The 71734-nt window shown below is 52.3% G+C and overlaps 5 protein-coding genes across 5 annotated transcripts; 1 reads left to right on the forward strand and 4 right to left on the reverse strand.

Annotated features, from left to right (window-relative positions):
* Positions 1–24921: 24921 nt before the first annotated feature.
* On the reverse strand, positions 24922–25809 carry IUM83_03596 (neutral zinc metallopeptidase, Zn-binding site; the record flags this gene model as incomplete). The annotated part of the gene is made up of 1 exon (XM_067927612.1): positions 24922–25809. One exon carries the CDS (start codon positions 25807–25809, stop codon positions 24922–24924), a length of 888 nt encoding a protein of 295 aa, XP_067795229.1.
* A 7144-nt stretch (positions 25810–32953) lies between these two features.
* Positions 32954–34270, forward strand: IUM83_03597 (uncharacterized protein; the record flags this gene model as incomplete). The annotated part of the gene is made up of 1 exon (XM_067927613.1): positions 32954–34270. The coding sequence occupies one exon, from the start codon at positions 32954–32956 to the stop codon at positions 34268–34270; it is 1317 nt and encodes a 438-aa protein (XP_067795228.1).
* A 651-nt stretch (positions 34271–34921) lies between these two features.
* On the reverse strand, positions 34922–37543 carry IUM83_03598 (reverse transcriptase; the record flags this gene model as incomplete). The annotated part of the gene is made up of 1 exon (XM_067927614.1): positions 34922–37543. The coding sequence occupies one exon, from the start codon at positions 37541–37543 to the stop codon at positions 34922–34924; it is 2622 nt and encodes an 873-aa protein (XP_067795231.1).
* Positions 37544–37785: 242 nt separating this feature from the next.
* IUM83_03599 (reverse transcriptase) lies at positions 37786–40653 on the reverse strand (the record flags this gene model as incomplete). Its single annotated transcript, XM_067927615.1, has 1 exon — positions 37786–40653. The coding sequence occupies one exon, from the start codon at positions 40651–40653 to the stop codon at positions 37786–37788; it is 2868 nt and encodes a 955-aa protein (XP_067795230.1).
* A 25171-nt stretch (positions 40654–65824) lies between these two features.
* IUM83_03600 (neutral zinc metallopeptidase, Zn-binding site) lies at positions 65825–66712 on the reverse strand (the record flags this gene model as incomplete). The annotated part of the gene is made up of 1 exon (XM_067927616.1): positions 65825–66712. One exon carries the CDS (start codon positions 66710–66712, stop codon positions 65825–65827), a length of 888 nt encoding a protein of 295 aa, XP_067795488.1.
* Positions 66713–71734: the final 5022 nt, after the last annotated feature.

Here is a 71734-nt window from a genome sequence, read left to right on the forward strand (position 1 = left end):
CATGTAGCCGGGCTGCACGAAGGAAAATGCGGTCAAGCCGGGCTTGATACCGCGCGCCCGCGGACAGGGCCCGTCGGCGAACAACTGTCCACGGCCGGGCCTGGACCAGAGGAACAACTGTGCGGAGCCCGGCTCCGCACAACAAGAAGACGGCGCAAGCGGAGAACGCTGCGCAATACTCGGTCCGGGACCGAGACGCAACAAGAGCAGTCTGTTGGGCAGACTGAGGCGGTGACACCGGATGTCGAGACGCTAAGCGTCTTGACACGCACCGATACTGGATTCCAGTATCGCGAAATGGGACTCGCTAATCATCCGACGACGGCGTCGGAGTTGACTTCGCTTCCAGCCATGTGTCACGCGGCAGTGGCCACTGCCGCGAGAGCAGGTAGAAGCAATCGACGACTTCTTTGAAAGTCGTCGCAAAGCAGGACAAGTGCGGGAATCAAAGTCACCGCACAGTGCTCCGACGTTCTGTGTCAAAAAGCCACAGGGCGGATGGCGCATCGTTCATGCGTATAATAAGGTGAATGATGTGACGGTACCGGCGTAGACGCCGATACCGCGAAAAGATGTTATCATCGATTCGACGGCCGGGAGCACCGTTTACAGTGCTCTCGACTTGCGAGACGGATTCTATCAGATCTTAATGCGTGAGAGCGATATCCCTCTCACGGCAGTGAGCACGCCAAGCGGCATGCTCTGGGAATGGCTAGTAATGCCACAGGGGCTTAAGAACGCCCCTGCGACTTTCAACAGGTGCGTGACGCACTTGTTGCGCTCGGTGCGCGACTTCGCACCGAGCTACTTCGATGATGTATTCATCCACAGCCGGGCTGTGGACGGAAGACGACGTAGAGATGCACAGGGTGCATCTCCGGAGGCTACTTGAGCTTATGCGAAAGCATAAGCTCTACGCGAACCTGAAGAAGTGTATCTTCGGGGCGAGCGAGATACCCGTCCTCGGGTGTCTCGTAGGGAAGAATGGTGTTCGCCCTGACCCGGAAAAGGTCAGAGTGATCAATGAATGGCCAACGCCTTCAAGTGTCAAGGAACTGAGGCAGTTCCTTATTTGGCCACGTACTTGTGCAAGTACGTGGAGGACTACGCGGGCAAGATCCGCCCGCTGTCACAGCTTCTTAAGAAAGAAGCTGTGTGGGATTGGACACCCGATTGCCAAAAGGCATTCGATACAGTCAAGCGGGGCTTGACTGAGGCGCCGATCTTGGCAGTGGCTGACCAAGATCGCCCATTCCACGTCGTATGTGACGCCTCCGACTTCGCGATCGGATGTGCGTTGATGCAGCACGATCACGAGGGCCGTGATCGTGTCGTCTATTTCCAGTCGCGTCAGCTGAAAGCAGCTGAGCGTAATTATCCGGTACATGACAAGGGACTCCTTGCCATGAAATATGCACTCGCAAAATTCCGAGTGTATCTACTTGGAAGTAGACCAGTCGTGGTCTACACCGACCATGCATCACTGCGCACCGCAGTGAAGTCGCCACATATCACAAAGAATGGCGAGATGGTTCTCATTCTTTGCAGAGTATAACTTCCGGGTCGAATACAAACCCGGAAGATTGAATGTAGTGGCCGACGCGTTATCACGTCGGCCGGACTATGCAGAAGCGGTTGACGTCAATGACATTGACGCCATGCGATCGAGCAAACCCACATCATCTCTGTTGGATGATGTGAAGGCCGCGTACGCTCACGACGCGGACGCGAAACTCTTGCTGGCCTATGGCACAGCGCCTTCTGACAAGGCTCGTCAGAAGCTGGCCAAACATCTACGAGCGTGTGCAAACAGCTATCGGGTGCACGACGGACTACTGCTTTATAATGCAGTCGACGACAACGCGGATCGCGTCGTCGTGCCGAATGACCATGACCTGCGACTCAGGATCATGTACGAATATCATGATGCCCCGACTGCGGGACATCTCGGACGTGAGAAGACATACGTCCTTCTCACGCGCGACCTCTACTGGCACCACCAGTATAAGTGGGTGCGCAAGTACATCCGTGCTTGCGAGGTATGCCAACGCGTAAAGCCTGCGCCATTCGCGCAGGCTCCACTGCAATCACTACCGACTCCGTCGGAGTGTTGGAAGTCCATGTCTTTGGACTTCATCTTTGGTCTTCCCCCGGATAGCGGAGGGAACACCGGTGTTGTGGTCTTTGTAGACCGTTTCAGCAAGATGGTACATCTTGCTGCGGTGCCAGCAGAGGTGACCGCGAAGCAGACAGCCCGTCTGCTCGTCGACATGGTGTTCAAACACCATGGCATGCCGTCCGACATCGTGTCGGACAGAGACCCGCGCTTCACAGCGCACCTGTGGCAAGAAGTGTTTACACCTCTTGGGAGCCAACTTTCAATGTCGACTGCGGATCATCCGCAGACGGACGGTCAAACCGAGCGCGTGAATCGCGTGCTCGTCGACATTTTGAAGAGCTACGCTCACTCGTTCCAATACTGGAGCGAATGCTTATCGATGGCAGAGTTTGCCATCAATAACTCAGTACATGCCTCAACCGTACATACACCGTTCTACGTGAATGCCATGCGGTTTCCACGTCTACCGAGTCCACTCAAAGTGGTGGCTCCCACTTTAAGTGGGGGAGGATCTACGACTGCAATACAGCAGCCGCAGAAAACCGCTGACACTTGCACAATGTCAGCTGCAACAACGAACAAAACGCATGAGTCTGCGCCCTACGCAGACTCCTCCTCCAACAAGGACAAATACCACGGATCTGCGCAGGGCCCGCGAAGAACCGCGCAGAGGCCGGGCCTCTAGCGGAGAGCAAGCTGAATGACTTCAGCTCGAATGCAATCAATTTCATCACCAAAGACAAGCCGTAATTCGGTTTGTCCAAGACGCAATAGCAGCTTCTGTTGATCAACAGAAGCTGAACGCAGACAATGCGGGCAGAGGCAACAAAAATGAATTTAAAGTTGGTTCATTAGTTTTGTTAGCTACACAAAACCTGCCTAGACATGCAGTTTCGGATTTCGGAGCAAGCAAGCTTGCTCCGCGCTTCATCGGGCCGTTCACTGTGTTGGCACGGCACGGCAACGCATACACGCTAGACATACCGTCTAGCATGCGCCTCCATCCGACCTTTTACGTCGGACGGCTGAAGCCATACCGGCAGCACGAGCCATCTAGCTCGGCTGACCCGAAGCCTCGGCAGGAGCCGAGGCAGAAGCGGAGGACTTGGCCTCGGCGACGAGCAACCTCTCCTCCAGCGCGCGGACGCGCTGGAGCAACCCCTTCATCTGGGTCCCCAGCTCGACCTGGATATTCGAGGCGGTCTGCGAGACCGCCGCGACTTGGGCCTTCTGGTTCGCCAGCTCCTGTTTCAGGGCGGCGAACTCAGCGCCCTGCAGACGCTCCACGACAGTCACTCGGTCGTGGAGAGGCGTGAACTGATCAGCCCGGGGCTGATCATACCCGGGGCGTGTTCCCACCCCGCCACTACTAGTTCGTGACGCCCGCGGCTCAACCCGCTGGATTGTTGAGCGGATTGTTGACCATAGTATCCCGAAAACGAACCCTCAAGGGGCTCGTTTTCGTATTCGTTGGAGAGGATTTCCTCCGCATCGAGATACATGGGAGCCGCGGAACGTCTTGCTGGAGGACGTTCCGGAAATGGTGAGGGCGTACGAGGAGCAGTACGCGCTGGCGCAGCGGAAGTAGTGCGAGCTCTGCGGTCATCGCTAGCGCCCGAACCCTCACGTGCTAAGAACTTAGCACGGAGCTCTTTGAGACGCTCGGGCACACGGAACGACGTGTACCCGTTGAGGTCGCGGCCGCTCAAGCGGACCGCGCCTGGGAAGCACTTCGTGCACTGAAAGACCTCGGGCACAGCGCACGGCACATTTGCCTCCTCCGTAGCAACGTGGAGTTGCTCCAACTTTCCACGCTTCGAGTACGTCTCGAAGAGATCACGCGCTTGCTTAATCCGATCACGGTAAGCACTCGGTTTCTTGTTGAAGTTTTCAACAAAGGCGTTTCAACTTTGACAAAGTGCCTGCCACTCGGGCACTTTGCTGCGAGAAGATGTCTTCTTGCTTTGAAACCATCGGAGCTCATGAAAGAGTCCGATGTAGTAATCGCGCCTTTGATGCGTTTCCGCATCAAAGTGCAGCTCGGCAGCCACAGCGTCATCTTTGATGGCGCTGCACACGTACAGTGGCACCTCATTCGGAGGTACCGAGTTCCCATACCGGTCCGTGATCAAGGACGCGGACGACATCCACGGATCGCGCGCTACAGGCGCAGCGCGCGGAGAGCCTTGATCTCTGGAATCACGCGCTGCAGTTGCAGCGCGCGGAGTACTGAGAGCCCCAGCGGAAGCGAGTGGGGTATCGCTCTCAGTTCGCGACCGCTTCGAACTCGAAGCGCCCGATTCGTCCCCTTCACGCGGGCGAATGTTCTTGGCATGAGGATCGAGCGATTCGCTCGACACGGAGTCTTTGCGCTTTGAGGGCGAGTCCTCCTCGCCCTCCATGTCTTCATCGTCGTCGTCGAAGTCGACGACGTCGCCATACTTCGCCTTCTGGCGTTCGAAGTAGTCGTCGATGGAGAGATGACTCCCCATCGACTTTGCGGACTTCTTCTGAGGCGCGCTCATCGTTGAATGAGCGCTGATTTCTTCTCCAAACGCGGAGAATTGACGAATGGTCAATTCCGAAGATTGACATGCGGAGACCCCGCGCGTCTAATCTTAAGGGGGGGGGGGGATGGTGTAATGGGGTTACACGCACAAGTGGCTACAAGCCACTTGTGATTTTAACAGATAAGATATCTGTTAAAAGTTTTAGATACTTCATCACCTTGGTGTGAGTCACACTAATGGATACATTGAAGTGGGCCACCACAATGAGTGGTCCACACCTACCCAAAGATCATATTGGTAGAAAGCAGCATCTTTCTACCAATCAGAGACATGCATATTAGCGGGGCTCTGACAGCCAGCCGCTGCCAACCCCTTTATAGATGATAAACAGTTTTAGCAGATTTAGGAGGAAGATCGATTTACAAACAATACAGTTCTCATTTTACCTTAAACTAACTACTTGGAGTCTTATCTAAGTTAAATTATACTTGTGTACTCAAATATAATTAATCTAAGTAAATACTAAGTACTTACGCTTCCTCATACACGTAGCGCGACGTGTAAGCTAAAGTAGTGAGTCAAGTTAGACCCACTACATAATGGCCATCTGTTTTTATATCGGGCGCCAGATATTATAACTCGGGCAAATCACTAGGTGAAAACGACAAACACATTGCAAAGCATAATACGTATTGTATCTTGCGATGTCGACCATAGCTAGAGCTAGCTTTTTGTGGCACGTTTTGATCGAATGACCGTCAGCTATCGAAGAGCGACCACACAACAAATCGACGGTCAACGGCTTGCATTGCTTCATTATACTCGCTGACACATCTTGGAGCCTTAGATTCCTCGTGTGTTGCTTGATGCGGTGATATACCGATGATGCGCCAGAATATTTTGGGTTTGAAATAACGTTGACTATTGATCAATCCACCCAATTGGCGGCCACAATCACTTTTCAACACATACACCTTGTTTCATGCAGCCTCTCTCCATTTTGCCACTGGGTTGGATCACCATGAACCGAGGAAAGCGTTTACTCGATGCTCGAACGGTACCTCGACTGTAAAGACCAATGGTTCACAGACTTTCCAGCAACAAACGCGACGAATAAAAAATATCAGTGTTTACTACTCGTCTTGATCCTTTGTACCTCGATAACATGCTTCCGAATTTCCGAGGATTGCTTTATAAGGGTAGACAATCGAGTAATTTCTGATTCAGGAAAAACGTTGGTCATACGATCTTCCAATTCGGTGGTACAGTGAAGCTTGAATCCTAGAACAAGACATGTCGTGGGGCAGCAGCATACGTACAGTTCAAAATGGTATTTATATTTATCCTCGGATTGTAGACAATGAGCTGTTTTGCATACTTCGAGCGACAAGCAATACTGGCTTCATCCATGGCAACATTCCGACCCGGAATCACATGCCAATCACACCGTTCTTCAGCATAGTAATTAGTGGTCGTATTTTCGCCGCAGGATCACGTTTTTTTTCCTCATTACTCACGTTCGCACGAAAAGCCAAGTTGCTGCGAATGTAAATATACCGCCTCCAGCTCTTAATGGTTGATAGACTTGTTGAACTAGTCCCAGGAAAAAGGCGTCTTCTGCGTCCAACCAGTAATTGCGCATCCCCCCTTTATTAATAAGGGACACCTGCCAAAAAAATCCACATAAATTCCATCAGCTCGTCTAGCTCAATCGGCTTTGCCAAGTTTGTTGCATTTGCCACCGCATATTCATTCGAGAAAAGAACCACCTGCTTCCAGAGTGAAAGAGGAAGGAAGGCAAAAAAAGCCTGCTGTAGCTGAGTGATCAAACACCATTTTACTGTTTTCGTGCAATCTAGTCGTCGTAGTCCCATCCGCGTGCGTGAATAATCCTGGGACCTCGTCGAGTGAAGCAGTCTGCGAGAACGGCATGCCTTCGGTAGCTTCTACTTTCGCCAGGCATAGATCTATGTGTAGCTCTTTGCGGTTTCTGTAGGCTGACCATTCGCGATACCCTGCCTCGCCAATCTCTTGAAAGTCGTCTGCCAGTGATGTAATGCCAGTGTAGCTTGGCACCATTGTAAACAATGCACTCCAGGACTCGCCAAACTCAACACTGTACTTTTGCATTTGTCCACATTGCCCCACCCCGCGTCAAACAGCACTTTCAACGATCCGATGAACGTGATTTTTGAAAGCTGTATTTACCCAACGAATTCCAAAACTTGGTCTTGGTACACGTACACCGTCATCATTCGTTTCGCTATTGATGCTGTAACGGGTCACTACACCTACCAGGTATGCACCCCCAACTTCCGAATAGTGTTCGGTAGCCATCCCGTCTTCTTGCAATAGGTAAAGTGCTCGTCGAGTATTGATACACGTTTCCGTTGTTGCTTGTACTTGAACAGAATACGCTTTGTGAATCGCTTCTGCTGCGGTTGATTTCTTTGCATTGCTGCTCCGTTGTTCATTGCCGCCGGTTTAGGTCTCGCAGTTGCTCCAGATTATTCGCAGTCGCTTTAGGTGCCACGGTAGATCCAGATCTCTCCGCAATCGTTTTAGGTGTCACGGTAGATCCAGATTTCTTCACAATCGTTTGAGGTTTCACGGTAGATCTAGATTTCTTCTTTGAAATTTTCCGCGTAGAGATGACGTTCGTTTGATTCGTTGTTGCTGTTAGTCTTTTCGTGATTTTGCTGGTGGTTGTAGCTGTGGTTTCGTTTCTCTGCGTTTGAACCCGAGCGACGCAACTCAATCGTAGAGATCCTTGGGTAGTTACCACATTACCGAAACGAAACTCTAGTGATTTATCAGTTGCTGTTGGATTTTCTGTAATCGACGGTGCACCAGGAAAGGATTCTTCTATCACTGCAATCGGTGCTACTGATCTATAGTAGCCAAAATCTCCAAAATCACTCAGAAGATGACCATCTGGACCGCGAAGCTTCAGAGCAGCACAAATGTCGTGAGAGCAGAAATGATGTAGATGCGCTGCACAGGCGAGTATTTTGGTTGACACACAGCACGTATATATTTGCACCACGTCACCAACCAAATTAGAAGCCACAACAGTTCTCAGTCTTTGAGCTCCACTTATCGGAGATATATTCACAATTGCCTCGTCGTTCTGCACAGTTATAGTTGTCGTTTGCTCAACACCGATGCTAACTCCGTCAATATGTCCAAGTTCTGCGGCGCGACAGTGATTCTGTGCGTTCCCCACTCGATATCCTTAGGCAGGAAGCAGGATCACACGATAAATGAGAGTCCACACGATCACTTCCACAACTATCACTTCTCACCAGCATTATCACATGCTGCATCTTCTCTATAGATCAGATTATAGAAGGCCATAAGAGCCTGCTCCCCTAAGAAATAATCGACGCCTTCTACTCCATCGGGTTTGGCGCCACGAACATACCGGTACCGACCATCCAGATCTCGTCATGGTAGCATTGCAAGCCAACCCTCCTTACCCAGTGCCTTCCAAGCTTCCCTGAAAGAAATACGGGCTGCTACTTGTGCAAGTTATAACAATGAGTTGGTGCGAGCAAAATGATTATCGGGTAAACTGCAGTATCAATTTCCATTCGGGAGCCATTTCTGTGTTGCATCCTGAATGTGGTGAGACGACTTCAGGCGCTTGGGAAATCGCTCTGGACCATCCAGCGGTCTTCTCCGCGCCATAACGACTATCGACGCCGTCTTCTCTAGATATCCTTGATTTCCTTAGCATATGTTCAAAAGTGAGGTGTGAGGCCTATTTGTACATTCCATTTCAAGACCATATATACTACGTTTTGTATACAAGATCATTGTGTTCGAAGGAGTCAGTTCGATGGAGCCGACTACATCGGTACAATGTCTTACGGTGAACTACCAGGCTGATATCTACGATAATATACCGAGTCGAACTTTCAATGCGAGCTATTAAGCTCAAGACCGAGTTCGGCCAAAGAAGGTTTGCGGCGATTAGAGAATATTCGGTAGACACTCTGTGGGGTCGTATATGGTCTGATCACGTGTTTGGGTCGTGCGATTTAGCAGACCACAACGCCAGGCAAAATCAGGAGTATATTCGGGATAAGAATTGACCTGTTGCAATGTAGGTTTGTGGTTCTAATGAGTTAAAGTCGGAGTCCCTAGTTGGTAGCATTATATAGCATTGTAGTAGTGGCGCTCTCAATATGACGAGAGGGTATGACGAGACAGAGATCGACTTGACGACGGCGTGAGCAGTGTGGCGAACACCAACTTGCTGGTGACGGAGGATGTGACGACGGAGTGTGTGGTGACGACAGCGAGCCTGCCGACTGTCACCGCTGACCGACGGTGGTAGTGAAGGATCGGCAGAGAGGAGATGTCGAGTTGACATTGAAGGACAGAGCCGTGGAAGATCGCGGGAGGGATGACCCGGTGAGGACTAGCGGTGGAGATGAATGCAACGCCAGGAGGGGGAGGCGACGCAGAGTGCGAGGCCAATGAGGACCACTAGATAGTAAAGGGCACCGGGCTTTGTAGGTAGTCGATAGATGTAGGAGGGTAGCGAGTCGCGGTCTACTGCTCGACCTTCAGTTGAGATTTGGTGCAGGAACGGCATTTGATCGAGACTAATAAAGTCACTTGGCAGCCGGATGATAGATGTTGTGCTGTGGTGCCTAGTCTGAGTGGGGTGTACGGTAACGGAGCGAGGTACGCGAGTAGGAGATCGCGTATACTTCAATTGACAGTAGGGGGCTCGGGACCTCGGAGAGAAACCGAGGGGGCAGCGGCGCCGGTATGCGCGCTGGCGTCGAGGCCGAGGGACACGAGGCTGGACTAGCGCACTCGAGCCGACGCCCCGAGTCCGTTGTATATTGCATGTAAACCGGAACGCTTGCGGAGAGCAGCCTAATTACCTACCGGGGTTGCGGTCGCAGATAATCGCTCCCTCCCCATTGTCCCTATCCCTCGCACGGAGAGCGTGCAGGGCCAGCATCGGGTTGGTTAGTCATTGAGAGCTGATGCTCCCGACCTACGCGAGACCGCAGCCTCTGAGACGACGGTAGATGCCAACTACAGCATTGTTTCAGGCTGCTGTGACGACGCCAGCGGTAATGGAGATGGCGCCGACGACACTGGGCTCTCTCCGACACCGACAGGTCGACCGACACAGTAACTCACACCTGAATACCACGTCAACGTTGTCACTACATAAACTACTGTGTGGGTGCCGCCTCATTAGCGATACTGCATAATCTAGCGCCATGGGTTGGTGATGCACAGGTGGGGGATGTCACCATACAGGTCACACTCTCCCTGTAGGGCATGCAAGAGAAGGAGAGAATCGAAAAATGACTTCCGAAATGAACTCACTTCGCAATCAACTTTGCAGCGCGCAAACATAATAAGCATCCTGAACACTCACTACATCTAGCCCCTACCACAAATCTTTGAACAATAAGCTTTTCGTAACTAGTGTAAGCCATTTCCGCTACTGCCTCTTGGTTCTAGTCATCACAAACTCACCCTGTTCAAATGAAAATTCAGGAGCTGATTCCATGTCCCGCCATCGTTCTACTACTACTTCATGATCTGAATCCGATGGAATTGAAATAATCTAAGGTTCTTGCTATCGATAATCGACAATAGGGGCACCTCAGTGCGATCCAAAATAAATGCTCCATAGTGCTTCTGACGAACTCGGCCGACTCGACGTTTAGTTGATCTTTTGATGGTCCTTTGCGAATCACATCGTCATCTAAGCAACGTTAGAACTTAGCACTCACTTGCTGCCGCACTTCGTTGGTAGCCGCAATAAGATTTGGCGACGGATAGACTGACTGTCAAAACGAATTTTCATCGCAACCGTGTGGTCAACGATATCAGTAGTCACAGCAGAAGTCTGCACACGAATGTGAGTCTTCATCAGGTTATAGCCATCGACAGTGGATCGAATCTCCAAACGGGCCTTGTATCCTACACACCGCACCTCATTACAATCTTTCGATTTGAAGCCCTTGTTCATAGCCTCCGTGAAGAACTTCACTGAAGGTTCGCGCTTCTTGGGGAATCGAATGCGAATCAACACTTTTTCTCAGCTCACCAACAGTCAAGGCTTTCGTGCGCGTGGGCAAAGGCTGGCTTTATTGTAGACGTTAGTTTTTCTCTGCGCTGCGAAATGCGGAATGATCTCGTCTGGGCAGGGGCAGGAGCGGAGCCCACTGGGCTGTGGTTTGCGGAGCTCACTGGGCTGTGGTTTCCACCGTACTATCGTACGCAGCTAGTGTGAGCGGTCGCACTATATTTCGCATAGAACGGCGCGAAGGCCTACGTGAATCATGGTAATCTAACTTCTCTGTCGTATCCGACATAATGGCTCTGGGGGCACACACACATCAAGTCTACAACGCGTAGATATTGAACTGGTTGTTGGTGTCGACGAGAACTGTGTCAAGTAGGGTGCTAAGCGAAGCACTACTTGTCTTGGTATGAATACAGCTTGTCCACCACCAGCCACTAGTTGATATCGAACCATTGCTGAGGTTCGCTTACCAGCTCGGTGTGTGGTTAGCTATGCTCTACTAGGGTTACACGAAATACAGGCGCCGAGTGGTTGCCTTGGTTTCGCGATAAAATGGAGTTGCAGTCGCTGGACTACTGATCTCTAAAATGGACGACCCGTTAGTGTGCCCGACCTCTAACACGATCCAAGCCGTGTATGACTCCAAATAGAATATACCGATATTTCGACAGATAACCCTCATGAAGTAGTATGCTGCTGCCGCACGGCGCGTCAATGAAGTCAGTTGTGGCTTAATATCTCGTTACGGCATCCATGTTGATCGGAATCTCAACATCCCGGCTCAAACCTGCGCCATACATCGGTGTAATGGCAATCGATGAATGGTGGACAGCATAGCCCTGTCCCACCGACCGCTGTGCAACACGTACCTGCTTCCGAATACCACTTCACACATCATCGGCGCTGGAGCTAACTTTAAGTCCATCATGTAGTATAGTATAGCTAACGACGGAGTTTCAAGTCAAAACACAACTCGCTCCCCCACTGTTCCACTCTCGTTTCCAAATCAGTGTCGCCCTGTCCTGCTCGAGACGTACGAGCAGTAGTCATGTGCATCTCGCTCGGGCAATCCTTGGAAGCTGGCACCCCAGTGAGCTCCATACGAGCGATCGACAGAGCAGCGAGTAACGAAACTGACCGTTTTGATGAACAGAGGTCACTGCAATTCAGCCGCGTTTCCCTTTCACCTTCGACAGAATACTCGGTAAGTAAGAGACTGCAGTCGCCAGTAGCAGTACGATTCAACACTCCCATGTCCATCGAAGATTAAGAGGTACTACCGTTGGTGCGGCAAGTGCTACCCGAATTCGATCCTCCACGTCGCTTATCGAAGCTTGCTCTCTAGATCGTGCTGGTGGACCATGTAGTCTATAGCACGGACTTTGGCTGTCGACGAACACCCGCATATCAGCATCAGCCGCATCTTGACTGTAGTGGATAACAGGGCGAAACCCTTGTTAGCATCTGTAGTAGATAAGACCTGACGCCACTCATGCTTCAGGGTACTTCTCTCACATGGCACACCTGGCATCAACTCTGCACGGCATGCATGATGTGTAGCCTACTGGTTACGCTGTTACAGGGAGAGCCCTACGAAGTAAAGCGGCAAGCAAGCCGCTGTAGAACAACCTCACTTCGGGTTTTACCAAATACACTACGGCAACAATTACCAGGGAGTAGCCGATCCCCCAACTGTGTTTTCTATGAAACACTACATCGCCCGACCATAACGCGCGAGGGGTAATTGCAATTGTGCCCCGCTTGGGACATCAGCTCGGTCGCCATCTGCATCCTGAATACGAGCGGGGCTCCCCCCAAGCTGTCTCGGTACCGTACGAAGTCGCAGTGTTGAACGGCGTCGTAGCTACAATCTCATCTGCTCGTCTATGGTAACATTTTGTCTTTCCCCCAGCATCAGGTCTGGTCAGTGAAGTGTTAGCGCCGTTCTGCCACCGACAGCAGATCATTGTAAAAGGAGATCTGAAGCCGTTAAGGCCCTGGCACGCACCAGAGCTGACGGTGACGATAGAGGTAAGCATCGCGTTCATTGCATCTTGTTGATCTAGTTATTAGGCCGTCAGTTTCGAAGTGAGGGGGACAGCGGTGGCGACGCCACGCGTCCTCCTCCTCCTCTTACATCCCTCGACAGGTTGTCTGTAGTGCACACAAGTAGATGACATGTACTTTTCCTATTGGTTATTTTAATACTATATTTACACCCAATTTGAGTGCATCATATCTTCCCATCATAACGATATCATAACACTCCCACTAAAAGTTCAGGCACACCCGATCTCAGATCGCATCTTGTGTTCATCACACAGATTTCCATCCATTCTTAAGATGGCTGTTAGCCGATCCTTTGTTTACCTAAGATTACTTTATTTACTTGATTTCTTAGGTCACATGGCATTACAGCGTCCTCTTTTACACTTTATTTACAGATTTCTCGAATTTATTAGGACGACTGGGATCTGCATCGCAACTTACCCATTAGAAATAAATTTCTAATACTTTTCTCACAGAGCAAAAAAAAACATATTTTTGGCTCATATGATCGTTCACTATATGACAATATTTCGGCATATCCCAAGATGTGATTGCAGCCAAAACATACGTCTATTCTGAAAATTATAATTCTGAAACCCCACTTTTCATATGACTTCCTGGATTTCTTATGACTTTTGCCTCTTACTTAATTACTTCTGGGGCTTGCATTGGCCTCCTTGTTGGCCTTTCAAGCACTTCACTCTCCTCACTTTCAATTTTGCTTTAAAGCTTCGGTTCGACTTTGCGCCTATGGCCGCAATTAGACCTTCGGGGGGGGGCTAGGACAAACACGGTTAAAAATCCCAGGAGCAATCCTGTGGCACCACTATCCAGAGGCCGAGGCGCGCGCGTGACACAGTTCCTATTCGCCGCATAACCTCGGCTGCAGTCAGCGGTGGCTCTGGCTGTGCTTGGACCAATTCATAGTGGTTCGTCCTAATCTAGTCTTTAACCAAACGTTTAGGCATTTGAGAGTCGTAATAATACGATAACGTTGCGTCTTATTGTTTCGTCTTATTGTTTCGTCTTATCGCATAAGTCTTTGTCCTTTACTTGTCCTTGGCTCGGAAGTATCTTTGCACTTCAACTTGAAGCCGGTAGGCTTGAACTTGACCACATGGTGGATCTTAAAGACATACTAGCGATTGATCGCAGACCCGATGGTTTCTCACAATCAAGTGATACCAAAAAGATCGCAAGTCACGAGTTACCCATGCTATGTTGCCGTGATAAGGGTAGGCTTAGGTCCTTACCCACCAAGAGGTTCCCCAGCTTCTCAAATTGAGTTTGAGGCAGTGCCATGGTGAGGGCATCTGCAATCATATCAATAGTACTGCATTATGTTACTACTATTCTTCCATCGTCATGTACTTCTCTCGCATAAAGCCCTTTAATATCAATGTGTTTTGTAGAAGCATGGTTAGCTGGGTCCTTTATTATACTAATTGCTCCTTTATTATCACACCAGCATACTATCGGTTGTTTTTGCTTAAAGCCCAGTTCCTCCACTAGGTACCACAACCATTCGCTCTCTTTTATTCTCTCACTTGCTGCTATTAATTCAGCGTGTGCTGTGTGGAGACTGACTGTATCTTGCCTCGAACTTCTCCATGTAATACAGGCATCGGCCATAATATACCCAGTCACTGACTTTCGATTCTCATTAGCATTCGCAAAGCTCGCGTCTGTGTATAGCTCATATAAACTTATTTAGTTTTTTTCCGTCGAATATGAGGCCATACGTCGACGTTCCTTTCAGATACTTTCGTACTCTCTGGGCCGCCCTGTAATGACTTTTATTATAGCATGACAGGAACTTGCTTAGTACTCTGACAGCATTAGCTATATCAGGTCTTGTTCCACGAACAAAATACATTAAATACCCCGCTAAACCTCTGTAATCGAATGGCTGAGCTGCTGTTTGCTCGGGACTCATATTTTCTTCTTTCTCAAGTACAACACTTTTGGCCTGAGGCGTCGGCTCCGGAGCGCACTCAGACATATTAAACTTGTGTAATAAGTCCATGATGTATTTGTGTTGGGACATACTGACAATCTTATTGATCCTGTCTCTCTTAATCTCCATTTTTAAGATGTAGTGGACCTCGCTTAGGTCTTTCATAGTAAACCGAGAGGCTAATTTAGCCTTGACCTTTTCCATGAGAGTCATATTACTCGCGGCAATTGTGATATCATCTACGTACACGCAGATACGTACTATATGAGGAACTCCATTTACCTCCCACTTTTGCCGGTACAACCAATATTCCTTTTTGCACCGGGGAAACCCAAGTTGTATCAAAAATTTATTGAGGAGCGCGTACCAGATTCGCGGTGCCTGTTTGAGTCCGTATAGGCTCTTTTTTAGCTTACACACGGTCGAGTCACTTCCGTGTCAAAATCCATGAGGTTGTTGCATATAAATGTCCTCAAACAGCGTTGCATTGAGGAACGCCGTGGACACATCCATTTGGTGGACATGTAGGTCCTGAATAGTTGATATTGCTAGGAGCAGTCTCAGTGACTCGTATCTCGCAACTGGGGAGAAGATCTCATTGTAGTCTACCCCTTGAATTTGTGTATTTCCTCTCACTACTAAGCGCACTTTAAATCGCTCAACCGTCCCGTCGGGGTTGTACTTTACATCAAATACCCATTGCACCCTAGTAACTTGCGTCCTTTCTGTAATTTCACAAGTTCCCAAGTACCATTCCCAATTAATGCTGGGTATTCAACCTGAAGTCCTGCCTCCCACTGTTTGGCGTATGGTCCTCGTGGAGCCTCTTTGAGTGGCCTCGGAACCGGTATAACTTTAATATTTCGTGTAGCAGTGTTGATGGCTACTATGTAGTGTTTGAGCCGAGCATTTGGCTTGCGTTTGGGGCGGGGCCTCGGAATCGAGGAAATTACCTCATGTTACTTGTTGTTCGTCGGCGTGGCGGAACCACCTTTCCGCGTGTCAATGCCATGGAAATCGCTAGCGGTGGAGTCATTAATTATATCGTCTGGGGCAACGATCGCCACCTCTCCAGATCGACTCTGTGGGCGCTTCAAAATCGTGGTTGGTAACTTGTACAGTGAACGATCCACGACCCGTCCGTGCACAACTTCTAGATCTAGGGTGGCGCCATCTGCGTTGGTAGTTGCCTGGTAGGCCAAGTTCTGCCACTCAGCGTAACGTCGCGACCCGACCGAGATATATCCAGGTATGCGGGGTATGCGATCCCCAGTTAGCCATATGGTGATCCTTGTATCTCGCTGGAGCACTAGCTTGCGGTCACTCACATTAACTATTTGCAGGTAGCAAATCTTACCGGGATCAGCAGCGACAGTAGGCACCCAGCGATCTCCACGAGTGACCCATAGTTTCTGGCGATCCGACAGCACGGTATGTAGCTTCACCTCTGTTGATCCACCAACATCGCTCTTGCAGTGTCTACCCAAGGTCACTTGCTCCACTTTGTCTCCATACAGAGGGCGTCGTCCAGCGAGTTGAATTCGGACTTCATCTGGCAGACAAATCGATCCATCCACCAAATCGAGACGGATAGCGGCCGGTACCATGAAGTCCATGCCTAAGATCAGGTTTTGGCCGCCGGTCGGGGGACCCACCCAAGCATCGAAGAAGTTAACTGACGATCCAGCAAGCGTGATCTTGAGACGGGTACGTCCTTCCGCCATGTACGGCGATTTTCCCACTCCCTCACATTCTAATGCTTGACTATTGTCCACGTAGCACCCCATCTTACGAACAAAGGCGGCATCTAGAAGAGACACCTCGGCACCACTGTCAAACAACAAAGTCGTTTTCTCATTGTTGATCTTCCCCATAGCTTTGGCCTGCTTGAACTTCTTGTCAGGCACATGGTATTTCCAATATCCTCGTGATTCTCCGTGCGCGATATCCAGCGCCATTTTCACGCTTGATCTGGAGTATTCATCGATCTTGTGAAGGCTTGCCATCGCAGTAGTAAATTTCCCGTGAAGTTCACATGTATTGTCGATCACCTCGTTTACCGTCGCTTCGGACTGCCTCTCGACATATGCATAGATGCAGAACTTAGAACGCTCGGCTCGTACCGGATTCCAACCCGGCGAGCGTCCTAGTTTAACATCTTCTCCGCCGACTCCGGCAACATTCCCCCGTGTTTGGTAGGATTATACCATTGACGGATCAAGTTGTAAAAATCTTCCATTCGGCATTCGCCGGCTTCGTGAATCCCACCACACGCCTTGCATACGAATAGGCATCGATCTGGTGGATGACCTCTCTTTCCACACTTGTTACAGGTCAGTCGTTTCCAACATCCAAGATCGTCATGTTTCCTTGACCCACAATGCGAACACCGCTGAGCGGCGTCCCCTCGTCCATCGATCTAATGTTCTGTTCCGTCCAGCGATCTTGCATTAATGGATCTTGGGCTTGGTTACGTAGACGTTGATCTTGTGATCTTTCTTGTTGCGTAGTCGCCGCCAGATATACTCGGTGCAAGTTCTCGTCCGCCGATTCACCTGATTCTTCGTCAGAGTTGCTGCTGTCAGTGGGTACGTGGATCGCTCGTACCGCCCGCGTACCAGCGGCTGCAGCAGCGGTCTTCTGGTGGGGCTTGATCGATCCATACACGGTCTTACTCTGCCTGGCTTTCGCGCGCTGGCGAGATCGCAAGACTTCTTCCAGCGTGTCAGCGTCAGGGATTCGCAGCAGGGCTAACTGGTTGGCCAGATCGCGGTCGTCGAGCGTTTCGAAAAAATGCTGGACGTGCTCGCGCCTGACATCAGGCGAACCATCCTTGACTTGTAGACGAGCACGAAGGTCAGCGACATTAAGGCGGTGCAGGTACTCCAGGGGTGACTCATCGGATCGCTTTCGGGCATGATAGTATTGCCGTGCTACCGAGACTCCTCGACCACAATATTGGATTTGAATGCTTTGATGTAGATCCTTCCACGAGCTACGGGTAGTGCGGCTCAGCTGGCTGTACCAGTTTCGTGCTGGCACCGTGAGAAGATCTCCGATCACCAGGCACTTTTCTTCATCTGCTGCTTGGTCGCGGACGAATGCAGATTTTACCTTGCTTATCCAAGATCGGGCTCGATCTTCATCGCCGTCTTTCCCAGAAATCCCTTCAGTTCGGACATCGCTGACACTCGAATACGTGGTGTGGACAGTGTCTGTCCGCTTGTAGTGATCGTCGCAGTAGCGACCGCCGCTCGGGCTGGTTGGCCGAGATCAAGGTCGTCTGGGTCGTATTCCCCGTACGAGGCGAGTTGGTATGGTGACCCAACCGACTCCATTTCGACATCTTGATCCGCTGTCGATCTTGACTTCGGCTGCCCGTGGGACACACGCTGTTCTTTCAGGAACCTTGCCATTGCTGCCTGGAAAAACGACTCCAGCTTCTCTGACGAGTGACGATCTGAATTTGTCGATGCCTTCCTGAGAGTTCTATTGGAAGTAGGCGTCGTTCGGTCTGCACGGCCAGCTAGATCTCGTAACATGACTGCATCAGAAGGCCCTAGTGTCATGCGCGGCGAGTCTTCCGAACTGTCTGACTTGATATCCTCGGTAAGGCGATGACGTTGCGGTCCGATCCCCGGGTGTAACCGGGGTCGATCTTGCCGGCGTCAGCGCTAACTCGGTTGTAATCTGCTTTGACCGGGCCGATTGCTCCTGCAGTCGCTTTGCCTCACCCACTAGAGGTGTCAGCAGTGTGAACAGGCTCTGCACTGTGTGTTCGATCTCGCTGAGTTCCAGATCGAATAGATCTTCCGCTGCGAATGACCCGGCAACTGTGTTCCAGCTTCTTTTTGGAGATGCATCAGTGCCTTAGCTGCCGTAAGCTTGTTCGATCCAGGCACTGGTAGCGACATGGATCCTCGGAGCTCGCCAAGAATCTTCGGTCGAAGGACACGCATCACGGTGTCCTGGATTAAGAAGCCATGTAGTCCCTTCTTGTAGTACGCAACCGCCAACTGATCTTCGGACACGATCGACGTGAGATCACCACGATCTTCTGTTTCCGAGTCTGGTGCCTTGAACTTTTTCCGCGAGGACTTTGGTCTTGCGGTCTTCTTCTTTGCTGTCGATTTCGCACTAGGTGGTTGGGTGGAAGATCGTGCTCCGGCTTTTGCCGGTGGACTTTCGTCCGGCAGGTCTAGATGTGAATCTAGACCCGCAGGGGTCCCCGAGGGGAGGTTGAGGTTTGTCTTCGAGGTCCGTACCGGAACCTTCCTCTGTTCCGTCGGTAGACCTCCTCCCAAAACTCTGCCGCTCCGCGGATCGATCTTGATTCAGCGGTGTCGTCGGTGATCCGATCTCCGTCGACACCTCATTCCCTTGTCCAAATTCGCCTTGCGCATCCTCTTGAGGGGACTCACGGTGAAATCCCGTGGCACCCAAAGATCCGGGCACGCGCACCATTGTGGCGAAGTGGCTCCGTGAAATTTGCAGATCACAGGGTTCCACTTGCACACGGCGCCCGAACTGCCGACTAACGGAGGGGGTACTCCGATCTTCCGTGAAGTTGCTGATCCTCACCTTGTGTACCTGTCGGTGGGCTGGATCGCTCTTCGGGTGATCTCGGAAGACGCGCTTGCGGTCGAGACTTGGACTGTCTGGCGGACAGCGGGAACTTGTGGCAGCAGCGGGGATACTTCTACGCGCTGCGCCGGTATAGGTTCGAGTCGTTGGTCTTAGGTTACCTGGATCGAGACTCGTAGGCCAATGTTGATCTTGGCCTGGGGTTGCCTTGTGGTCGGTGTGTGACCTTGTCTTGCCTTTCCGTGCTTGCGCTTCCTCTAGCGGTGGGTTGAAACGAGGGTTGACGGACGCTGGGCCAAGCAATCCTGGCGTCCGGGGTGATTCGATCTTGGTGGCGTCGCTGACTTGGCGGAACGTCGGGTGGGCCAAAGTATATCCCGTGCCCGGTAGCGCGAAGGCGAAGACCACTTGTGATGAAGAAGTAAAAATCAACTCTGTTAATGTGTTACCATGTCCTAGTACTGGCCCTGCTTGTTCTCCTACACCACTAATCCTGGCGCGCTATTACTGGCTCCTTGGACCTCGCTGACTCTCTCTATGGCGTTTGCGTCATCAGTGGGACTGAGATTCGGTGTCTGTCTTCAAGATCAGCGTCATCCCTGTAGAGATCGATATCGTCGATCCTGATCGAATATGCCACGTATTGGCTTCCGGCTTCCGTGGCACCTCTCTTGTGACATTGACTCTTCCGAGGTAGTACATCCCGTGCCCTTGATTGATGGGTTGAGATCGCGGTATAATTTAATTCTCCGCTCCACCACACACATATCTCATTGAGTGTGTCCTCACTGACTTCAATATTTGCTGGTGGAAAGGACCTCATGATCAAACTGACCGTGGATGTGACATCAAACCTCACATCGTGGGCAGTGAGGTACCTGTTTCCCTTGATATCCAGCGGCCTATATCCTTTGTAGTTATCCGACGGTCCCGAGTTTGCAATCAGTGGCCCTATCACTTAATTTTTTATTTGCTCTTTTTGTCTTTGGTACATGAGCACAGCATTTGCTACCCCCAATTCGCAATGCTAGTCCCTTCGGTTTCTTCCCATATAGAACTTCATAGGGCGTTGTGCCTTTGAGTCGGGCTGCTGGCACTCTATTGGCCACTACAGTCATATACATTAAGGCCTCTGGCCACCACTGGCTTGCCATTCCAGAACCGGCAAGTGCACATCGAACATTGCCCATAATGGTTTGGTGTGCCCTTTCAGCGGACCCATTCTCTTCTTGGGACTCCACATTGGTCTCTGAAATAGCAATCCGTTCTTAGAGCAGTATTTCTCTACTACATTGTTTACAAAATCAGCACCTCCGTCGTTCTGATCTTTTGTACTTTGTATGGGAATTGCCTTTCCAGTTGGGTAATGAGAGTTGTTAATTTTGCTCCCACCTCTTTGAGTGATTTCATCACAAATTACCATTGGTATACGGTGGCATCATCTGCGACCGCCAAGGCATAGTTAAACCCTGGCGCACCATACAGCCCTTCAGGCTTCATTTTCCCAAAGAGTCCATGTGTAGAGTATGGAGCGGTTTGGTCGCCTTTTCTCCTATCATATTCCTGTATGACATTCGACGAGATTTAGCGAGTGCACATGTGTGGCAAAGAAAGCTACACTTGCCATGTATTTCCATGCTAAGCGTGGTGCCCCGTCAATTACCTCCTTCGACAATATCCTCATTAGGCGGTCTTTCCCAACGTGACTTAGTCGCAAGTGCCACTCTTTCATAGTGTTATTGATAAATGTTGAATTCATACTTTTGGCAGATAATACTTTAGTACTACCGCCCGCCCTCTTACTAGGTAAGTAGTAAACTTCATGAATTGCTACAGCAGCAAAGACGAATCGATTGGTTTTATCCAAAACATATAGGTATTTCCCATTAATGGCCTGAATATGCCGATATCCCTGAGTAGCAAGGTAATATGCACTTAGCAGGTTACTACTACACACCTTATCAAACGCAACATTCTTTATTGATATATCCCTATAGTAACACTGTGTTTTGAGTATACTAAATCTCACCGTGCCTTGCAGTGTACTCAATGAGGTACCCCGGTTCCCGTTCTTAAACGTGTGAGGTTGCCCTCGACCAAGACTACTAAACCAGTATCGATTGGGGCTTACTGCGTGTCCTGCTCCAGTATCAACAACCTACAGATCATCAGTTACCTCTAATTCCATTAACATGGACAAATACGCTCCAAAATGCTTCCTTACCTCAGCATCAATGTCCAATGGGTTGAACGCCCTGTCCTCGGCTTCATCTCCCTGACTCACAGGGACATTCTCGTCGCAAACTCATCTGCGTCCTCAATTGCTTTCGTCAGTTGTTGGTCGTAGGCGTGGGCTTCCGCCGTCGTCATCTCCGAGCCCTTTTCGCTGGTTGTTTTCTTCTTCGGTGTGGGTCCCTTCTTCACCACCATCAAACGTTTCTTCTTCGCACTCGGAGCAACCCAGATGCTCGAGCGGAACAACGCTCCACCCGGTCTCTTCGGATCGCGATCTTTCTCCATAGTCAGGCAGACCTTCTTGCGATGACCGTCCTCAAAGCAGTAGAAGCAGCTGCCAGGCTCAGCACTCGTCGCTTCAACTTGGTTGAACTTCTCCCCTGTCAATTTCTTCGCCACATTGATCATGACAGGACGCTTCTTTTCCGTAAGCATGTTGATTTCCTTATTGGAGCGATCACCACAGACGCATAGCAAGCTTATTTCGACATTCTCGATGGAAAACCATTCTGCCGTCATGCTGATGGAGCTTCCCCAAAATTCGCTGGGCAGCTGAGCCAGCACCTCCATGGACTGCCAGTGTTCCGTCACAATCTCCTTGCCGGCCAATCCCGTCATCTTCCGGTTCATGTCATTGCGGAGCTGCTTCAACTGGGCGAATAGGGTCCCCAAGTCACTCCAGTTCGAGGCGATATTCAGATCCCACTTTCGGCGTAGCTCGATTACTCCTCCAGCGTCCTTAATCCCATACGTCTTCTCCAGCAGCTTCCAGATGTCCCAGGGCCTCATGCTTGACACCGGGTTTGTAGTCCCGAGAGGAACATGTTCGTCACCGATTGGTTGAGTAGGTTCAGCATGGCCGAGTTAGCCCTAGTCCAATGCTGGCGGCGCCAACGCAACTCTTTTGCCTCTTCCCTTGTGGTGGCTTCACAGACCGTAATGATCGGTTCTTCCGGATGACCATCCAGGAAGTTGACCATCAAAACAGAGGCGAGCTTTCGTCCTTTTCCAAAAACCCGCGCTCGTAGATTTGGTCCTGTTCCTTAATGTAGGTAAGGAACTTGTCCTTCCACATGGTGTACCCCCCTTCCTTGTTGTTCCCCATGAATTTCTCTAGTCCAAGAGTTGGAGCGCCCCCATTGCGATCAGAGCTCATGGTGCGTGGAGATCTTGAGTACGTATCTGAAATGTTGGTCTAGTTACTAGGCCGTCAATTTCGAAGTGAGGGGGACTGGAGTGGCGACGCCACGCGTGCTCCTCCTCCTCTTACATCCCTCGGCAAATTGTCTGTAGTGCACACAAGTAAATGACCTGTATTTTTCCTATTGGCTATTTTAATACTATATTTACACCCAATTAGAGTGCATCATATCTTCTCATCATAACGATATCATAACACATCTGAATGTTGGGCTTCCATCGTTCAGGGCTCCGTGAGAAGATAGTGCTTCTTCCTTGGTGTAAGGCGGCAGCGCAGCCTACGAAGGGAAGCCACAGATCTCGCTTGGTGTTACCCACGGTACTGCCCTTACTAACATATTCGCCATACCTTGGTCCACGGTACTCCTTCTATTGGGTTATTTCGCGTCGGCTTCACAGCAGTCTGGCATTTTTGGCGAATCGTGGCGCGACCTGCAAACCCATACACTCGGTCTGGTTTACTAAACCAGGTTTAGCGAATTCACCTGTAAAATCGAATTAAAAAATCGTATAATAACCGATGAACCTATATGATATTGTATTATAGAACCCTACGTGAGGTACGGTTTTTCCTGTTTGACTTGACTAATATATAGGAGGCTTAATATAGAACTGTCTGGCGGTAAACGAAAGGGTTAATGGCATTGACTCCTACTACCAATGGGCACACTAGTTTTACGCAGTTAGACACGGCAAAATTTCAATAGAAAGTTCGTCAACCGAGGTGTTTTGTACAAATTTTGGCCCCAGGGAAGCTGTTGTTTGTCGCTCTCGATCGAAATGTAGAAGTGAATACTACCTCCGTTCGGAAATAGATAACCATTTTGTTTTTTTTGCGCAGCGCTCCGCCTCGTTTATTTTCCTGATAATAAAATTGTGGGAGGGCTGGAGATCTAGAGTTGACACTAAGCATGCACAGTCCAGAGAGGCGCAGGCGTTTAAATTGTGGGAGATCAAGATTTGACACTAGGCAAGGCACAGCCCAGAGAGGCGCAGGCGTTCTTGTTCCGCCGCACTACATACACAAAAATGGATCTAAGGTCTCACTACATAGTTGAGGGGCACTTGATTTGGCTTCGGGTGCTACGATAATCCCATTTGCTGCGATGGATAGCAGGGAGGCGCTCGCATTGGCGAGAGATGTTGCATCGCATGGCAATGACGTTGGAAGACTGTCCATTCGCATCAGTTTGTCCTTATGCAAATCTCCGAGCCGGTAATCATTTCCACAGTTAGACTTCATGATATGCTCCATGGGCGCTGGCAGCGGGAAGCGTGAGTCCTCCGTCCAAGCGTCGCTCTCAGCCTTCGCCTCACGCTCATCGTCAGCAACCGAGCCCTCCATCGTCGTCGGATCCCGCATCGCTTCCAGCACACGACGCGCGCCAAGTCGAGCGTGGGGCACGTAGCGCATGTACATGCGAGACACGGGGGAAATCGGTCCGGGCACGAAAGGCGGGCGCTCCTCGTCCATCCAGTAGAACTCCAGCGGCAGCCTCAGGTTCAGCTCCATCGTCTCCGTCGAATCCGTCGACTCAGGCGTTCCAGGCCTCGGCGCAGCAGCGTCAGCTCGTGGCGTCGGCGAGGTGGGGGACGAGAGTCGTCCGGGCGGTTGGCAGGGGCAGCGGGGTGGCGGTCCATTTTGCACTCTTTCTTGACTTGACCACAGCTGCTACTCGATCTCCCATCGAGTTGATTCCACGCTTCCAATGCGCTCGACAACTTGGCGGCCCACGTGGAAATACATTGGAACCCGGACGATCTCCCGACGTGTAAGCACGCCTCCTACGCTGCGAAGCAGTAGGGTTTCCTAGACGGCCTGGCGTTCACTATCCGTAATCTCCCTCATCCACCAACTTTCGAATTGAATCCGAAAGCGCGGGAGATTTAGAATTCAAACCCGATCGGTTTAGAAGGGGAATTATGTTGAGTAGGCTGAAATATGATTGGAAACGGTTATCTATTTCCGAACGGAGGTAGTATATTAGAGCTGTTAGCCTCGCTGATCCATGTCGCTCTACGTCCTTTCGCTAGAGACGTTACTGACTCCTTCGTTGGCCGTCGTCTGTTGCACTGTTTCCGCTGTTGGCGATGAGAAGCACAGAAGCGATTGAACAAACATCAATTAAGGCTGCTTTATTAACGATCCATTCATGACACTGAAGTTAGTTTCCAGGCTTCAGTCTGGAAACTTCTCTGCCTAGAAGTTGTACTTGGACTTCTTGCTCTCGAGTACGCGTCGCAGCATCCAGCCGTCGGTATCGCGGACGCTGGCGGAGGTGAGCGCGTCCATGAGGCAGGGCTTGAAGTTGTCAGGCTTGGGTTCCTGGTAAAAGTCCGGTAGTCCGAAACTGTGACCCAATTCGTGCGAAACAATCTCGAGCTCCTGGTCGTCGAGGTGCTCCAGCATGTCGTCGAGGTTCACCTGTTGGAAATTGTAGCCTCCCCAGCCGCCGCCGAGTCCCTCCGTGGGCCACAGCGAGAGGTCGAATGGCTTGCCATCACAGCCACTGGTACCACCGGGGGGTCCATCCGCCGCACGGTAGCAGTTCTCGGGGCATTGTGGGGAGCCCTTGGCGTCGAGGTCGCCGATGTAGAGCTTGCCGAGCGAATCATCCGACCACTCCAGGTCCGAAGCCTCTCTCGCAGCCCAGCCCACGATGTTGACCTTGATCTTGTTGTACGGCCAGCAGTTGTAGCCGATGAGCCAGTGGTTCCATGCTGCAAACTGACGGGCAAGCATCGGCTGGAGCTTAGCCGCGATTTCCTTGGTCAACTTCGTATTCTTGCTGTCCCAGCGGACGCAATAGTCGATGGAGCCCTTGTTGGCCACGATGTGGTCCATGACCCAGTTGTCACACGGCACCACCTCCGACTTCATGCGGTTGTCCCAAATCCACTGGAGGTCCTTCGTGCTGATGTACGCGTTCGGGTTGCCCACGACACACTCTCCAGGCTTGGACGTGATGGTTCCGAAGGGGGCGTGGACAGCGGTGGTGTTCGCCGATGCCGCCGCTGCAGTGGGCGTGGCAACCAAAGTTGTTGCCAGAACGACAGCGGAGACGCTCGAAAGAAGACTTGGGGCCATCTTGGACAAATGGAGAATGGGATGTTTGCAGGAAATTCGAAGAGAGGCCTGGGGTTGCTGCTGTTGTCTATCATAACCCTGTTGACGAATTCCATGCGAGCTGGGCTTTGCTTTCGGTCCATAAGGTGGAGGAAGATCAAGTCTCGACCGACAACCATATGAGCTGTAACATGTGTGCAGTATTACATCTCATACATGTGGTTAGCATTACATGTATTAAAATAGGAGCAAATCGGTTCACTGTTTTGCTGTTTGAACTGTACCTGGGTACATATGTTAGATACACATATTAATAACAGTGGAATGGCAGCATGGTTGGATTGGCGGACAGAATAGAGAGTCAGCAACACAACAACAGCACAAACAATAAGAAAAAGTAATTAAGTAACGCAGTAGTATTTGGACAGGGGCAGTTATCACCTCGTGAACCAACACAAACAAATAGCGACCTCACCGAGCAGAAAGGTGCGTCGTGCTAATAGACAATAGACGACACTCTTCGTTTGTGCCGCTCGTTGAGGCTTTTCGGCCAAGCAACAAGAAAATTGCGGAAGGGAACCATCCGCTTCCGAAGAATCGCAACAACAGTGACGTCATGCACAAAAACTGAACCACTCTGATGACACGGCTGTTACATAATACCTAGGTTGGTATTAAATAGTACATGTGTAGTGGATCGCGTACTATCCGTAAACTCTACCTTGAAGCCGTCCCGTAAGCCGTCCTGTAAGTCGTCTCGTAAGTCGTCTCGTAATACGAATACTATATTGCCACATGATTATAATAATTACGTGCTTCGTAATAAATTAAGAAACCAAGACGAGGAGATGGCCGCGCAGAGCGCATTGAGAATCTGAGGCCAAGAACGTGCTCAATGCCTGGATGGTTTAGCCCGAAGGTAGTGCTTTGCCCACCCGTATCGATCAAATAAGAGGAGGAAGCACTGGCACCCATCGACGCCACGCAGCTCTCAAACTAGTCCACGAACACGCGCAAGCACCTATGGCAGCCGATGTTGCGCTCGTTTGGTGTAAAGATCACTCATTAACTTCCTATATGGACGGGCCGTGTGACAAAAAACTGGTTCGCGGGCTTGAGGAGCCCGCTTGATTCGCAGTTCGATGATTTTTGCATTTGGAAGTTGAGTATTTGAATGTAGAATTAAAACCATCTCCACCCGTCGTGAGTAAATTTTGTGCTTATTATCGAATACAGCGACATGTTTAGTTTGTGCGCTCCACCGGTTTAGGTAAATTGCGAGAGATTTGCAAAATAAAATATGCGGACCGCGGATTTGAGCAAGATTATGCTCACGGTAAATCCATGAGGAACGCCGGTTTTGCGGTCAAGATTGTACAGTAGTGGCCGCCACGCACACACGCCAACGCCCCCAACGCTCTCCAATTCTAGGCACGAGGTCCGGCTGTCTGCACGCCATCGACGCGTTGACTAGCGGCACTAACCCTCCTGATGCAGCTCAGCGCTGGTGATTGTACTTGCTCCCCTGTTGGCCGTGCTTGACTCTGCAACTTGCTTCCTTGTTTGCCTTGCAACTTGCTTTGCGTCGTCTACATTGTTTCTTTTACTGCTTTCGCGCTGCTGAACAGTAAGTTGTACAATGACAAGCATGACGAGGGTATGCAACTTGTGTGCCGTAACCCCAACATTGCCCAGTGTAGCGTGAATGTAGCTGAATGTCGTTCGATGGCAAACTCGCCTGGAGCGGCAAGCACAGTTCTTACGAACTGCGAATTGGACATGCCGCCTACTACCCACCAGTTGAAGGCTGTCTGGTGGTACTGCCATTGTTAACACAGGAGCAGCAGGGCTGATGGTCGATCTTGCACCTGGTGTTGATGATCGGGATGCTGTCGATCAGGGCCGCTGGATCGAAAGTGCCCTCCTTGCCCTTGGCGCTTGTGGTATCCGTCGCCGTGGAGGTGTAGCGAAGCAGCCCCGGCTTTGCCGTGGTCTCATATGTGACGAACCTATTCACGAGAGGCCATGCGATAAAGCCATCAAGTAGTAGCTACTATAAGCTAACCAACGAGTTCAAGAGTCGTCTATCGTGAAAATGGGGGCGTCGGCCTGCAGTGGTCACGAGCACTTCGCACAGAGGGAGTGTGTGCTTTCAAGAGTATACAAAATTCTCAGTGAATGGTAGTTCACGTGTCCCTGGCCGAAGGGGACCGATTGATCAGAAATACGGGTAGATCTATTGTGGTTTGCAGATATTTTGTCGCTCGGATTTAGGACTTCGATCGATCTCTGAGATAAAATAATTCGAAGACATAAAAATGCGAGACGGTAGCAAAACGACCTCCAGGCGTAGGTAAGTCGCACCACCTCTTCCTACTAAATATAACGGGCGCATCGTTGGTTCTCAGGACACCGAGGTAACGTCGCCGACCACTGCTACTCCGGTACGGCTCTGTTGGACGTGTTTAACGGCTCGTTAGCTTCGTCTGTGAGTGCACGAGCGGCTCCTTCAACACTGGGCTTTCCGCTTCTCTGTGGCGCGAGCAGCTCCCCGCCATGTAAGACCACATGTTGATGTTACGCTACCATTTTACATTAGGAAAAGCGTTTCGTATGAACCGCTGTAGCTACTCTAAATAAAATGTAGAGTGGGCTTTCACGTACTTTCGAACACGGGTAACCACGGCACTCGGCCAACGCGACGAGCGGTTAGTTCGATTCCTTCATCAACCACACCATCGGTCAAAAACAACTTGTACCAATGTTGCAGTGTTCGCACGTTAGGCCAAAATATATCGCTAACACCCTGCATACAGATTCCATACACATGCATAAGAAAAACAGCTCGCCAACGGTAGTCGAGAGAGTACATGCTGCACTTGAAGGTTTTCGGAACCTGCGGTGCTTCGACACATCTGCGGCGCGATCTGCCGACCACTCGTCAAGTGTCCAGATGTAAGTGTCCAACTTCATATTATATATATATATATAAAACACGGCATTATAATCCGTACACAGCCATCGCGATTTAAAATAAATCGGCCCGAATTGCCGGCAATTCGACCACAGATAGCGTAAATCGAGATCGATATCGAGGCTGGTGAAAATAACTTGGTCGAGTTAGTGGCCATCTGTTTTTATATCGGGCGCCAGATATTATAACTCGGGCAAAACACTAGGTGAAAACGACAAACGCATTGCAAAGCATAATAAGACTCAGTATATTTATAGGTGTGTATATTATATATTTGGTCTGCATAGAAGTCCGAAGCTCCCTAAAGTTTGTCCTATACGAAATGTATCGGTTGGCTCTGAAGTCGATTGGGTCACTACTCAGGGGGTGACCTTCCCTGAATAGTGTCAGGGTTTCTATTTCATATAACCCCTTACATCCTCCCCCACTTAGATTCGATCATATCGACCAATCAGAGCGAGGGGACGGTGGCGACTCACATTTCACTCGAAGAGTCGAAATCCATCGACTGCGGCGCGAGCTCTTGCGCCTCGGCTCTGGGGCCCCAAAAAGCAACTGGTGCAACGGGGTTACACGCACAAGTGGCTACAAGCCACTTGTGAATTTAACATATATTGTGCCTTTCAGCCCTTTTGGCAAATCGAGCTTCTAAAAGTGCCTCCTTCGCACAGATGGTTAGGTTTCTAAAGCATTTTTATGGTGTGCGCAACAGCAATTTATTCATTGTGGTTACATTTTTATCCAATCAGATCGTACACCCAACTCCTACCAAACTCCTACGAAAGTGCTTACGAAGGTACCTCCGACTTGAAAAAGTCCGAATGGCTGAGATTTACCCAGCCATCGAGCACTTAGCAACTGGAGCAGAGTTTAGAATGACCTACTCGATAGACTTGCGTTGGAGGGGCATGCTAATGTATGTGTACTCTGTTGACAACGCAACTGTAGCTAGTGTTTTAGGAGTATCTGTTCGTAGTTTAAGTCGCTGGTATACAAGGTTTCGCGCTACCAGAAACGTTTTGAAGAACCAGCCACGTGCCAATGTGGTGTAGCGGGATCAGCAAAATCTGCGAGATTGCTAGATCCAACTTCCCAACAGCGCCCGGACACCGACTAACGGAGGGGGTACTCCGATGATCCGTGATCAGTGCTGAACTCCTCACCTTGTGTACCCGTCGGTAGGGCTGGATCTTGCTCCTCTGGTAACTTTTGAAGAGTCCAAGTGTTGAAGTAGGAACGTCTTGGCGAGACGCGGGGATCGGGTGGAGCAGCGCGGAAATCTTCACTCTGCTCGCGGTTCTTGGTCCAGATCAAGTGGTTCCCGACTTGGATCTGGCGGCCTGGATCTGGATCCGGCCGAGTGGTTGCCTTGTGGTGTGTTGTAGGCCCTTGTTGCGACTTGGTAGGTCGCCCTTTGTCGTACTATAGCGGGATCAGGGTAGTTGAGAATCAAGGATCACCCGGCTAAGTAGTTAACTCCGGGTGATCTGGGATCATCACTTGTAGGGAGTTCACTAGGAAGGTTGATCTGGCCAATGTATTATCCAGATTATTCAACCAACACTAGATCTGCTACCCAGTACCTTGCTGCTTCTTGGTGGGCCAATATCGATCCCGATTCCAAGCGAAGGCGAAGGCACTTGCGTAGTCCAAGGCAAATTTGACTCTTTGGGGGGTGAGGGCCGCTTGCTGGCGCTTGGTAGTCTTGGGGTGCGTGTGGAGCCAAATCCAATATCCACAGCGTACGTCGAGCGGGGTCAATATGTGTTTCCCCGCCGCGAGTAGACCACTTGAGCACTTCCAGGCAAATTCGACTCTGATTTATGGTTATGTCCAATCCTATCCCAAAATCCTATCACCCAATCCGAACTATCTTCCCATCTGTACCTGCCGGCTCTACGGACCACCTCTACCTTCACTGCATCGTCGCTTGTTCCCTCCGTTGAGCTGTAGCCACCAGATCACCCACTGAGTCCCAGATCCGTCAGATCCCCAGATCCGCTGATCTCCGAAGTGCCTTGATCTGGGTCGGTCTGCGTTGATCTGGGGGTCCCTGTGCTGTTGCAACCTCCTTTCCTCGCTTTCCTCGTCTTAGCCGTCTACCAGAGGCTTGGATCCGCCCGGACGTACGGGATCCGGATCCAGATCCACATGGATACATGTGGTCTGGATCCACCTCTCCCAAATCCGCTTGATTCACGCTGATCCTCGCTGGTCTTGAGTCCTTGGGTCGTCACAAACTCTTTTCTCCACTTCGCTTGCCATTGCCACCTCTCAGAGGCCCAGATCCGCCTGGGTACAGGTGACCCGGGTCTGGATCCACATGGGTACATGTGATCTGGATCCAACTACTTCCGACAGTACGGATCTGGCCCTCTGCCGTATGTAGACGTCTTGTGTGTCATCTTGTAGTATTTCCAGTAGTCTCCCTTTGACGCCACACACATCTGACAGCCTCGATCCACCCACATCACCAGATCCCCTCGATCTGGTTTCTCGGGTGTCACTTCCGCGGTATAGTGACTCCGTCAAGATCCATCTTTTTGCCGATTGCTCCCAATCACCCCTTTCCCGGAAACGCTTCTCCACAATCGCCTCCTGCGCGTAGTTGTTGCCGCACAACGGCATCACTGCGGGCACCTTTGATTTCTGCCCACTGGCGCGCTAGTGTTCCCCATGTCCGGCCCCGACCGAAAGTCGTCTGGCCAGCGCCCGGATCCAAGCGCTCCGCGTAACCGCCCGGACCTGGATCCACCCATTCTGACTGCTCCGACCGGCGCCACGCCTGAAGAACTCCGTTGCTTGAACCGGGCCCTCTCTACTCGTTCGGTCCAGCTCGTCGCGGATCTCCGAGCAGCTACGGCGGCCCGCGACACGGCCGAGCGTCAGCGGACCCAGATCTCTCGAACGCTGCTTTAGCAGACTCACGAACTGCGCGAGTTGGAACGCCTTTACAAGAATCAAGGTGAGGAACTCCAACGTCTCCACTCTGAGGTCTCCGGCCTCAGTTCCGCCAGCAGCGACGTGAGTGGGGACCATGCCCAGCAGGTCGCGAGCCTGCAAAGCCAGATCACGCAGCAAACTGCAGAGATCTAAGATCTGGGACGTCGGGTCGCTCGGTTTACGCAGGAGCGAGATCGACTTCGCGACAACAATGACCATCTCGCGAGTGAGGTAGAGTTGGCTGGCGCCGAGATCCATAATCTCCACGAGGAGCAGAGGTCGCTGGACAGGCAGATCGACCACGCCCAAGATGCGCGTGAATTAGCTGAGAGTGTCACGATCCGAGCGCAGGAGGCCCTCTACCACGCTGAGGACGCCCTAGATGAGCGAGATCGGGCGGCCCGCGTTGCTTCCGCCCCAGATCAACTGGTGCAGGAGCGAGTTCGCCTCATCCAAGAGCGGGATCGGGCCCAAGCTGCATCCACCGAGGCTGACCGTCGCTTGGGGATCACCCGCGACGAGCTGCAAGGCATCCGGGTGCTCCTCCTGCAGACACAGGCCGATCTCAACACCGCTCGATCCACCCAAGCTGCAGCCACTGCGGATCTGATAAGTACCGTGGAGGATCAGGACAACGCTATACTGGACGCAGATCGCGCACGATCTGAGCTCGAGGATCTCCGTACGTTCCTCCGTCTTGGCTTGAAACTCCTTGGCCGTGAACTGACGCATATCTGCCGCACAGGGGCGAGTTTGGACACTGCTGAGCGGACTGTGGGTCTGCTTGAGAGCCAGATCCATCAGATCCGGGAGCAACATGAACGCCTTCAGCTGGATCATGACACTCTACAGCGGAATCGCAATGCTCTCCGCTTGGAGCATGACGTTGCTCTCCAACGTCTGGCGATCGTGGTCACTGCAGTAGGTACACGACCTCTCCCCTCTGACGAATTGGGAGATCCGGCGGCTTTGCTCCGTACACTTCGAGAGCTTCCTCATCCCCAAGGAGATCGCCAGAGCGCCGGCGAGGTCCCAGATCAGCCTGTCCCACAGCATCTTCCCGCTGAAACAGCCAAGCGCCCAGATCAGGAAGAGAAGCGTCCCAAGCGAAGTGGTGAGATCGCCGATCCGGAGCCCTCGATACGTGCTCGCCGTGACTCCATTGCGGGGAATCGCGATTCAGCACGTCCAGGCGAGCGCCCACTCCGATCCGTGCCTAACCAGGGGGCCAAGCGTTCCGACGTCGAGATGGCTAAAGATCAATCAGGATCGGAGCCAGCGCACCACCCGGATCAGGACGATCTGGCTGAAGAAGGCCAAATCGACGATGACGGCGGCTTCGTAGAGGACGACGAGGACGGACCCGGAGAAGATCACGGCCACCCGGCGGCCGAAGAGGCTGACGACGAGAACGAGGAGGAGGAAGGCGAGGATTCCAGCGGCACTGGCGGCACCAACGATGATGAAGAAGAGGATGAAGAAACCGCCCAGATCACCAACGAGTTGCTCGAAGCCCAGACTCTGCAGGCGATGGCTCAATCCCGATCCGCCGAGCGTCGTCGCCAGCACGCGTCTCCCCGGCGTGGACCTGTGATCGGTGGATCCGGTGGATCCCCAGATGATGATCCCGACGATGACGAGGTTTCTGGTACCAACCCGGATCCGGATCCGCGAGGGCCAAACCCAGCCCCGGCTAATCGGCGTCGTCCCGCCCGTAATCCACTAGCACCCGTCGCTCCATTCGGATCTGAGGCGCAATGTATCCCTGGACGAGCGCAACCTCGGATCTTAATCCAGGCGGACGTAGATCCCTGGATCTCAGAGGAGCTCGATAACAAGACCCTCGCTGCAATGCGGATCCAGGCGCTGTTCCCTGTCCTGACGATTCAGCTGGGCTGGATCTTCCCTTATTTCGAGTTGGCAGAAGATAGGCCTCAAGTCGCCGACACCGACTTCTGCTGGGAGCTGATCACGGAGAACAACGTACGAGCTCTACTAGCCACGCGCCCCTGGGAAGTTCTTGAGAACTCAGATGGCGCGATCTCGTTTGAGACGGATATTGGTGGTCGGCTTGGACTCGCGATCCGGCAATACCAGAGTTACGAAAAGGCAAATCGGCAAGCCTACTGGGAATCCACGCACTCTTTCCCGATCTTACCGGCATCGGCGAAGGCTTATCCCTGGCTGACAGTGTATCACAAGGAGCGCAACAATCGCAGATCGCACGCTGGGAACCGCTGGAAAGGGTTTCTGCAGGTCTTGATAGTGGTCATGCAGGAGGGGTGGTGTGATTTGGACATCCTGTTGGATTCCTTCTTCCTCCACTTCCCCCGCCGCCACGAGTCCGTGATCTGGTATCCGGGATACGAATCTCGTCAAGCCAATATCAAGAACCGTCGTCTCAACCGCCCCGAGCCCACAGATCTGTTGGAGGCTCTTGACGAGTGTAACGGTGCTGACTCGTGGCGCAACCACGACCGCGACAGCCCTCAAGATCACCCAGCACGCCAGATCGCGCGCCTCACCGACAAGTTCTTCGGTGTCCACACTGCTGACGCTGAGTAGGGGGCGGACCCTTCCGAGTCGCCTCGGATCTTGGCCGGATCCACTACCCGATCGTTGAAGTCTCCCCTGTCTAGGCCAGATCCAGCTTGCATGTCTTATTTCTTTCACCAATACTGCTTTTGCCATATCGACATGTTCCAGCCTCGTCTAGCGATCTTCAGATCGGTCATTCGCCGTCTTGGTTACCCAGCTTGCGCTGCTTCACATTGTCTTCACCTCAGATCCGGATCCACCTCATTCCGACATATTCCAATTCGCTTCGGATCCGGATCCACCTGATCCAGCTCCACTTCAGATCCGGGGTCACGTGATCTATCCCTCCTTGCATCGGATCCACGCAGTGCGGGCAGCGAAAGACCTGAATAAGCTTGATCCGGATCCACTCATCCCAGATCCGTTTGACCGAGATCCATATGCGCCAGATCCACCTTATCTTCGGCGTCTCGGCTTCGAGTTGTCTTGAGTGATCTGGGACCTTAGGCGAGCATTATCAACGTACCAGTCTTCAGTTTGCCAATATCTGACGCACACAACGCCAGATCTCCACATGCAATATACATCACCCATCCCATTAATCTGCAGCCACCCTGCAGATCCTTCTTCCAACACACCGCTGGAGTGACCAACTCACTCCAGCTGACCCCTGTCTCACTACTCCTCGTGAGACTGCATCACGCCAAACCGGTTCCGATTTGCCCGATGCCGCAAGAAATCGTGGAGTATCGCACCGCAACTGAGGTCTGTTTCATCGGTCCATGTCGGTTCGTCGTACCCTCTCCAATGCACCAAGAATTCCCTGTAGATCCGGCCATAACGAGTTCGTTTTCCTGTCCTCATGTCTGTAATCCTCTCCACCTCGTATTCGCCCTCGTCCAGATCTTGGATCCAGCTATCTTCAGGCAGCAGGGCTTCATCGAAATCAAGACGATCTGTATCCTCGACTGTCAGCCGGATCTGGGGGCGATCTGGGAATGTCATCACCAGCTTGAGCTTGGAGACATGCACCACCGGGAAGAGGCGGTACTCTGTACCTGCCAACTCGATCCGAGCTGCATATTCGCCGATCTTCTCCGCCACACGGAATGGGCCGTGCCACAGGTGCGCCAACTTCCGAGCATACCCTTCTTTGACGCGATCCAGGTATAACCAGACACGGGATCCGACCTCGATCTGGTGCGGGTGCACTCCTTCGTTATGATGGTCTGCCCGATCCGAGATCGCCTCTCGCAACTTCTCATTGACTTGCTCTCGTGCCTGTCGGTAATAGCGCTGGATCTGGTATCTCCACCTCCGAGGATCTCGATCCTGACGTCGAGTGCTGCCTAACGGGATCGTCGCCTCCAAGGTGGATCTAGGATCCCACCCATGTACCAGGTAGAACGGGGTTTCCCCCCGGATCCGATCCTGAGCAGTGTTGATCGCGAAGGTAAGCCGTTGTGCGTAATCATCCCAATCACGTTGATCCAGATCCTGCACGTACATCTTGAGTGCCCTGGTCGTTGTTTGCACCATGCGTTCGGCTGTGCCGTTGGCCTGGGGGCGGTAAGCCATAGTGGCACGCTGTCGTTGTCCTAAGATCCGGTTGAACGATCTGAAGAAGTCGGACATAAACCCTGGCTCACGGTCGTGTCGGATCACTTCGCTGGCGCCGAATCGCCTGAACACGCACTCCTCGTATGACTCCGCGATCGTTTGTGCCGTTCTCGAGGCGCTAGCTTTGGCGATCACATACCCAGTGAACAGATCCACCCAGATCAGCAGCTCCGTGTTACCTTTGTAGGACTTGGGCAACGACGGGATGTGATCCATGACTATGATCTGGAACGGGTAGGTTGCCTGGATGTTACCGGGTGACTCACCCTGGATCCGGGGTCGTCCCTTGCCCGTCTCGCAGTCCACACACTCTCCGACATATTGCTGCACGCTCCGATAGAGACCTCTCCAGTGGAAGTGATCTCGGATCTTCTGATACGTGCGTCCGATCCCTTGGTGGCCACCTTCCAGACTCGCGTGATAGTGATGCAGAACATCCTGTTGGAGTGTCTCCGGAATCACCAGTCGCATCAGTCCATCTCGATCCGCCTCCGATCTCCTCGTAGGATGGCAGTAGAACGACAGATCACTCAGATCCACTTCGTAATCCATGCTAATATTGCCATAGGATCTGGCCTCATCCTGCGTCAGATCTTGCGCCGCCCCGACCAAATACTTCTTCAGCCCGGCGATCCACGCCTCCTCGTCCTGAGCTTGCCGGATCCGATCGATCCTCAGCTCTCTCACTACATCTTCTTGTAGGACGGTAGGTGTGGATCTGGATCTAGCCTTCGATCTGGTGGTTGCTGGCGAAACTCGAGCGACCGAGTCGGCCTCCTCCTTCCTAACCATCAGTATCTCGTGCAGTCGATTCAATGTGACCAGATCCTGCAGATCCGTCTCATCGTCGACCAGGATCCCGCCTTGTCGTTGGAGTGCGGCGCTCGCTAGACTATCAGCGCTACCGTTCCAGTCGCGCTTGACGTGTACCAGCTCGTGATCGGGCCAGATCTGCAGCCGATCTAGGGCTTTTTGCCTTAGCAGTGTGAGCCCTGGTGCTTTGCAGTCGATCTCACCTCTCACTTGGCGGATCACCAGGTTTGAGTCGCCACAGATCACTAGCCTGCGCCGATCTTCTCCCTCGAGTAGGTCCATACACAGCAGGAGGCCGTGGCACTCGGCTTCGTTGACAGTCAACCCTTCAGCATAGCCGGATCTAGCTTTTACCACACTCCACTCGGGCAGCTTCCATAGGATCGCGCTGTAAGCGCCTCCACCACGTTTGACGCGGGCGGATCCGTCGAAGCTGACCACAAAAAGCTCTTCATCTAGCCGTACAGTCGGGATCGGTACTTGGATCTGGCGCCTGGGTTCCTTCTTCGGCGCAATCGCTATCAAGGCCTGATCCACTTGTGATCTGGGTGTGATGCTGGCGGCGATCGCCCCCAGGATCTCGTCTTCGCCCTTGGTACACTTGACGATCTCTAGCGTCCACGGAGAGAGCAGGACGGCCCACTGTCCTAGGCGTCCTTGTAACCCCGGTGATCTGAAGAGCCACGCCAGTGTGGAGTACCTGGTCAGGACTTTGATCGGGCGGCCCACCAACATATTATAACCCAGATCCAGGATCCGCAGCAACGCTAACACCTCCTTCTCGACAATCCCATAATTGAGTTCATTGGACTTCAGCGTGCGGCTTACGAAGGTAACCGGATAGTGGATCCCATCATGTTCCTGCATCAGGGCTGCCGAGATCGCCCAATCATTTGCATACACCACCACTACTGGTTGTAGACCAGAGTTGAAGTGGCGCAGGATCGGAGTCGAGGCGACCTTGCTCTTCAGCTTAGCAAACGCCCGGTGAGCTCGGATCCAGCGGGGGTCGATCTCGCCCAGACCACCCAGGCCCAGATCGCCTGTCTTCAGACTATGAGAGCTCGGATCGGGTATCTCCGGATTACGTGCTTCCAGATCCGGTATCACTAGATCAGGATATCCCGATGCTTGGAGCTCCAGCGCTGATCTGGGGACTTCGCCTCCGTGTAGAGTCGACGCAACGCCGCTGGGGTGCAGATCACTTGTTGTGAGGTCTCACCAATCGTGGATCCAAGATCACCAGATCCCAGATCCTGACTCGGTGATCCGATGTGATCTGGGGCGGGCTGATCCAGGTGTGCCTTGATCTGGGCCCGAGCTTCCGCCTTTGACATCGTGGCGAAGTCCACCTCTCGCAGCTCATACAAGATCGCAGCGTAAATTGCATAATCCTCGATAAACCGACTGTAATAATTTAAGCTTCCGAGGAACGCCTGCATTGATCTGAGTGATCCCGGGAACGGCAAGTCCACCAAGGCAGATAGATCCTTGGGATTCGCCTCCAGGCCTGAGTTGGATACCTTATGGCCAAGATATTCCACCTTGGCTTTGCCCCAGAAGCTCTTCACCACGCTAATCGAGATATTCCATTCGTCACACCCCTCCAGCAGTTCGTCGACCCGTACACACAAATGATCCCACGATCTGGCGGTCACCAAGATGTCGTCAATATAAGATCTACGTCCCAACACCGAAGGCTTGATCGAACTCTCCCGATCACTACTTGCCGGGTGCAGATCAGCTCGATGTTCGCTAGATCTGGATCTACTCATATCAGATCCGGGCCGGCCCGATCTGGGATCACCCGATCCGAATCGGCCAGATCCGGGCTTACCAGATCCAAGTCCGTCGGACCTAGATCCACTTGATCTGGGGAAATGCTGGGTCGTACTCTCCAGATCACCACTCATCCGGCATCGACCAGCTCGAACTTCGTCAGATCCGGGTCGACCAGGCCGAACAGCTCCAGATCCAGATCCGCCCGATCCGGGCTTATCGACTTCGCTTCCGTCCAAGCCAGCTCCCGTTGATCTAGGCGGAAGACCACTTGACGTGTCCAGATCACCATGCTCCGGGGCAAAATCTGCTCGATCGTCGTCGGATCCGGATCCGCTTTTGTCAGATCGCGGAATCCGGGTGAACCCATATATCGCATTATCGAGCATCCGCTGGTAGATCTGGGGGGCGTTCTTCAAGCCAAACGGCATACGATTCCACTTGAACAGACCGAACGGGGTGATGAAGGCAGAGATCGCACGAGCCCGATCTGTCATGGTCACCACCCAAAATCCGCTTGCCATGTCAAGAGAACAGTACCAAAGTACCTTGTCCAGATCTTCGAGCAGGTCGTTGATCAGGGGCATTGGGTAGATCATCAGCCTAGTTAGACTGTTAACCAGCCGATAATCAATGCACAAACGTATATCTACGCCGTTTTTCTTGATGATCACCACAATTGGGGAGGCCCATGGCGAGATCGAGGCCTTGATGATCTGAGCTCCGAGCAACCCTTTGATCAGATCTGACAGCTTCTCGCGAAACTGAGGCGCAACCTTACGCACACACTGGGCAATGGGCCTCGCGTCGCCCACATCGATATTACAAACTACGCCACGGGCGGCGGGGGGCAACGCATTGCCTTTGCCGATCAGCAGGTGTCGGCGCTTCCAGATCAACCCGCGTAGGCGCTCGATCTCCTCTGGTGAGTTGATCTCCGGATCGCCCACTTGTATGTCCTCGATCTTCACGTCTGCCGTCCCCACCGTGACTTCAGGCAGCACCGCCATCTCGGCTTCGACGTCTTCTGCATGCAAATCGCCACTCTCATGGATGCAGACTTGCTCGTCCTCGACCAGATCCGAGCCAGCCTGATCTGCATTAAGCGGGTTAGTAGCGGCCGTCGAGCCCGGTGCTTGGTTGGCCTCCTGTCTCATTCCGCCGTGTAGATCCTTGCCCTTTCCTGCTCGGTCATCACTTGATGCGTGTGTGCCAGCTGGATCTGCGTCCTGTCCCTCATCACCATATGTCAGATTTGCAAATCCGCCCCCTGTCTCTGGGTGATTACCACCCTGATTACTCTCTGATAGGACAACGGGCTTATCCGCCTGTCCCACGCCAGCTGGATCTTCGGCACCTTGCGCGTACAGCGTCGGACCTTGATCGGTGGGCACCTCGCCTGGTCCCGTCGATGGATCTGGGGATGGCAGGTCCTCGGCGGCTTGCTGCGGGTCCTGATCTGGCCTGGGCATGTCCGCTAGCGCATGATCTTGGTCATCTGACGTCGTTGTCGCCTTCAGCGCCCAAATCCTGGGGGGTTCGCACACACTGTCTGGCACCACCTTCGGATCTGGCCGTCTTGTCGCCAGACCGCCCCGGCCACACCCACCACCGGGTGATTTGGCTTCAACTGGGGTGATCTGGGCTTGCGACGGCTCGGGGACCACCTCCCACTGCATGGCGAGCGTCGAGCACCCGGACGCCGCTGCGGTTGGGACTCCTTGTGTCTTGTCGCCCACGGCGAGGCCTGGATCACCCTGGCCTGGTCCCGTCGCGTCCTCGGTGTCGAGATCCGCGCTCTTGCAGGTCTTGGGCAGCCTCGCCGACTGTGGATCTGAAGGTTCCACGGATTGTAAGGCTTGGAGGTACAGTGTCTCAGCAGTCACCTGGGGCACATCACCCTGGACCGCCTGCGCATGTGGATCTGGTTGTGGTTTGTTCCGACAGCTCTCCAGGCCCCGCGATCTAGTTTCAACGGGCTGTGCCCGTGGCAGATCCGGCCTCCGCAGTATCGCGCGCGGCACAGGGTACTTGGGGCGGTCAACCATCGGCGGCGGCGGGGTCCGTGGGGGATCTGCCTTCGCAGGCCCGGCTTCAGTGGTGGCCTGCAGGGCGAGATTCTGCCACTCCAAGTAGCGGCGGGATCCGACGGTCACGAAGCCCTGCAGCCGCGGGATCCGGTCGCCCGCGAGCCACATGCCGATCCGCTCGTCGCGACACAGCACCAACTTCTTCTCACCGACGTTGGTGGTCTGAAGGTACTGTGTCTTGTCTGGTCCTTTGGTCACGGTCGGCACCTACAGATCTCCGCGTGTAACCAATAGCTTGTCTTGATCCGATGTCTGCAGGCGCAGCGGAAGCTCGACGGACTCTCCGGCACCCAGCTGCAGGTGTTGATCCAGCCTCACGAGCCTAGCCTTGTCATTGTAGAGCTGTCGCCTCCCACTGAGCTGGATCCGGACCTCGTCGGGCAGGCAGAGTTATCCATCGGCCAGATCCAGCCGGATCCCGACCGGGACAATGAAGTCCATGCCCAGGATAGCTTCTTGGCCAGATAGATCACCTACCCAGATGTCGAAGAAATACACCAATGATCCTGCTAAGGTAATCTTGATCCGAGTTCTTCCTTCCGTTGTGTAGGAGATTGTCACCAATTCCAACGCATTCTTGACTCTGGCTCCTGTCGATGTAGCACCCAACCTTACGAGGAAAGGCGGTGTCCACGATGGACGGTATCTCGCTCGCCCCGAAGATACACTTCTTCAGGTTCGCGTAGAGCGTATGTTTTCGCACAAGCTCAAGTAGTTTCCGGAGATGCACCCTGTGCATCTCTACGTCGGTCTTCCCGTCTACAGCCCGGCTGTGGATGAACACATCATCGAAGTAGCTCGGTGCGAAGTCGCGCACCGAGCGCAACAAGTGCGTCACGCACCTGTTGAAAGTCGCAGGGGTGTTCTTAAGCCCCTATGGCATTACTAGCCATTCCCAGAGCATGCTGCTTGGCGTGCTCACTGCCGTGAGAGGGATATCGCTCTCACGCATTAGGATTTGATAAAATCCATCTCGCAAGTCGAGAGCAGTGTAACGGTGCTCCCTGCCATCGAATCGATGATGACATCTTTTCGTGGTATCGGCGTCTGCACCGGTACTGTCGCATCGTTCAGCTTGTTGTAGGCATGAACGATGCGCCATCCGCCCTGTGGCTTTTTGACACAGAGCGTCGGAACACTGTGCGGGGACTTCGATTCCCGCACTTGTCCAGCTTTGCGACGACTTTCAAAGAAGTCGTCGATTGCTTGTATTTGCTCTCGCACTGTCGCGTGACACAGTACTTCGTGCCCGACACGAGATCAATCTCGTGCTGAATGCCCTTATCCTGCGGAATCTCCGCAGGCATCTCTTCTGGGAGTACGTCTTTGTACTCCCTCAACAGTTCGTAATAGGGACTCGACTTCAGCGAGTTCCAGACTTGCTCCTCGAAGCGCTCTCGCTTCGTCTTCACACTGAGAGTGTCCTCGCTCTCAGTGATACTTCCCATGAAGAGCTGTCTCAGCTCTTCGCTCTCGCTCTCCGTTCTTTCCCTGTTCGAAAGAACGCAGACCTGCTCGATGCGTCCATCATGCAAGTCGCGCGTGAAGCGCTTCCAGCTCATGACTGGAAGCGAAGTCAACTCCGACGCCTTCGTCGGAGGATTAGCGAGCTCCTTTTCACGATACTGGAATCCAGTATCGGTACGCGTCAAGGCGTTTAACGTCTCAGCGTACGGCGCCACCGCCTCTATCAGCCCAGAAGACAATTCTTGTAGCGTTTCGGTCTCGGACTGAGACTTGCGTAGCGTTCTTCGCTTGCGCCGTCTTCTTGTTGTGCGGAACCGGGCTCCGCACAGCTGCTCTTCTGGTCCAGGCCCGGCCGTGGACAGTTGTTCGCCGGCAGACCCTGTCTGCGGGCGCGCGATATCAAGCCCGGCTTGACCGCATGGCGCTTCGTCGTGCAGCCCGGTTGCACGACAGCATGCAAATTGCGTCAGTGCGGTACGTTTGCAACCGTCCGCACTGTTTGCAGCGTCAACTCCCGGAGTTGACACGCCTTCGTCACCTCGACGCCATTCATTGGCGGAGTCCCTCATGACCGAGGGTGCGTCGGCTCCCGGGGTCGACGCGTCGTCGTCGACCTGACCTCTTCGGGTCAGGGACTGTCCCTTACACGCCTGAACGTGGGTGTTGGTTCCCGGAACCAACACATCTTTTTCTTCCGACGTTGGCAGCATTGCCGACGTTGGTCTCACTTGTGCGCGCCCTCGCGCACTTCTTGGGCACTCCGGGACAGCAGCATTAAGCGCTGTCTCGACTGGTGAGTCGCGCGCACCTGCTGGTGCGTGTGCTGCGGGAACAGGGCCATCGCTCTCTGTTCCGCTGCCGCGACCGAAGCGCACGAGCGTGCGCTTCTTCCAGTCTATCACCGGATCATGCCGTGCAAGCCACGGCATGCCCATTACCACGTCGAACTTATCGTCCAGGTCCAGGCCGATAAAGTGTTCGACAAACACCCCGTGGTTTGTACGAGAAGCGCGTCGTGAACGTGCGCTTCTCGGTCTTCACGATGGCACCTGTTGCCAGTCGTACCTCCAGAAGACTTCGAGGTGCATTTACCAGGGGTATGGGAGCTGTGCACTCCCGTGCAAAGTGACCGATCCTTCCGCAACGGAAGCATCGCACGTTACCTCCCTGCTGCTGGTAACCAGCAGTTGTTGCATTCGAGAGGTCCATTGGTTCTGGACCTCCCGGCCTCGCTACCGGGCGCGGTTGCTGCCTCGGCACGTTCACATGCAGTTTAGCCTGCCGCAGGCTAAACTCTTCTTGCATGGTAAGAGTGATTACAGCTTCGAGAGTACTCGGGTACTCTCAGAAGAGATAGATCTTCACAGGTCCATCCCTAAGTCCCTTCATGAACGTAACGACTTTAGACGCCTAGTCTATCGGATTGGTCACGATGTTCGAGACCAAGTACCGTGCACGCTGTGCGTAAGCATGGACGTCATGCTTACCCTGCTGCAGGTCGAGGAACTCCGCCCTCGACCGGAACTCGTTTTGCGGGGGATCAAACGCTTGTCTGAGCTCCTCTTTGAATACCTCGTACTGCTGAAGCTCGTATGATCTGAGGGTCGGCGCCCATACGCCCAACTCCTTGCTCGTCCGCCAAGGCAAGACATGGCCACCACGACCTCCGACAGTGGGTCGACGATTCGTCGAGCCGCTATGGCTGTGTCGAGCTCGACAAGCCAGCGGAGGAGAGACTCGCCCTCTCTTCCCACGTAATTGCTTACGCTCAACTTTAATGGTTGAGCACGCGGTGTCGTCCCTGGCGACGCCGTCACTGAGGAAGCAGCATCACATTGCTCCTTCACGATAAGTCCTAGAGCAATACCATGTTGCTCTGTCGGCCATAGCGTACGCAGCATCGTAGCTATCACCGCCTCACCAATGACTGTTGACAGTCGTTGGAGGGCCTCCCACTCTGGATCCGACAGGTGGCGGCAGCCAGCGCGTGCAACATGCGTTGCAGGCGTATTGGAGCTCTCCATGGGCACCTCCGTGCTCATGTGGTTCTCAGCTCCGCGTTCGTACACCGCGTACGAACGTCAAGCAGTCGGTCGTTGGACGGACTACAAAGTGCTACCAGGTGTAGTGGGTCTAACTTGACTCACTACTTTAGCTTACTCGTTGCGCAACGTGTATGAGGAAGCGTAAGTACTTAGTAATAACTTAGGTTAATTATATTTGAATACACAAATATAATTTAAATCAGATAAGACTCCAAGTGACTTAGATTAGGTAAAATGAGAACTGTATTGCTTGTAAATTGATCTTCCTCTAAAATCTGCTAAAAACTGTTTATCATCTATGAAAGGGTTGACAGCGGCTGGCTGTCAGAGCCCCGCTAATATGCATGACTCTGATTGGTAGAAAGATGCTGCTTTCTACCAATAGGATCTTTGGGTATGTGTGGACCACTCATTGTGGTGGTCCACTTCAATGTATCCATTGGTGTGTCTTACACCAAGGTGAGGAAGTATCTAAAACTTTTAACAGATATTCAATCTGCTCAATTCACCAGTGGCTTGTAGCCACTCGTGCGTGTAACCCCGTTACACAACGCGCCCAAATGCAAAAACAACGGCGACGACGAGATGAAAACCGCGGATACCGTCAACTCAATGCCGTTGTTCACCCCTATGCTACCACCGGAGATCGTCAGTACTTCGCACGCAGTTCTTGTCAAATGGCGACATGAGCGGCGCCAGTACGAAGCTGTGCACAGCCGGGTTAAGACAACCGGAGAGGACGTTGCTACGGTTATGGTACCTGTGATGGAGACATTTGACGAAGGACTGCTGCAGATGAGGTGCAAACTTCGATGGAATATGGCGATAGAAGAAGTGACTGACGAGATAATCTGGGAAGAAGTCAACAAGATCATCGCCACTGTAAAAAAAAGGCAACCCTTCCAGACATTGAAGCTCTTTTTAGAGAGGAGCTTACTATGCACCTGGCGGAGAGCGACGTGAGTGAGAGAGTGCTTCAGTACTTCATGCAATGCTACGACCTGATAGACGAACACGAGTTGAGCACCCGCTCTGAAAATTCCAACGGTACAAAGGAGAAGTGCAAACTACTCATTGCTTCGCTTGAGCCACGTGCTCTTAAAGATGAAGTCTAGCGAACGACCCCAGTTCAGAGACCCAGTGCTAACGAAAATGAGCGTGAGCTGCATGGTTTAATTTTGGAGAAGCTCTAGACCAAGATCGGCAATTTCAACAACAGAAAAAAACAAAGTTTCGTCACGAAGACACTAAACGCACGCCGACTGTCGCGAAAGGAACCAAGAGCAAATCGTGGAAGTCAATGCATGATAAAAGTGAAGGCGAGAGGAAAGTTGTCGCTGCCGAGACAACCAAGGCCGTGACCAAAAGCACAAAACCGCCTCCGGGGCGTTGCCCTAAGTGCAGTGAAATGCACTGGCTGGTAGATTGCACGCTAGCTACACACGCTGAGAAAGCTGAAATACGCAAGCGATTGCGGCCTCAGCGCGAAGCGAAGGGCCATGCTGGAGCCCGCGTAAAACGAATGAAAGAATGTTTGCCAGTCCCGGACAGGAAGATTACGCTGAATGGAGTGCGCGATGTCCCTTACTGCCCAGATTCTGGCGCAGATAGGACTGTCATTAGTCGAAGATATGCTATGGAGCTCTGTAAATTGGACTCGAAAGCAATGCTTGAGCCTCTTACAAACCCGATTCTTGCTAAAGCTGCAGGCAGCGTGGAGATTAGGGCCCCAGCCACCATTCGAGTTAGCATTCTGATTCATACGGCGGCAGGGCCTCTCCGGCCTACCGAGATGTTTGAGCGTTTGGTCATCGAAGCTGAAGAAGAAGTATTTTTACTTTGACAAGCCATTCTAAAAACGCTAGGTATCGACATTGATCGTCAGTTGGAGCAGCTTGCAGGCCGCCCCACTGACGAAGACCCTTTTGAATTTGATGATGACATGGGTGTTGGTTCAGTCCTGTGAACGACACTGCTATTCGGGAAGCTATTGAAGGGTTCCTCCAGCGAGCACTTGATTGTGATTTTCCTACTGAATACGAAGAGAGGCTTCGAGTTATCATATACAAGTACGATATATGGCGTCTGGGGTTGAGTAATGACCCCCCAGCCAAAGTTCCCCCTCTCGAGCTGCGCCTAAAGACTGGTGCAAAATCCTACAAGTGCAAGCCGAGGAAGTATTCGCCGCAACTGCGACGCTTTTTGCGAGATTTCAATGCCCGTTTGGTTGAGTTAGGCTTCGTTTATGAAACTCCAACAAGTCGATGGGTCTGCCCTGCGCTCCCTGTGAAAAAACCGGGTGCAATTGATGATCACTGGCAGACAACCGACTACCGTCCTGTCAACAGCCTTACGGAAACAATGACAGCCGTGATGCCTGTTCTGGCGGTCATACTAGAAAATGCTAAAGGCATGAAACACTTCGGGTTGTTTGATTTCCTGAAGGGTTTCTGGCAACTACCACTAGCTGAGTGGTGCCAGGAGATTCTGTCTTACATGACGGATGCTAAGATCTTCACGCCCAGGCGAGTGCCTCAGGGATGCAGTGATGCTGCGATTCATTTTCAGCAGACTATGGAGAAATGTTTCGCTGCGCTTCTGTACGAACACTTACTAATATGGATTGGTGATCTGATTTTGTATGTCGAAGATATGGATGCCAACCTGCAGAAAATACAGGAGCTGTTCTGCCTCATCAATGACTTTGGGCTGAAGCTGAGTGTTAAAAAATCTAGTCTCTATCAGACTTCTGTGAAGTTGTGCGGCAATGCCGTGAGCGAGAATGGAATCGCTCATGACCCTGACCGGATTGCAAATTTGAGGTCGATGCCTGAACCAAAGACCACCGGAGCGCTACAACAGTTTCTCTGCGCGGCAAACCGGACGCATGAGAGTATCGTTGACTACGCACGTAATGTATCCCTACTAAAAGCGGGCCTTGACGCGGCGCTATCCTCAGGGAAACGGACAAAGCGAATCGCAGCGGGAATTGGGATTGCGTTGACCACCGAAGATCGCCAAGCATTTGAACAAGTAAAATCCATGCTTAATAACTCTGCTACCCTGGCTTTCCCGGATTACGATGCGGTGGCCTGTCTTGTGTCCGATGCAAACGACTATGGCTGGGCCCTTATTGTTACCCAGGTGAAAGACTGTCAGCCAGACAAATCTGTGACGGAGCAACACCATAAACTACTGGCATGTCCGAGCGGGACATTCACCGGCTCGCAGCTAAATTGGAGCGTGATCGAGAAGGATGCCTTCTCAATTTTCACTGTATGCGAAACACTTGATTACCTGTTGCTCTGACCTAAGTGATTTCGGATGTTTTGTGATCACAGAATCTTATTCACGTGTTCGCCCCAGACGACGAGATTAAGAGGCATGTACGGGGCAAGCTGCTTCGTTGGGCTTTAAAACTCAGTCACTACCGGTACATTATTGAACACATTGAAGGTCCCAAGAACGTTTGGGCTGATATACTTTCCCGCTGGGGAGGCCATCACAACTCAGTAGTTCGGATCAAACGACTCTCTGTCCAAACCCGTACGCAGACCAAATGTAATACTGCTACTCAACAGCCGATGCTACGCCCCCTCGACGATGGTGGGTTTGTGTGGCCGCCGTATAGTGAATTTCGCCAGGTGCAACACTGTTTGGAGACACCTGCCGATGCTCAACGTGACGCTAATAGATTTTTACGATGTACGAATCGAATATGGATTCCGTAGAGCTCATTCAACGAGTGTGCATCATTGTCCCCTGTGGACCGCAAGACCACTGGGGCCAACACGCAATGATATCTAATCTCAATCGCATTTTTAAGATTACAGACCTCTCAACGATTGTTTCACGTTTCACAAAGGCGTGTTTGCTGTGCCATTACGTGAAGGGAGGAAGGATGGTCAGAAGACCATATGGGGAGACAATTGAGTGCGACGAGCGAAACGGTGTTTTGCATTTCGATTTTCTTTACCTAGGCGAGAGGTACGGGGACCTAAAATACGTGTTTGTCCTAAAGCACGCCACACGTTTTGTCGAGCGTCTGTGAAAGTGTCAATAGTAGTGTTACGGCTGAGGCAATTTTGGCTTGGCACAGCCGCTTTGGCTGCCCTTCTCTGTGGATAAGCGACAATGGCAGCCATTTTAAGAACGAGGTGATTAGTGAACTCAGGCGGAGGCTTAGGAGCCAGCAGACTTTTACTCCATCATATTGTCCATGGATTAATGGATCTGTTGAGCGTATAAATCGAGACATCCTACAAGTCCTATGAGCTATGATCCCGGAGTATAAAATTTCTTACAAGGATTGGGTCTGTCTTATTCCTCTGGTACAATCGAGCCTAAATTATACCCCCGTTCCGTCACTTGGAGGTAAAGCTCCTGTGGCATTTTTCATTTGTTTACCTTACCCGTCGCCACTATACGAGTTCTACAACCCCGACAGCAAAGAGGTGGTGCATGTTCCTCGTGAAACTGAAAAAATCGAAAGATTTTTGACATACATACGGGCCAGTATTCAGGCCATGCACGAACCTGTACATGATGAGCGCCTAAAGCAACGCCTGTTAAACAAACGCAGAGAGAGAGAGAGAGAGAGAGAGAGAGAGAGAGAGGAATGAACACCGTCAACTTTGACGTAAGGGACTACGTCCTCGGCTCTCGAGTTGATTCAAAACACGGCGGCAAACTCCAGGTGACGTGGACGGGACCACACACAGTGGTCAGGGTCAATGCCCATTCGTTTAGAGTCCGTCATCTTGTCACTGGAGATGAGTCTGATGTCCACGCGTCGAGGTTGAAGTTCTATGCGGACAACAGCCTCGACGTAAGCGAAGAACTGCTTGAGCACATTGCCGCACAAGGCGTTGTTCTGGCTGTGAACGAGCTTGCGGATCTTCGATGGAACACTTTTATCAAGGACTATGAGATCCGCATTAATTGGCGTGGTTTAGAGCGGATAGAAGACTCGTGGGAACCCTTGACATCGTTGGGTAGCGAGATCCCTGTTCTAGTTGACACATACGTCAAAAGCCAGGATAAGACTTTGAAAAAGCACTGGAAGGGTTGCCGCACAATGGCCAACAAAGTTAACCCAAAGGTATAAGCAAATATTATAGCAAAAGTGCACAATACACGTTTTTTCAAAACCATACACTATACAATACACTATATTATAGAACTGGTAAATTTGACCTTGAAAACTGCAACAATTGAATATTTCTGACTCATATTCACCAAGTTATGTAATTAAACATCACGCACAAAACCTGTAACGCTTCGACGTGTTGAAGTGTCAGTCACATCACACCCGTAATCACGTAAAAAGTAATCTTGGACAAAACAATGCAATAGCAAGCAGGCCTGCAGAGCCAAACAAGGCTTGATGGGGTCTGTAGCGGATAAAAGGGTGAAACCCTTATTAGCATCTGCAGTAGACAAGACCTGACGCCCCATGCGCCAGGGTGCTTCTCTCACATGGCACGCCTAGCATCAACTCTGCACGGCATGCATGATGCCTAGCCTACTGGTTACGCTGTTACAGGGAGAGCCCTACGAAGTAAAGCGGCATGCAAGCTACTGTATAACAACCTCACTTCTGGTTTTACCTAATACAGTAAGCTACCTCTGTCTTGCCAGCTACCACCTGTACCTTGCCCGAATCTCGCGCCTGCAGTCGTGAGGTCTTCGGTGGCTAACGACGACAGCTCGACTACTTATGCAATGTACAATATCTACTGACAGGCAGAGCTTCGCTATCGCCGAAATTGTCCCAGGTACTGCTTGCACGTGCTCTCGGCCCTTTGCTTCTCCTTTAGGCCCAGAGAGGCTATAGCTGGTTGGAGCTGTCACTATGTAGACCGTGCCCACGTGCGCGCACAGCCTTCGTGTTCTCCCTTCCGACGGTCTTCTACCGTGGGGCCTGTCGACGAACGTCACCAGTAGTACGGCGACTACGGCTTGCTTCGGCTTCAGCTGCTTCCGCACGACTTCGTTCGACAATGGCTTCTTCACTAGCGCTCCTCTAGTTGACTCAAGTAGATGTTCGCTCAGGAACTCAAGTATATTTCTTCGTTAGCTTGCTGCTGCCTGTACCGGCAGGTACGATGCTCTGGTTGGCGCTTGCTTCGCAGCGCACGTTCTTCCGCGTCTTCGGCTTGCCACCGACTCCGCAGATCTTAGACTGAGCCGTCTTCTGGGTTCGCTATCCTTGGTCCTGGCTGAGCGTGTTGTTTGGGGCGGGCGATCTTTGGCAGCGACGTTTGCCAACACGCCTCAGCCACACAACTGTCAACCATACAGACGATGCCATTGCAGTCTGCACTCGCTGTCACCTTGCTCACCCCTTCTGGTATCTTCGCGCTCGCACTATGCCGCTGTATCCTACTGTCATCGTCGTCAATCCCCACATTAAACACCACATCAAACATCACCTGCTCTCCGCTGTCCATTGTAGACGGTCGCCTTCTCGAATCAGCGTGACCCTGAAAACCACTCTGCTTACCCTCTCCCCCTAGCTCCATCATCGTCCCCGATGATGTTTCCTTTCGGTGGTCGGACGTTATTCACCCCCTCTGTGCGGTTGGCTTATTTGGAAGCGTCAGCTAATGTTGGTTCGCCTCGTCCTTGTGGCACATACGACTTTCTCGCCAAAGTTGCTCGTATTCCTGCTGGTTAATCCAGACACACTCAGGGTTTTCGCTGCTTGATCGACTACCAAGCCTTTCAACTTCAAACTCCAATACGTAACGTCCGGAACGTGTACGGTAACGACGGCGTCGACACTCGCAGACTCGTTCATCCGGTCGGATCCGAATTCGACTGGGGGCCGAAGCTGCCAAGCTGTCCATACCTCGCCGTCCTCGACAAGCGAAAACGTAGATATGCTCGTCTTCAGCTTGCATAAAGGTTCCTTGTTCGCCTGTTCTTGTTGGTTGTTGGGTGGATACTGGACCCTGTGTCGAGGGTGCAGCACTGCTTTGCTTGTCATTTGCGTCTTCGCCTGATATTGGTGCTGGGGTTTCTACCTCGAGCGCTCTGCCACTGGCTCGGGGCCCTTCGCGATCGGCTGGTTCACCGATACTGTGATTGTGTATATCTACCCGAGGGTACGGTGTTTGCCGCAACTGCGATCTCGTGCGTCTGGCAATGCTGTCACAGGGAACGTCGTATTGAGGCCTGTCACTGGACGACTCAGCGGCATTTCCTCCCGATGAAATTCGTCGTTTCTTTGGCCGTGATCTGTCATTACTACCGGGATCACCATCATGATTTGCGATTCCACTCTCTTGATGCCTTGCACGCTTGTTTGATTCCGCCGGCGTGACGACAACTGGTTCTGAGCCATGGGCATCTACTGTTACTGGGGCACAAAAGGGCGGCTTTGTGAGTACTGTTGGTTGAATGTCAGTTGGCACTTGTCTTTGTGTCTCGCCTTGCTGGTCACCTGCCAAATCCGCGCCAAGTCCTTCATGTTCTGGCTCCACTTGTTCTTCCTCTCCCCCAGGGTCAAGTTTAATAACGTCACCGGCTGCGTCGGCTTCTTCATGCAGGTCGAGCGCGATGTCCTTGGCCATCTTGTCCAGCAAATTGGTGGGATAGAAATACGGTAATAAGAACGAGCAATGCGTGACTAGCTCGGCTCCTCACTCTATCATCGTTAATTTGTAGTTGTCAAAGCCAGCCGGTTCTATCACTTGCGCTGGACCTCGCCACTGGTGACGGAACTTAGTCATACCAGGGCGTTTGGACGGCCTATAAATCCAAACTAACTGTCCTGGAGCATACGAAGCTGTTTGACACGCCTCTGATTGTAGTAGATGGCTTGTCTCGCCTGCTCCTTCTCCAGGGCCTCTTTAGCCAATGCTCGTGCTCGCTCGAGATCATCAATTAGCAACTCATGATATGCTTCAATTGTCTGTGTTGGGCGAACTAGACGAGTCTTGGCCAGCAATTCACTAGGTGTTCGCAACTTCCTCCCCATCACAAGCTCGTTTGGCTGGTAACCATGTGTCGTATGGATTGATGCGTTATACGCATAGACAGCAGCAGGTAGAAAATCGTCCCAGTCATCATGGCGATCATCAACGTACAAGCTGATCATATCCTTCCATGTCCGATGGAAGCGCTCAACCAGTCCCAATAAATTTGGGCGGTATGGAACCGGGGTTGTTTGCTTTGCTTGCATCAATTGGATGAGCTCGTCCATCGCCTCGCTATTAAACTCAGCTGCTCCATCCATCATTACTTCACGCATGGGTCCGAAAACTAGCACAATTCTCTCCATTCAAAACTGAGCGACATCTTTTGCCGTATGTTGCGGCACTGCAACTGCGACAGCATAGCGTGTGGCATACTCAATGCCAGCAATAACGTAGCGATTGCCACGCGGGGTTACTGGAAGGGGACCCGCGACATCGATAGCCCACCTATCACATACATCACCAGTGCGTACACTGCGCAGCGGTGGCACTACAGCCGTTGGTTTAGCTTTTCTGGACCCGCAATCTTGACACGCTGCTACCCACTGAGATGCACTTTCACGCATACGAGGCCACCAATACATACGTCTGAGCCGCTCGTATGTTGGCGCGCCTCGCAATTGGCCTGCCCAGATGCTGTCATGAGCCACTTTAAAAGCAAGCGGCCAATATACCGCCGGTAAAATAATCCTATCACCATCAGCGCAAGTCAAGTAGACAAGACCATCATTATGCACTGTCACAGGGCGTCCTCGGTAACACCCACGCCTCTTTAACATTTGCACCATCACTGAACTTTCTTGCTCACGTCTAATGTCATCATCAGTAAACTGTACGACACCCAGCTCAGCTGCTTCCACTCGCTGCACCTTCATTAATCGAATTACATCTCCAGCTGCGTCGTTAATCATCTGCGCAGCATGCTCGTCAGTAATTTCGGCGTCATGTTTTTCCACCAGTCTCGCAAAAGTGAGTCCTTCCGGTGTGCCCAGTAAAGAACTATTCTTTTCTTCATCCCTGCTGTCAGTTGTTAGATTCACATAGATCTCGTCACCACTGCAGAAGTTTTCATGAGTCGTATTGACAATTGCTTTCGACCCGGTAGATACCTCCAAGAATTTCCATAGCCCATGCAATTGCATCTTTCGCTGCACGCTCGATCCGTTCTCGCACAACGTTGGTTATCATGCTTGCTCTAGAGCTTGTTGCAGCATTACTTGTGTCTGTGCGTGTGTTGTCCGGGTCGTCGTGGCGTACTGCTTGTATCTCCCGCTGAGAAACGACTTGTCGACCTACTACTCGGTGGACTTCAGCAACTACTTCCACAGCTTCCGTATCTGTGGTTCGATCAGTGGCTGAGGCTGGTGTCTGCCCCTCACCGGCGGGAAGACATCGAGATAACGCGTCTGCAACGTGATTCTCTCGCCCAGGGCGATACTGGATATCAAAGTCATATTCTTGTAGAGCTAACGACCAACGATGCAGGCGTCCAGCCAAATCTTTCGCAGTTAGCAACCATTTCAGAGCCACATGGTCGGTCACCACAGTAAATTTACACCCCTTGGTTGTGGGGTCGAAAAAGCGTGACAGCCCACACAACTGCGAGACACTCAAGTTCAGAGACACTGTAGTTCGCAACAGTAGGATTGTTCACGCGGGATGCATAAGCTACTGGTTGGTCAACCGATCCTTGATCTTGCGACAACACGGCACCTAATCCTGCTCTTGATGCATCGGTCGTCAACTTGAAGGGAAGATTGTAGTCTGGGTATATCAGTACAGGCTTCTGCATCAACTGTGCCTTAGCCCATTCAAATGCTTCCTGCTGCGCTGCACTCCACTCCCACGTACTAGTCTTACGCAAAAGGCGAGTCAAAGGCGTGATTCGTGAGCCAAAATCACGGATAAATCGCCTGTAATATCCGGCGAGGGCTACAAATCTACGCACTTCGTCTGCATCAGAGGGAACGGCGAAATCTTGCACAGCCTGTACGAGTCTCCCCAGAGGTCGAACGCCATCGGGTGATAACGCATGACCCAGATACTCCATACGTGTAGCTGCGAAGCTGCACTTGCTTACTTTGAGGCTCAGTCCTGCTTCTGCCAAGCGTTCCAGTACTACCGCGAGTTCAACCACATGTAGTGCCACAGATCCTTTTGTAAACACTTTAACATCATCGAGGTAAACTAGGCAACTGACCCATGTGAGTCCTCGCAAGACTCAGTCCATCAGACGTTGAAATGTGCTGGGAGCATTGCACAAACCAAATGGCATTCGGCAGAATTGGAATAGACCTCGCCTCGTAACGAATCCTGTCTTTCCTTTGTCTTCAGCTGCAACGGCTAGCTGCCAATACCCAGGATGCAAATCAAGTGACGTATAACGCTCGCTGGCATTCAAAGCTTCGAGTGTTTCATCAATTCGGGGTAACAGGTATACGTCCTTGATTGTAACAGCATTTAGAGCCCGATAGTCAACACAAAATCGTACAGCTCCATCTTTCTTCTTAACCAGCACGAGTGGGAATCCCCATGCACCTTGCCCTTCTTCGATAACGCCCTGCTGTAGCATGTCGTCCACTTCTTTGTCAATAATTTCGTTCTCAACTACAGCTTGCCGCCTACGTCGGAGCATAATTGGCGCTGCATTACCAGTATTTATGTGGTGCTCGACCTTCATCTTTGCAGGTGGTGGACAACCAACTTTTTTTCTACGATACCAGCATATTGACGAAGTAATGCAATCACTAAATTACGGTCTTCAGTCGCCATCTCTCCAATATCTAGGTCGTCTTCATGGGACAGAGGTGCACCGTCAGCTGTGCGTAATTTCACCACCCACTCCATCGCCCTCTCACGTTCTAACTGTCCATTTAACGGCAGCAACTCCATTGCATCATCTGTGGGTATCCACGAGCCGAGTTCAGCTCTGGCGGGCAGCTTCTCTCGCTTGCCTTCCAGGTTAAAAACTGCAACAGGTACCATACCATTTCGCACGGTTCCAACTGTAGGTGCCAGAAACAGATGACGTTTGTGTGTGGGTGGTGGCAGGAAGATGCCGGTCGTTCCATCCACCGCGTCCACTCTAACGCGCAGAACGCTACGAGTATTTGTTGTGAGCTTCACGGTTTTGGCCATGCGTACAGTAGCAGCCCATTCATCTGGCGCAGCCACCAGAGGTGTCCCTCCTACACAAGTGAAAGGCACAACCACTTTCTTCCCGCATTCATCTTGGTATTTGAGCTCCCGATTGCCGAAATCTAGGTTCACGTGATGCTCTATCACCCAATCTTCTCCTATTAGCAACTCGTCATCATGCGCGTCGACAACCAGTGCGTTGACCACCACTGTTTGTTGATACTGCGTTGTTCCCCTGAATTCCCATACTCCAAGCACACGTGAACGACCTCCACCAAACCCTTCAATAATATCTACAGGACTTTCTCGAGTGACACAACGTCCGAACGTTCGCAGCCCTGCTCCGGCCACGCTGTACTGGGCACAGGTGTCAAGCCTGGCATCCTGGTTGTGATGCTTCCCCATCGCTAGTACTATCGTAGGAAGACTGATCGGAATACTGCTACCGACAGCACGAAGTTGAGCGAGGCGTAGCATTTTGCTATCCTCGTCTTCCACTAGTTCTGGGTTACTGTACACGCCTTGCCGCTCGTAGTGATACGGTTTTGTGAGGTCACCACCACTCATCGCTGCATCCTGATCCACACTGCTGCAGGCGCCGTAGACGTCGAGCTGTTTTCCATTGTTTCACCTCCTTCTTCACCTGCCGCCTTACGGCTCTCATCTCTGCAAGTGTTCCTCTCTCTTCTAGGTATTTTGGGACGCGCGCTTCAAACTCAGCAACTCGTGCTGCCCATTGTGCATCCGTGTCGGGTCTCATCGGCTTATCTCTCGGTGGCGCGGAACTCTCGCGTTTCTGGTGGGGCAAAAGCATATTGGTCTCGATGGATGTTCCATGATTGATCACCTTCACTGCTACTTTTCGCACTCGGGCCAACGTGCGCTGAAAGTCAGCTCGTTGTTGACGGGCTGTCGTAATATCGTCACGCTCACGTAGCTCAGCTAACATTTGACGTACAGCAGCATGTAGTTGTTTAGCACGAGCTTCATGACGTTCACGCAGTTCGCAGACTAGGATTTCCTGTACGCGAGCCATGTCGTTTTCAGCACGGCCCTGACGTCGCTTGGCTGCTGACGTTGCTCCGCCGCTCAACGCCACACGAGTGTTGAGTGATGCACTCGGCAGTATGTTCGCTGCACCCTGTGTATGCTGCTGGACAGCTTTGAAGTTGGTTCGATCTAGTGCACCTGCGGCGGGATCGTTGGCTATGGCGTCGTCGCCTACACTCACTACTTTGGTGTCGGCACTGAAAGCGGTTTCATCCCCGTCCTTCGCACAACCATTGGAACTTGTCGATGTCGCTGCAATGCAGTCATCATTACCAAATAGCTTTCTCTCGAGGGTCACGGTGCTGACGGTGACTTCTTTACGTTGCACGCCCTGTAGTGCTTCTATTCCGCCTACACCTTGTAATCCATGCCCCGGACGCTCTTCCCTTTCATCTATTCGATTAGTCGGCTCCATAGCGATAATTTCTTCTGCAGCGGAAGGTAAGTTACGATCCGTCGCACCTCGACACGATATATTCGGCTACACTGTGACGATAGTTGCTGCTTCGTTTTCACTGATTCCATCGTCATCTTTTTCTCGCTGAACTGCCTGTTCTGATTGACTGTCTTCCTCCATCTCTTCGATTCTGATGCCGCCCAGAATTCACCTGCTGCTCCACAGCTTGAACGCATCCGATCATGCTCTCCCCCCTGACCGGTGCACGACCCGTTGGCACGATTTCGTCTACCACTCCGCTAGTTAAGGGAGTGGCTGGCAGATTCCATCGAGAGTACCGTCGTTTCCGCTTTACTGCCTTTTCTTCATTGCTGCTATTCGGAGTAGTTTCATCGCTGGGGTGTTTGTCGTTTACCGACAGTAGAGGCCCCACCTCTACTGCCGTGCAGCATTTCCCGGCGACGACTGCGACTGCTGTTGCTGACTTGGATTCTGGTTCGGAGTTGCAGATACATTTGGCCCACTTGGCTGTCGTGCTCTCAGCGCTTGTCGTTCTCGTACATCGGCGATTCTCGCGGGACACTCGCGATACTAGTGGCCGGTTTCGTTGCAGTAGTGGTAGTGTATGTTTGCCTTCGCGCCTGCTGCAGAAGTAGCGCTTCGTTCTGGCCCTCGCCCCGCCCAATCATTACCACCGAAGCGTCCTCCTCCTCTTCCAGGATAAATACCACCGTATCGGCCTCCTCCATGTCCAGCAAAGTCTCCACCGTATCGACCTGCTCCTCTTCCGGCATAACCACCTCCGTATTGACCTTCTCCTCGTTCTCTACCACCGTAGCTTCGGCTGTTATAGTCTCCAGCTGAGTGACTGCTTGCTACCCCCATAACTTCAACCAAATGACTGGTACGCGCTGTTGTCATGGATCAACTGATTGGCTTCACGCGGCCAGGTCGATGGCGTCGCAACTTGCGTGCTAGAGGCGAGTGGAAGTGTCGCCGACTTCTCTTCCTCCTCCGCCTTCACCTCCAGCGTCTTCGCGACCTTTGGCTTGGCCTGATTCGTACTGGTCTTGGTGGCGGCTGATTTCGGCTCTGCAGCGGCAGCGGCTGCTCTTGCTGCGACAGCGATAGCTTGTAATGCAGCCAATGGGAGCGAGCTCTCCTTCTCCAGACCCCTCATGGTAGCCAGTTGCACCCTCTGTCCTTTGCGGTCATATTGTGGAGCTTGTTCTGCTTCGACCGCCCCAAGATTCAACCCCAGCTTTGTCCAATCGAGTTGATCGGGAGAGATCACCGCAGGTGTCGCTTCGACTGTGGCTGCCTTTCCTGCACTCTCCAGCATTCATCGTTGCTCGTACTTCTTCACGGCCAGCTTCCACTCGTTGATCACACTGCCTTCTCCATAGCGCCCGCAGTTGTAGATCGCAAAGCTGACGGCTTGCTCCAGCGTCGGCATTCAGGCGGAGGTCACCGTTTGGGACGAGATCGGATTGTTCAAGCCTCTCGCAAAGGCATTCACGTAGAATGACGGCGCCAAACCAGGGTGACCAGCTCCTAACTCGGTAAGGCTGTTCGAGTAGTCCAGCCAAAGTTCTCCAGGTTGTTGCCTACGCGCCATTAACTTGTTTTGTATATTCCATGCTGTTTCGCGACTGCCATAGGCCTCGCGCAGCTTGCGCTCCAAGTACAGCAAATTGCGGCGTTCCGGGGCCGTCTGCTTGTTCAGCGCGCGGAACCAAGTGTTGGCCGGCGCTTTTAAGTGTGCAGCGACGCCGTAGTACAAGTCCACAGGCGACCATTCCTCGCTGTTCAACACAAACTAAGAATGCGCTGCTATTGGGACCGTCTCCAGCCCCGACCCAACGTCTTCGGTTGCCTTGCCGGTAAGTCATCAATATCCAGCTTCTTCTTTCGTCGTCGCGGTTCTGCTTGGGGCATTGTCTGTGGTGGTGGTGTGGGAGGTGGTGGCGGTGCTGCTGCTACTGCAGCGGCCATTGACGCTGGGGTAATCAACTGCAACGCGATGGTCCGCTGCTGCTCTGGCGTCAAGGTATCCCACCAGTGTCGTTCTCTTTGGTCACCTTGAGGTAGCGCATCGTTGTTATTGCCACCTCCTACTTGTCGCGCGTCATCGTGTCGTGCTCGCCCGCTAACCGCTCGCTCGCGATAACGTCGTGTGTCTCTTCCACGATTAGCATCATCGTCGCCCCGAAGCCCGGAGTCACGTCGACCGTCATCATCAGCATTGTTGTTGTCGCTATCTCCTCCATTATCTCCAGGGTCACCTCTGCCAGCACCCACCGTGACCACCGTGGCACCCACTTCCACGTTCTCATTGCCGCCATTGTCATTGGGGTCTACCGTCACCCTGGCCGTCCGCTGTCGCTTGTTTCTCCGGCCCAGTCCAGCGTCATCGTCATAGTCATCCAGCTCCATTCTTGTACTTCGCGTCCGCGTTGGCGGCCCGAGTTGCGTGATATCTGCTTGCAAATTCTGTGCTCGCGTCATCTTTTCTTTGCGTGTATCAATCTCCAACTCTGAATAATCCGCTTTTTTATCCTTCCTCTCCGCCTTTCCGTCTGCAAATACCAGCAGCACTCCACGCCGATACACGCTCTCGTTCAGATCGATCACCCCGCCAGGAAGATTCGCAATCATGCAGTACGCCTAAGCACCACACAAGCGGCCCCCTTGACTTTTTCTTCTTCTCCTTCTACTATTGGGATTCGCCTGTGTCTTGCTTCTCGGCCGCAGTCAGGTCAACGCTGTATCACGGACCCCCTTAGTTGCCCTGCGACGGCTGTGCCAGGGGCTCCTCTTTGTGCGCGCGGGTGAGGTGACGGGTAGGTTACGTTCCACGCAGCTTCGTCTTTCCGACTCCCCCTTGTCTCCCCAGCGCCTTAGAGCTCTAACCCCCAAAGTGTTGATCTGTTTGCCTGAGTTCGCGCCCGCCTGAACCGAGTCTCGTGAAGGCCCACTACGTAGCCCCAGCAGTAGGACCAACCGTATTGATCGGGCCCTGTATGACCACCAAGTAAGCTACCTCTGTCTTGCCAGCTACCACCTGTACCTTGCCCGAATCTCGCGCCTGCAGTCGTGAGGTCTTCGGTGGCTAACGACGACAGCTCGACTACTTATGCAATGTACAATATCTACTGACAGGCAGAGCTTCGCTATCGCCGAAATTGTCCCAGGTACTGCTTGCACGTGCTCTCGGCCCTTTGCTTCTCCTTTAGGCCCAGAGAGGCTATAGCTGGTTGGAGCTGTCACTATGTAGACCGTGCCCACGTGCGCGCACAGCCTTCGTGTTCTCCCTTCCGACGGTCTTCTACCGTGGGGCCTGTCGACGAACGTCACCAGTAGTACGGCGACTACGGCTTGCTTCGGCTTCAGCTGCTTCCGCACGACTTCGTTCGACAATGGCTTCTTCACTAGCGCTCCTCTAGTTGACTCAAGTAGATGTTCGCTCAGGAACTCAAGTATATTTCTTCGTTAGCTTGCTGCTGCCTGTACCGGCAGGTACGATGCTCTGGTTGGCGCTTGCTTCGCAGCGCACGTTCTTCCGCGTCTTCGGCTTGCCACCGACTCCGCAGATCTTAGACTGAGCCGTCTTCTGGGTTCGCTATCCTTGGTCCTGGCTGAGCGTGTTGTTTGGGGCGGGCGATCTTTGGCAGCGACGTTTGCCAACACGCCTCAGCCACACAACTGTCAACCATACAGACGATGCCATTGCAGTCTGCACTCGCTGTCACCTTGCTCACCCCTTCTGGTATCTTCGCGCTCGCACTATGCCGCTGTATCCTACTGTCATCGTCGTCAATCCCCACATTAAACACCACATCAAACATCACCTGCTCTCCGCTGTCCATTGTAGACGGTCGCCTTCTCGAATCAGCGTGACCCCGAAAACCACTCTGCTTACTATACACTACGGCAACAATTACCAGGGAGTAGCCGACTCCCCCAACTGTGTTATCTGTGAAACACTACATCGCCCGACCATAACGCGCCAGGGATAATTGCAATTGTGCCCCACGTGGGACATCAGCTCGGTCACCATCTGCATCCTGAATACGAGCAGGGCTCCTCCCAAGCTGTCCCGGTACCGTACGAAATCGCAGTGTTGAACAGCGTCGTAGCTACAATCTCATCTGCTCGTCTATGGTAACATTTTGTCTTCTCCCCCAGCATCAGGTCTGGTCAGTGAAGTGTTAGCGCTGTTCTGCCACCGACAGCAGATCATTGTAAAAGGAGATCTGAAGCCGTTACGGCCCCGGCACGCACCAGAACTGACAGTGACGACAGAGGTAAGCATCGCGTTCATTGGATCTGAATGTTGGGCTTCCATCGTTCAGGGCTCTGTGAGAAGATGATGCTTCTCCCTTGGTGTAAGGCGGCAGCGCAGCCTACGAAGGGAAGCCACAGATCTCGCTTGGTGTTACCCACGGTACCGCATCGCCGAAGTCATAATTCGCGCTTTTGTCATAAGTCCTTCGGAGAATGCACCAATCCGCGTAGCATAATATTCCTGTCGCAGGAATCGATGCCATAGATCACCGTGTAATTTACTCGAAAACCGATATCATAAATCGCTTTCACGGACAGCCAACTATATAAATTACGTTCGAATCGATGTCATAAGTCGCACTCAAAGCAACCACCACCTTCTGCCATAACCAGTTTTAGTTCCAAGACAAGATGGCAAACGCAGGAAGAAAACGTACAACAGGCAAGGGGGCACGGCCGAAGCTCTACAAGCGCACGGCTGTTTCCTACCAGCACAAGCTAGATGTGCTTGTCTTTTTAGCCACGGCAACCATGGAAGATGCTGTCTCGCACTTCCACTCTGAGATGAGCCCCAGCAAGCGACCGAACAAGAAGCGCCAGTACTACGCGTGGAAGGCTGTTCGTGCTACGATAGAGGCAAAGTGCTTGAGCGGTTTTCGACTCCACTGCCGCGACCGCAGCCGTGGCATGGGTGCGACTCTCCCCCCTACAGCGGAAGAGCAGCTTGTGAAGTGGATCAACTCCCTACGAGCTGACGGTGTACCGGTGACAGCGCTTATGCTGAAGCTTCAGGCTCTCGAAGTCTTCCGAGGGTGTCAGCTAACCCACGGTGCATTCGCAGCAACCTGGAGCTGGCGCAAACACTTCCTTCGCCGCCACAAGCTTTCCATTCGCCGGCGAACCCGTGCTGGTCAGACGACACCCGACGATGCTGCAGCCAAGGCCGCGGAATTCAGCGTCATCGTACGAGACAAGATGAAGGAGCTCAAGATACGAAGGTGTACAACGCTGACCAGACTGGTAAGCTTGTAGTTTCTTTAGTTATGGTAGTGTTTCTTTCTAACAGACCTCGCATAGGTGTCAACTACGAGTACGTTCCTACCCAGACTGTCTCGCCGCTGGGCGCTAAGACGGTATGGGTTCGGTGTGCAGGAAAGACCAAAGAACGCGTGACGGTCATGCTGCTTGGCGACAACGAAGGCACCAAGCTGGACCCCTTTCTCATCTTCAAGACCAAGCCATCTAAGATTGCCGAGACCGCGAGAGAAAACACCGCGACACGTCATGGATTCGGCCGGAAGCTTTGGTCCGAGCTTGGCCCACTTCAACATGGCGTGCAAATCTACTGTAATGCTACCGCTTGGTGGAACAGTGAGCTGTCGATCGCTTTCCTCAGCTACCACTTTCTGCATCGACCTAACATGCATGAGCCAGTGTTGCTGCTTTGGGATGATTTTTCCGGACACTGGCGGACCGACGTGCTCATGTTTGCGCGCTTGCTCAATGTCGAGCTCCTCAAGGTTCCCCCGAGGTACACATACGTCTGCCAACCGGCTGATGTCGCCTGGAACTAGCCCTTCAAGGCTCGCCTCCGCCATGAATGGGTCGAGTTTCTTGTTGCCCAAGTTCGTGCTGCCGGCGCGGCGGTGGCTTTCAAGATGTTGCCGCCAACGCGTACAGAGCTAGTGACGTGGATCAAGGATGCCTGGGCGAACCTTTCGTCGACGACGATCAAGGCAGGCTTCCGGAAGGCGAAGATCGAGACAAGCTTACAGCCAGAGCAACCTCTGTCTCTTCCTGCTCCTCCCTGCACAGTGCCTAGCCTAAACGCGATGGTCATGCTTCTGCGTGAGCACGAGGTCACCACCGAGACTATTGACGCTACTAGAGACATTGAAGAAGATTACGAAGAAGCCATAGTCTAAGCATAGCGACCAGATAAGAACTGAAAATAAGACGCTCACTCAGTTGCATACATTACGCTGTTATTGCCTCGGTGCTGGCTGCGTGACTGCGTGCATGGTGCCGCAGTCGAGCCTTGTTGTTGCAGTGCAGATCGACGTTTCAACAGTGCCTGACGTCACTTCTGTCGCTTCGACCACCGAGGTGCGCCTTCGAACACCGAGTTGCACGGCTTGACCTTGGGGTGACTCTTCGACTTGGAGCTGAAAATAGACCACTGGGAGGAGTTGAACCCTCGTCTCCCTTGCAGGGCGCTCTCCCGTTGAGCTACAGCGGCGGGCCCTGCGACCTACAGAGCATAGCAATACAGCGCGTAAGTAGACAGCGATAGCGAAGAGCTATATGCTTGATGAACGCACCTTTTAGTGTTGGACGGGGAATTAACCAAACGGCGACAACCCTCTTAGGACACAAGCCCCCCCCCCCCCTCAATTCGCTTCACGCGGTCAGTCCAACACTGACTGCAGAGGCGAAGCGGCGGCGTGGCGAGGCGGCGCCAACCAAGAATAGCCAGAGAATGAAGAGTGTGTAATTTACCAGATGGCTACAAAAATTTATCTGACCGAATGTATTTGGACTGTCCCATGTTAGCATTGGCACCCACAAACACCTTGCAGATCAGGTGCGAACAAAGACTTCGGCGATGCGGTACTGCCCTTACTAACATATTCGTCATACCTTGGTCCACGATACTCCTTCTATTGGGTTATTTCGCGTCGGCTTCACAGCAGTCTGGCATTTTTGGCGAATCGTGGCGCGACCTGCAAACCCATACACTCGGTTTGGTTTACTAAACCAGGTTTAGCGAATTCACCTGTAAAATCGAATTAAAAAATCGAATAATAACCGATGAACCTATATGTAATTGGCCTTTTGCAACCAAGGTAGTATTTCCGCTGAGCGAGCGATCCTATTGGTGGATAACGGCTCTAAGCTGTGGTATCGCCCTCAAAGATGGCGGAACCCCTGCTAACTTTGAGGTATCGTTTGCAATTTCTGTTGCTCTAGGCGTTTGTATTGTCGCATGGATATGCTACCAGCTCCATACAAAAAAGACGTGGTCATTTTTCCCCTTGTTGCAAAACTGGCTTTGCGGTGTGAAGTGCAAGACGGAGAAAAATGAGACCGAAGCGCTACAGAGCGATTTTGACGGAGTTCATGAGCTTTAACGATGCTCGTGCCTTCATTGCGGAGGCCGTGTTTACGACAGAGATGCTGCTAACCATCACTCCTGAAGATGTTAGCCGGTGGATGAATTTTCGTGCGCTTGGTGAGCCATACACTGGCGAGGACGCTAAGCCAGTGTTTGTCAGATCTTCTACTCTCGTATTCGCCCAAAAAAGCTATCTCGTGCTTTATGCCTCAGATTTTATAAATCGTTGCGGGAGGTGGCGTGTCCAGAAGAGTGTCGTCGAAGTTTATATTGATAACACGCAGCCTTATACGGACGCTGCAACGGCCAGCGTGCTAACAGGTCCACTGGGCCCGTGCTTTTACGTTGTCAAGATGGCATGAGATTTGTCACCGATAACTTGCTCATCAACCGAATCGGCAGCGCCATCAAGCAGAAAATGGGAGAAGGCGTAGCACACGAACTGAGTATAGTCTTGTTGTGGGCGTCGCTGGTGCCCGACGGCTCGTTTGACTATGCATTAGTCCCTACGGCGCTGAAACAACGCGTGATTACAGCGTATCGGGATGCTGGCGGAAACCCTACGGTAAATCCCGTCAAACGGGTTCCCATTCAGGTCGTGGGGGAGGGTGCACAACTCCAGCTTATTGAGCTCACAGAAGACGGCCCATATTCTGATAGCAGCACACCTGTAGAACACAGCAACATTCCCACCAGGATGAGCGCAGACAATACTCGAACGGAGTTCACAGCATTACACTCACAGTTATTTGGAGTGCAGCGCCAGCTCTCAAACACCATGAATGAGGTCCTTCGGCTGAGAACAGAAATGCAGCAGGAGCACCGAAGAATGATGGCTGTGATGCGATGCATCGCATTGCAGCCTGTTGTCCGAACGCTGACAGAGGGCAGTGAGGTTTCTGACGCTGCTGCTGGTGTTGGTGCACGCAGAGTCGTGCGGCTGGCCAAGAGGCCGCGCGATTTGTTCCAGTTGTGGCACGAGTATGAGTTCGGCTTGAATGGAACCAAACCTGCAAAAGAATTCACACGAGCAGAGAGAGGAGCAAATAAGTTCGCATATTCGCGACGGAAAGTTTTCTGGGATAGTGTGGCTTACCTCGTTCGAGCGGGACTCACGATCGACGCCGCTATCGACATGATCTACGCAGCGTACGGACGCCAGCGGCCAGTGACAGCGATCCTGACATCTCTTCGCCGCGACAAGAATAATGGCGGATACCCAGCGCTCCGCGTGTAGTTTAGAGCGACTTTTTACGAATCAAAACGCAGTTGCACTGATTGTTGCACCGATGGTCGATATTTATATGATATTGTATTATAGAACCCTACGTGAGGTACGGTTTTTCCTGTTTGACTTGATTAATATATAGGAGGCTTAATATAGAACTGTCTGGCGATAACGAAAGTGTTAATGGCATTTACTCCTACTACCAATGGGCACACTAGTTTTTACGCAGTTAGACACGTCACAAATTCAATAGAAAGTTCGTCAACCGAGGTGTTTTGTACAAATTTTAGCCCCAGGGAAGCTGTTGTTTGTCGCTCTCGATCGAAATGTAGAAGTGAATATATTAGAGCTGTTAGCCGCGCTAATCCCTGTCGCTCTACGTCCTTTCGCTAGAGACGTTACTGACTCCTTCGTCGGCCGTCGTCTGTTGCACTGTTTCCGCTGTTGGGGTACTACCCGCGATGAGAAGCACGGAAGCGATTGAACGAACATCAATTAAGGCTGCTTTATTTACGATCCATTCATGACACTGAAGTGATTTTCCAGGCTTCAGTCTGGAAACTTCTCTGCCTAGAAGTTGTACTTGGACTTCTTGTTCTCGAGTATGCGTCGCAGCATCCAGCCGTCGGTATCGCGGACGCTGGCGGAGGTGAGCGCGTCCATGATGCAGGGCTTGAAGTTGTCAGGCTTCGGCTGCTGGTAAAAGTCCGATAGTCCGAAACTGTGACCCAATTCGTGCGACACAATCTCGAGCTCCTGGTCGTCGAGACGCTGCAACATGTCGTCGAGGTTCACCTGTTGGAAATTGTAGCCTCCCCAGCCGCCGCCGAGTCCCTCCGTGGGCCACAGCGAGAGATCGAATGGCTTGCCATCACAGCCACTGGTACCACCGGGGGGTCCATCCGCCGCACGGTAGCAGTTCTCGGGGCATTGTGGGGAGCCCTTGGCGTCGAGGTCGCCGATGTAGAGCTTGCCGAGCGAATCATCCGACCACTCCAGGTCCGAAGCCTCTCTCGCAGCCCAGCCCACGATGTTGACCTTGATCTTGTTGTACGGCCAGCAGTTGTAGCCGATGAGCCAGTGGTTCCATGCTGCGAACTGACGGGCAAGCATCGGCTGGAGCTTAGCCGCGATTTCCTTGGTCAACTTCGTATTCTTGCTGTCCCAGCGGACGCAATAGTCGATGGAGCCCTTGTTGGCTACGATGTGGTCCATGACCCAGTTGTCACACGGCACCACCTTCGACTTCATGCGGTTGTCCCAAATCCACTGGAGGTCCTTCGTGCTGATGTACGTGTTCGGGTTGCCCACGACACACTCTCCAGGCTTGGACGTGATGGTTCCGAAGGGGGCGTGGACAGCGGTGATGTTCGCCGATGCCGCCGCTGCAGTGGGCGTGGCAACCAAAGTTGTTGCCAGAACGACAGCGGAGACGCTCGAAAGAAGACTTGGGACCATCTTGGACAAATGGAGAATGGGATGTTTACAGGGAATTCGAAGAGAAGCCTGGGGTTGCTGCTGTTGTCTATCATAACCCTGTTGACGAATTCCATGCGAGCTGGGCTTTGCTTTCGGTCCATAAGGTGGAGGAAGATCAAGTCTCGACCGACAACCATATGAGCTGTAACATGTGTGCAGTATTACATCTAATACATGTGTTTAGTATTACAGTACATGTATTAAAATAGGAGCAAATCGGTTCACTGTTTTGCTGTTTGAACTGTACCTGGGTACAGATGTTAGATTCACGTATTAATAACAGTGGAATGGCAGCATGGTTGGATTGGCGGACAGAATAGAGAGTCAGAAACACAACAACAGCAAAAACAATAAGAAAAGTAATAAAGTAATGCAGTGGTATTTGGACAGGGGCAGCTATCACCTCGTGAACCAACACAAACAAATAGCGACCTCACCGAGCAGAAAGGTGCGTCGTGCTCATAGACAATAGACGACACTCTTCGTTTGTGCCGCTCGTTGAGGCTTTTCGGCCAAGCAACAAGAAAATTGCGGAAGGGAACCATCCGCTTCCGAAGAATCGCAACAACAGTGACGTCGTGCACAAAAACTGAAGCACTCTGATGACACGGCTGTTACATAATACCTAGGTTGGTATTAAATAGTACATATGTAGTGGATCGCATACTATACGAAGACGGTGAGCTGGCCTTCCTCCGTACCAAATGCATACGTCCCTCTATTGTTACGTAGTGGAACCTTGGGCTCGTAAAGGGCAAAATGAAAGTGATATTGTAACTTAAAAGTTCGTACTCTCTTGTAGTCTAGACCAGCTACTCACTTCATGACCACTTGTTGCCGAATGCAATTGTTAGTTGACAGGTCGCCCCGTAAACTCCACCTTGAAGCCGTCCCGTAAGCCGTCCCGTAAGTCGTCCCGTAATACGAATAGTATATTGCCACATGATTATAATAATTACGTGCTTCGTAATAAATTACGAAACCAAGACGAGGAGATGGCCGCGCAGAGCGCATTGAGAATCTGAGGCCAAGAACGTGCTCAATGCCTGGATGGTTTAGCCCGAAGGTAGTGCTTTGCCCACCCGTATCGATCAAATAAGAGGAGGAAGCACTGGCACCCATCGACGCCACGCAGCTCTCAAACTAGTTCACGAACACGCGCAAGCACCTGTGGCAGCCGATGTTGCGCTCGTTTGGTGTAAAGATCACTCATTAACTTTTTATATGGACGGGCCGTGAAGGCCCGCGTGACAAAAAACTGGTTCGGGGCTTGAGGAGCCCGCTTGATTCGCAGAAGTTGAGTGTTTGAATGTAGAATTAAAACCATCTCCACCCGTCGTGAGTAAATTTTGTTATTTTTATTGAATACAGCGACAAGTTTAGTCACCGGTTTAGGTAAATTGCGAGAGATTTGCACAAAAAAATAAGGCATCGCCCCTGTCTAAGCGAAGTTTTGTCCTAAGCGAATTTTTATTTTAGCCAATGAAAACAATGCATTGACACCGGATGTCTGTAGTTAAAAGTCCATGTTCACCAGCTAATTATAGGCTGCCACCAGCCATTCGGTCTCAGTGTTTAAAGTGCTATGGGTAGACCACGCACCACAGGAACCGGCAAAAAACCAAAGCGCTACACCCGCATTGCAGTCGACTATACGCACAAGCGCCGCCTTCTCGAATTCCTGGCTGCTGGCACGAAGCTATTGCACTCTTCTACCCAAATTGCAGCAGGAAAACAGGTTTGTAGTGATGATGATTATTCCAGCAGCTCCGACGATAGTTTTTCTAGATGCACAATACAACACATTACTTTGATGAGACTTAATTGCGAAGGTAACCAAGCGAGCTTGGACACGTAGCTCAATTGGGAAAGAGCACCGCAATTTTATGCGGATGGACGCGGTTTCAATTCCCGCCGCGTCCATACTTTTTGATTGGTCCAAAATACCAAGAGTTATTATAACTTTTACTTTTTATCATTTAATTCTGAGACTTGGCAACAGATGTACCGTAAACTGCATACCAGTATATTGCAGTTCGCTTAGGACAGGGGCGATGCGGTATGCGGAACGCGGATTTGAGCAAGATTATGCTCACGGTAAATCCATGAAGAACGCCGGTTTTGCGGTCAAGACTGTACAGTAGTGGCCGCCACGCACACACAGCCAACGCCCCCAACGCTCTCCAATTATAGGCGCGAGGCCCGGCTGTCTGCACGCCATCGACGCGTTGACTAGTGGCGCTAACACTCCTGATGCAGCTCAGCGCTACATTCACGCTACACTAGGCAATGTTGGGGTTACGGCATACAAGTTGCGTACCCTCGTCATGTTTTGTCATTGTACAACTTACTGTTCAGCAGCGCGAAAGTAGTAAAAGAAACAATGTAGACGACGCAAAGCAAGTTGCAAGGCAAACAAGGTAAACAAGGGAGCAAGTTGCAAGGCAAACAAGGCCAAGAAGGGAGCAAGTACAATCACCAGCTGAATGTCGTTCGATGACAAACTCGCCTGAAGCGGCAAGCATAGTTCTTACTGCGAATTGGACATGCCGGCTACTACCCACCAGTTGAAGGCTGTCTGGTGGCACTGCCATTGTTAACACAGGAGCAGCAGGGCTGATGGTCGATCTTGCACCTGGTGTTGATGATCGGGATGCTGCCGCTGGATCGAAATTGCCCTCCTTGCCCTTGGCGCTTGTGGTATCCGTCACCGTGGAGGTGTAGCGAAGCAGCCCCGGCTTTTCCGTGGTCTCATATGTGACCCTGTTGTTGGAACCTATTCAGGAGAGGCCATGCGATAAAGCCATCAAATAGTAGCTACTATAAGCTAACCAACGAGTTCAAGAGTCGTCTATCGTGAAAATGGGGGCGTCAGCCTGCAGTGGTAACGAGCACCTCGCACAGAGGAAGTGTGTGCTTTCAAGAGTATACAAAACTCTCAGTGAATGGTAGTTCACGTGTCCCTGGCCGAAGGGGACCGATTGATCAGAAATACGGGTAGATCTAAGACTGAGTATATTTATAGGTATGTATATTATATTTGGTCTGCATAGGAGTCCGAAGCTCCCTAAAGTTTGTCCTATATGAAATGTATCGGTTGGCTCTGAAGTCGATTGGGTCACTACTCAAGGGGCGACCTTCCCTGAATGGTGTCAGGGTTTCTATTTTATGTAACCCCTTACATCCTCCCCCGCTTAGATTCGATCATATCGACCAATCAGAGCGAGGGGACGGTGGCGACTCACATTTCACTCGAAGAGTCGAAATCCATCGACTGCGGCGCGAGCTCTTGCGCCTCGGCTCTCGGGCCCCTGAAAGCAACTAGCGCATCGCCGAGCAAGCCCCACGGTCTCCACGTCGACCGGAAGCATGCCTCCAAAGCGCAGCTCGCGCGGTGCGAAGCACCTTCGAAACCCCAGGCCGAGGGGCCGTAGGCTATGAAGGCCAAAACCAAGGACGACTCGGCCGCGCTGAAGGAGGCCATAGCCGCGGCCTCCAAGGAGGTGCGATCTCCGAGCAGTGTTACGGAGGAATCGCACGGCGAACATGCGTCCCGCAAGTCACCCGATGCTCCACCGGATGAGGGGGACAACACCAGGTTCAGTTATGAACGGCGCAGCCCGCGCCGGGACTGGGATTCACCCGAGTTCAGCTGCACCAAAGTCGTGTACTCCGGTGAGAGCTCACAAGAGGAGTAGAACACCTCCGAAGGCAGCGCTCAGGACGCCAACGACAATAATCAGGCGGAGGGCGACGTGCCGGACGCCCCGGCTGACACGGACACCCAGGCCGAGGAGCCGTCGAGCGGCAAGACGGGCACCGAGCCCATGGCAGCTCCGCTGGTAAAGAACCTGACCTTGGCGGAAGGCCTCACCCGCGCCCAAGCTTCCAAGGCCGCCGCTGCTGTGAAGGGCGACGTGCCCGGTGGGAAGAAGCGTGCCGCCTCTAAGTCGCCACCCCGCGACGACTACAAGGGTCTGTTCGATGACCCCGAGTCTGAAGAAGGGGCTGTCGATGAGCCCCGTGAGGTCTCTAATGACGTTGATGAGCAGCAGGCGCAATACTAAAGCTGTGGCTCGGCCGCCCGTGCGGGACAAGCAACGACGCCGGCCACGGCTACTGTAGGCCCTCTTTCTGGCGGGGGCGCTGCGCGTTCAAAGGGCTATTGCCCACCCAATGACGGCACTGGTGCTCTACAACTCCTGGAGAAGCTCACGCCTCCTCGTGGCTTTGTCAGCGGCTACACCTCGAGGGGCGCCCATGAGCGCGCTCTGGTTGAGACAGAGCCGCTCTTTGTCAGCGACATTGAAGCCGCTCGGTGTGTGCTCTTAGCACCACACAAGATTCCATTGAAGGGGTTCACCAGCCTTCGTAAGAAGGCGGAGGACAAGGGTGAACTCCATCCAGTTTGGGGTTATCCCTGGGTCAAGCCATCCGAGGCTATGACCTGGATTGAGGTGGAAGACCTCTTCTGGGGATACGTATCTCGCAAAGGGTATTCCGACCAGGAGTATAAAATCTCCGTGAGGACCGCTTGCTGTCCGCTATACTTGACCAGCGCGACCTCCGCGTCGAGTTCGCCCACCTCATGAGCAAACGTATATGAAATGTATCGGTTGGCTCTGAAGTCGATTGGGTCACTACTCAAGGGGTGACCTTCCCTGAATGGTGTCAGGGTTTCTATTTTATGTAACCCCTTACATCCTCCCCCGCTTAGATTCGATCATATCGACCAATCAGAGCGAGGGGACGGTGGCGACTCACATTTCACTCGAAGAGTCGAAATCCATCGACTGCGGCGCGAGCTCTTGCGCCTCGGCTCTCGGGCCCCTGAAAGCAACTAGCGCATCGCCGAGCAAGCCCCACGGTCTCCACGTCGACCGGAAGCATGCCTCCAAAGCGCAGCTCGCGCGGTGCGAAGCACCTTCGAAACCCCAGGCCGAGGGGCCGTAGGCTATGAAGGCCAAAACCAAGGACGACTCGGCCGCGCTGAAGGAGGCC

The sequence above is a fragment of the Phytophthora cinnamomi genome (genome assembly GCF_018691715.1).
Source record: "Phytophthora cinnamomi strain GKB4 chromosome Unknown Contig21, whole genome shotgun sequence".
Classification (NCBI taxonomy): Eukaryota; Oomycota; class Peronosporomycetes; order Peronosporales; family Peronosporaceae; genus Phytophthora; species Phytophthora cinnamomi.